This window comes from Acartia tonsa, chromosome 7 (genome assembly GCF_053477335.1).
Source record: "Acartia tonsa isolate MP-2025a chromosome 7, ASM5347733v1, whole genome shotgun sequence".
NCBI lineage: Eukaryota > Metazoa > Arthropoda > Copepoda > Calanoida > Acartiidae > Acartia > Acartia tonsa.
The window spans coordinates 53,341,284-53,396,982 of NC_137266.1; the positions used below are offsets into that span (position 1 = coordinate 53,341,284).

Sequence of the window (55,699 nt, forward strand, 5' to 3'; positions counted from 1 at the left end):
TAAATTTTATATTTGAAATATCAAAATATAATTTCCAGACATATGTCTACTTGAAATAAATCCAATATATCTTTGACGATGGAAATTTGAAACCCACGGGTCAATATTTCTCAGATATTCCCCCTATCTACGAACGGTCCAAAGTCGTTGATAATAATTAGGGAAAGGGTTGAAAATGGACATGAAACAGAAATATTAAAATCTTTTCTAAATTTTTACGATCCTGAAAGTTAATATTTACTGATATTTTCCAATAAATTTTTTCGTTCCGTCAAAATTTGGAAAAATAGCCAATATAGCTGTCTAGAAAGAACACGAAACCTCTACACCTAATATTTTCTCAGTGTTTTTTTTTACTTTTTATACAAATTTTTTTTAAAAATTAAATATTGATGAGTTTTTTATTTTTATAGAATGAATTATAAAAAAAAATAATATTGGTTGATTGGTTTTTGTGATATCAGAACCATATTTTGTATCATTGTTGGGGATGTACATCAATTTATTGGCTATTGTCTTATCTCTTAAGATCCCTGATTTTTCTTACTTTTAATTTTTATTGCAAGATATTTTGACTTTTAGACTGACATAACCTAAAACATAAAAAGGGAGGCGGAAAAATTAATATCCAGGGAGGGAGGGGACAATGAGCTGTTGATCACACTATTCCTATGTTCAACCCCTTCCTTTCTTTCCCCCCACCCCCCATTAATTATTTATGATGATGATAATCCCATTTTATGGGGGGGGGGGGAAATGTATGTATGACATGTATATACTCAGTCATGGAAAATTTTAGAAAGGATTACAAGATCCATAAAAGCGAAGCACTGATACAGTAGGACAAACGGATATTAACACTTGTATAGTGTCAGAAGAGTCGAAGCAAAATTGTAAGTCAATTTGTTAAAAAACTGCTTGATATCTCAAACATGCCTAAATTAACAAAAAAAGCTATCCATTTGTGACGGATGGAAGGACCAACCCTAATTATAGAAAAGCCTCGCCTTTAAAATGTCTAAGCTATGATGAACATAAGCCTCCCCCCTCCCCCCCCCCCCAAAAAAAAAAAAAAAAACCTAATAATAGACTTCAGATGGACAACTCATATCATATTACCTTAGATGGGGGGGGGGGGTGGAGGGGCTGTAGTCCTGTATTCTTTATATGAGATCTAAAGGGATAAGACAATGGCAGATAAATTGATTCACATCCCCAATGATCATACACAACCCCTTCTGTAAATTACAATTTTTAAAGTTTAATAATTATAAGTTTAACACATAATACATCTTAAGACAAAGATAATAAAAAAAACATGTATAGAGTCATGAAAAATTAAAAGTATATTTCTGTTTTCAATATCTATTAAAATGTTTAAGTTTTTAACCATGCATAATATTAGTAATGTTATAAGCGAAGCATCTCCCTAATCAAGTCCTAAAAATCTTATATGTCCTTATATCTATTTATATTCTGCCCTCAGTTCTAACACTCTACAACTTACAAATAATTATAAAGTTTATTTGTCCTACCATTACAGAGGTTCGCTTTGATATATGTTGTCATTCTTGTATTAGTTCTAATTTTTCTAAATGTTAGCGCCTCTTCTTATTGTAGAAACTAGAAATCTTTCTCATTTGTATTTTGAAGCTAGGGAAATCAGAAAATTGCTTCAAAACATCCCAAGACCTAAACAATAAATTGAATTTTGATTGGTTGATTCATTTAATTTAGTGTCAAAATGTTTTAAACACCAATTGTAATCTACAGAAGGGAAAATTTTGTATATCATGATTGGGGATGTAAATCAATTGTTCGGCCATTGACTTATCCATTTGGATTCTAGATTTTTATCCTTTTTCTTGAACTTTGTTGGTGTTCTCTTAAACCAACTGATTTCGGTTGGTCGCACTTTTGATTTAGGCTGTTTTAAAAGAATATAAAGATAATATTGACATATTAACTTTTTTATAATATAACTACATAGGTACTTATGTTGACATAGTACTGACAAATTTATTGCAGGGTCTAGACAATTATGAGATCTTATTGGACAATCACACATACATTTGCCTATTGTAGAAAAGGATATATACGTGGATATTATGACAAGGGAGAAATAGTGGTCTATTTAGATTGCTAACAGTGAACTCCCTTGGTGGTTAGTTCGATAATTCATTAGGAGGGGAGGGGATGGGGTAGGGAAGGGAAGGGGAAGGGAGAAATCATTACTTAGACTGCTGCGTAATTGCAACCTAAATTCAAATTAAAAAGCTGAAATGTTATATGAGTCATTATAAAAGGCTTGAAACAAGAAGGACGTGTCTATCACCCTAAAAATTAATCTGTTATGGGCTTTATGGACAAACAAAATTATATATAGAAACAAGGATGACAACATCCACAAAAGCGAAGCACTGAAAGTGTAGGACAAACGGACATTAACACTGATATAGTGTCAGAACTGAATAATCAGAGTATAAATGTATAAGAGTAAAAGCAAAATTGTAATTAAATTTGTTGAAAAACTGTTTGATACAGGATAATGTTTATAGACATACTCAGATTTTTAGGAGGACCTCATTATAGTGTTGTTTCTCTTATAATATTGTACTTTGTTGTCCCAGGAATCATTATACCAAAAATCAGATCAATCGTATAATTAAATCACATTTGTTGTTAAAAAGTAGAAGAATTAACATGTTTGAAATGGACGTACTTACATTCTGGTAATGATTATAGAGTTTCTCAATCTTAACTAACTACTACAGAAATCACCATGCAAGAAATATATAGGACAATTCTAACATGCCTAAATTAACGGAAAAAGCTATCTGTCTCGGACAAATGGACCGATTCTAATTATAGAAAAGCTTCGCTTTTAAAAATCAACTGATGTTTAACATTATATTAAATTATATGAAAATAATTTTGTCTTTAAAGAAAATGAACAATAATAGTTATTTCTCGTATCGTATTATAAACGGCTTTCCGCGGTTATAGAATGTACAATTATAAGATTAAAACTCGGGGCTACTTTTAATCTTATGATTGTACATTTCTATATTCGTAGAAAACTGGATATAATACGATGCTAGACATAGTTTTTTCGTATGGATGAGAACCGGTTCCTATCCACCGGATTCGAATGAATACAAGAAATTATATTAAACTAACTAAGAAGCATGGAAAAATAATCATGGTGATAACTTTAGTAGTTAGGTACGATTTAGAAAGCGTAGCAACTCTATAATCATTACCAAAATGTCCGTACGTCCATTTTAACCATGTTGATTTTTTTACTTTTTTAACAACAAATTTTTATGTGATCTAATCATCTGATTGATCTGATTTTTGGTATTTTGATTTCTGATTTTGATTAATGAAAAAAGCTATCCATCTCAGACGTACGGACGGACGGACGTACGGTTCAACCCTAATTATAGAAAAGCTTCGCTTTTAAAAATTTAAACTTATAAAATCATTAGATTAATTTAATATCCCTCCCATATTTCTTTACTAATACAACAACAGGAAGTTGAGGTTTTGATATGAGCAAGGGGTCCAACCTTACTTTTTATAAAGCAGGGCTTTTCTATACTTAGGGTCGGTAGGTCTGTCCTTTTAACATTATTCTGTATTTAACAGTTTTACAAAAAAAATAACGTATAATTTTGTCAAAAATAATCCAAAAATATTATGCTTAATTTGTTCTGACACTCTACAAAAGTTAATATCAGTCATTCCATTTTAGAGCTTCGCTTTTATGGATGTTGTTATCCTTGTAATTTTCTCAAAGTAGATAGTGTAAAAAGTAATGATAAATAATTGGAGGGGGGGGAGCAGTATTTTTAATTATCCTATTATATAAAGTAGTAAGCGTTTTTGTCTGTCCCGAAGGATCTCGCTAACCGCTGAACCGGTATTGTTCTCTTTTACAGTAAAGCTTCTTACAGGTCCTGGGAAGGTTTTAAACTTCCCCCCCAAAATATTATTTTTTTACTCTTTCAAAACTTAATATTAAAATGGGATGAGGTCGACTTTTTCCCCTTCTACCTTAAGTACCCCTAGAGGCTTCTAGGGGCGTAACCGCTAGTATATGTATATTGTAAAACTACAAAAACATGTGTTAGGTGTGATTGGGAGAAGGTTGGAACTTGCCCTGATTAGTTCTGCTAACAAAATATCACATAGGTTTTGGGGGTTGTTGATGGTGTCCCCCCCCCCCCACACAATACAAATAGCCTATAACCACCACAGGACCAGTAGGTATATTCCCTGAAGAGTAGAATCCAGCAGTTACAAAGATCTTAAGGGACAGACAGACAGACATCATTCTACTTTGTATTGTAGATTGTGGGGGAGGAAAACTTTTACTTTTATTTATTATCCCTTCATTCTTCTGGGTTAGACTTAGGAGTTGACTTTCCAAACTTTCGAAGCTACTCTATATTTTGAAATGTCCTTCTGTCTTTCTATTTTTGGTGTTTATGGTCGGAATATCAAAATAAGCATAATTTAAATGTACAAGTGTACATCTAAATCACATTAAATGACCCGTGTATACATGTCATTCCCCCCCCCCCCAAATAGACGTCATATTGTAATTTGATAATTATAACATGACCTCCCCTCCCCTCCCCCATCCTTTCATGCAATAATAAAAACAAGGTTGACTAGATCCAAAATCATTGATAGAAATACATACAACAAGATTATTTGTGTATTGTAGTTTAAGTTATTTAATCTAGAGAGTGACATATTCATAGAAGGTAATTTTGTGTATCATTGTTGAGGATGTACATCAATTTATTGGCCATTGTCTTATCTCTTAAGAACCCTGATTTTTCTTAATATTGATTGCAAGATATTTTGACTTTTAGACTGACCTAACCTAGTTATAGAGCAGCTGTGCCACTAAAAAAGGGGAAAACAATTAGTGAGCAAAACTTAAAAGGATTTTGTTTCTTGTAACTTTTGTTAGGGGAAGGAGGGGAAACTTTCTAACTTACTAGTAGCTTCGTCCCATGTTCCTAGGGATATCTTATATTTTATAGAGAAACTAGCTTAAAACCTGACCATTGATATTATTTATCTTCTCAATATTTCAACTACATACTACTTAACTTTTTAATAGCAAAGCTATTCTACAATTCTATAATGTATAACTCCTAACATTCGTCTATAAAAAGGTTACTATTAAAGATTTATGTCGGATTTTTTTACGAAGATTTTCATCAAATATACTTTTCAAAGTTCAAAGAGATAGGGGACAATGGGATGTTTATTACACTAATCCCAAAAGTTTTATAATATTTTCTTATTTGATGGCTTAACAACATGTTACTTGTAAGTGCAGCGCTGCATCTACAAGTTACATGATCCGAAGTTTTCAATAGGAAGACAATATCATTAATGATCAGTCTACAATTTTCTGGTCTGAATTATTGCTCTATCCCTGTATCTTAGGAATGCAATCTTAGCATTTCTTGGGGGGGGGGGGGAGGAGTTAAATAAACACTCACTCTCTCTCACTTCATACATCCCCCCCCCCTAATAATTCTTCCTATAGGACAATTTTGTCAATTCAAAGTTTTATGATAACGTTTACTTATTCATTGGCTTAACAACTTTGGGGACTTTAATGGTTTGTTCATTAAGTTGAGCATCAATCTTTGGGGATGTAAATAAATTTATCGCTCATTGTCTTATCCCTTATGGTTTCCCTTAAACTATACGGGGACCTATATGAAGCTTACCTAAGATGGATAACTTAATTTTAAGGAAGCTGTTTAATGATTAACTGGCTAAACCTAATTATAGAGGAGCTTCGCTTCTATGAACTATATAAATGTAATATTTTAGATTTTATTGGCCTTGTTAGAAACTCTATAATCGTTACCAGAATGTCCGTATGTCCATTTAAAACATGATGATTTTACTTTTTGCCAAATTTTTTATTTGTGAAATGATAACTAAAATAGACATGTTACAATTATACTATCGATTTTAAACTTTACATGATGATTCCAATAATAGTTAGGTATAATTTATGAAGTGTAGCAACTCTATAATCATTACCAGAATCACATCCATTTAAAAACATGCTGGTTCCTTTTCAAAAATTCAAACAATGTTCAATATTATAAGCGAAGCATCTGTATAATCAAGTGTTTTCTTTCTTTATCTTTTATATTCATTTTATCTCTTTTTCTCTTTCTTTCTCTCTCTTTCTCTTTTGTTGGTTCTTTTCGTTAATTTAGGCATGTTAGAATTGTCCTAATGATTTCAAACTGTGCATGATGATTCCTATGACAGTTAGGTACAATTTAGAAAGCATAGCAACACTATAATCGTTACCAGAAAGTCCGTATATCCATTTAAAACATGCTGATTTTCTTGACACTTTGACAAAACAATTTTGTATGACATAATTATCTTATTCATCTGATTTTTTAAATAATGATTCTTAGTACAACAAGGTAAAGTATTATAATCAAATCCTAAAATTGAAAGTAAATATTAGAGAAAGGGAACAATGGGCTATTTATATCACATGTCCCCAAAGTTTTATAAAAAGCATTTTCTTATTTGTTGGCTTAACAACTTTGGGGACTTTTCCTGAATTTTAATTGGTTGGGATGTACATAATTTAACAGCCATTGTCTTATCCTTTTAGATCCCTTCCTAACCTAAAAGTATAAAAGTCTGGGACTATAAATTAATAACTGAAATATCTTTAAAATGATGTTTCTTAGTTAGGGAAATTGATGGGTGCTTTCACACAAAGTACCTGTTAAGCACAAATACACCCCCCCATCCTCCTTTACTTATCATTTCTATAAATATGAATAAGGACCTAAAGAAATTAACAAACAGACATGGGGGTTTATCATTAATACACTTTCAGTGATAAATCTATTTATATAAATCAGGGATCAGAAGGAATATGACGATGGCCTTTAAATTAACACACATCCCTAATGTAGATCACAGTTAGTGGTTGAAACGTTTTGACACAACTAAATGAACCAATCAAAATTCCCAAAGTTGTTAAGCCAACGAATAAGAAATTTAAAACCCTAGAGACTAGTGTAATAAACAGCCCAATGTCCACTTCCTCCCTGCCAAATATTTATTTGAAATTGCCGTGGTTAAAACGGTCATGAGTGTATCTTAACGGTCATTGGAATGTGTGTTAATCCCCGCCCCATATTAAAACGGACATTAATCTCCGCCCATTTATTTCCTAAAAAACGAAACGGTCAGGTATTAATCTCTATTAGAATACGGTCATAGACTATTGTCTCCGCCCATTTATTTTTATTTAATGGTTATGAGTTAATCTGTACTTGATTTTTAAAAATTGGGGTTAAACTACCCTCCCCCCCCCCCCCTCTCTACAATCAAACCAGGAGAGGTTAAAAGCCTGCCCAGGATTTATATAATACATAATTATTTTAATAGAGATTTTGAACATTGTTGTCATAGGAATCAATATTCCAAAATTCAGATGAATATCACACAAAAAAATGTTGCAAAAAAACGTTAAAAATCACCCTATTTTAAATGGACATTCGGATTTTCATAGAGTTGCTATGCTTTCTAAATCGTACCTAACTGTTATTGGAATCATCATGCAAAGTTTGAAAACAATAGAACAATTCTAACCCATCCAAATTACAAACTGATGACCGTGCAGACAGAATTAGAAAAAAATCTTGTCTAAAAAAAGGTTTTCAAGAAAGAAATTTAAACAGTATAATGTAATAATGGAGCATGTATGAGATCTAAAGGGATATGACAATGGCAGATATATTGATGTACAACCCCAAAGATGATACACAAAATTACCCCTTCTGTAGATTACAATTGGTGGTTGAAACGTTAAGACACTTATTGAACTAACCAACCATTATTCTTCAAAAGTCCCCAAAGTTGTTCGACAAAAAAACTTTGTGGACAAGTGTAATAAACAGCCCAATGTCGTCTCCCTCCCTGGTATAATATAATAAGGGAAGATGTATGTAGCCTTGATGTGCATAGGTCTTACAAGTTTTCACCAAAAATTTTAGCTTTCCATTTTAAATAGTAGTCAGGAAATTTATGTTTCCCCTTAGCCATACAGATGGACAGACGCACCAAGTTATTTCTAGAGTAGCTTTGCTAAAAAAAATATAACATTAAATGATATTTAAAGATTTTTTCATAACAAATTGTTATAATTTAACGAGGGCTCTAAAGGGATAAGATAATGGCAGATATATTGATGTACAACCCCAAAGATGATACACAAAATTACCCCTTCTATAGATTACAATTAGTAGTTGAAACGTTAGGACACTTATTGAACTAACCAATCATTATTCTTTGAAAGTCCCCAAAGTTGTTAGACAAAAAAACTTTGTGGACAAGTGTAATAAACAGCCCAATGTCGTCTCCCTCCCTGGTATAATATAATAAGGAAAGACAAATGTAGCCTTGATGTGCATAGGTCTTACAAGTTTTCACCAAAAATTTTAGCTTTCTACATTAAATAGTAGTCAAGAAATTCATGTTTCCCCTTAGCCATACAGATGGACAGACGCACCAAGTTATCTCTAGAGTAGTTTTGCTGCTATAAATATAACATAAGATGCTATTTAAAGGTTTTTGTATAACAAATTGTTATAATATAACGAGGGATCTAAAGAGATGAGACAATGGCCGATAAATTGATGAATATCCCAATTTATGATACAAAATGTAGATAACAAATAGTGGTTGAAACAGATGGACACTCAATTTAATCACCCAACCAATCACCCAATTCATTAAAAGTCCCCAAAGTTGCTAAGCTAACGAAAAGAAAATGTTATTATAAACTTTAGAGACTTTGGTTTACCTCGTAATTACCTCGTACGGGCGGAATTACAGTCAAGGACCTTATCAACTTGATGTACTGTCCAGGTCCTGGTCCAGCAATCCAGGAGAACTAAGGATGACTTTAACGCACCCTTCTCTGTCCAAACAATATTAGGTTAAGTAACATCCATCAGACAACCAACTCTCTGTGGTGCATGACCTTTTTCTGAGAAGTCCCAACTGTGCATGGTAACAAGTTGCGCCTGTTTTATATAAAAAATAAAAAACCTTCATTTTATCATAAAACGAGCAAAAATCGAGCTATCTGGCTAATTTTTTAATATGTTAGAGATTTTTTCATGCTTAACAACTTTGCTTTTATATTTTGTTTTGAAAAAATCATTTTAAAACCGGTTTATTTGGGCTTGAAAATTGATGTACCTAAAATCGCATATTTTTTTGTCCAAAAATTTAAATCTAGCCTAAAACCTGCCCAAATTGATTTCCTCTGATGGTATATGATAACCAAACATAAAAATATAGTTTTTAAAAAAATCGAAGGCTATGAAAATTTTAAGAAGAAAAAAAGCACAGTACCCTACCTTAACATTTAAAAAAATCAATTTTTGACCAACTTACGTAAGAGATAAAACAATAACCAATGATCCTAGAAGGCTAATTTTTTTATATGTTGTACTCTAAGCAATTCCTAACAACTTTGCTTTTCTATAAAAGTTGAAAAAAATCACGCTAAATATCATTTTTTTCCTTCGTAAGTTCGTATGGTTTATAAATTTCTTTAAAATGCAAAAATCTAATATTTTTTTATTTAGCGCCTATATGAATGCTCATCTGTCATTGGTTAATTTGTTTACCGCTGAAATTTTCTATTGGTTAATATAGTTTAGGGGTGTGTGAGTTTCTCCGTCAAAAGTTATGCTAACTCTCTCTCTCTATCTCTCTCTCTCTCTTTCCTTCTAACTCTCTCTCCCTCTTTCTCTCTTTATGTTATTCTCTCTCTCTCTCTCTCTGACTCTCTCTTTCTCTTATTATCTCTCTCTCTCTCTGTCTGTCTCTTTCTCTCTGACTCTCTCTCTATCTCTCTCTGTCTGTCTCTTTCTCTCTCTCTCTCTTACTCTCTCTCTCTCTGAATCTATCTTTCTCTTATTCTCTCTCTCTCTCTCTCTCTCTCTCTCTCTCTTTCTCTCTTTATGTTATTCTCTCTCTCTCTCTCTCTCTCTCTCTCTTTCTCTCTCTCTCTCTCTCTCTTTCTTTCTCTCTCTTTCTCTCATTCTCTCTCTTTCTCTGACTCTCTCTTTCTCTCTCTCTCTCTCGTTCTCTCTCATATTCTCTCTTTCTCTCTCTCTCTCTTAATTGCTTAACTACTCAATATTAAATTGTTAGGGAAGCTAAGTATTGTTGTATGGACAGGTTTCAGGCTATTTCTTTTTATTCGATTCTATCTATCTATGGGTTTATCTATCTATCTAAAAAGAACCTAAAAGTCTAATATATTTAGTAAATTTTATTTCGGAATTGTTTAACGAACATACTTCATTTAAGATTGCGTGATTTATTTCAGAAATAGAAATATACAACGTAAAAATTTATTATTTTTCAAAATCTAGTATTTATTTACGAAGCACTTCGTAAATAAATATTAAGAAATTTGAATATTTAGAAAAATATAAATAGGGAGCTATTTGTGAACGAACGGAGAGGGGAATATATATCATATTCTTGAAATAGAATTCTTGGCGACGTTAATTAATATTCCCCAATTTCAATATTATCATGTCTCTAAATTCCCTTTTGATTTTTCTCGAAATACGATACGTTTAGGGTTTGGAATACTTAATATTTTAAATATGTAGTAGACACATCATTGATAATTTCAGCAGCCGCAGCTGTACTTGGTAGCTGCCAGCCGCCGCAGTCGGCGGTCGGCGGGAAAACGGTGGCGGATCTTTATGAAATTTTAATACATTATGTAGACATGTAAGAAAAGCTTAAGTTTGAAATTTGAAGTCTCTAAGTCAAAAATTGCGGCCACAGGAGCCTTTTAAAGATTTCTGGAGACCTGGAGGATCAGGACCTGCAGGATCATACCTGGAACCTAAAATTGACTTGAACACCTGTATTTAATATGAGGATGTACTACTAGAGGATATTTTAGTATTTTGGTAAGATAAAATGCTTTGTTTAAGTCTAAAAAAATATTTTTGCTCTTTACCTGGATGACCCTGCCAGGTTTGCTGGCATCCTGTGCCCGCCAGGATGGAGATATTCAAAAAATTTCAACTCTCAGTTATGTCTCATACCCACACTTAAAAAGTCAAGCAGTTTGGGCTCTTTATCTTTCACACACAGAAAATGAGATAGAAAAAACCGGATGGGGAGGCGTTCAACGCCCCCCCCCCCCCCGACCGTTAAGGGTTAAGATTTTAAAAAAGACATTTATCTTGAAACACCCTGTACATAAATAATTTGTTGAGTAAATAATATTTTTTTATTGCATCGTATAATAGATAGCTTTCCTTGGATATTAAAATGAAAAATTATAACTAACAACACTAGCATTAATTTTATGATTTTGTTTTAATATTCGTTGAAAACTGGTTAAAATATGATACATAATTTTTCATTATGGCTTAGAACTAGTTTTGATTAAGCAGATATTATTCGGTTTCAAAGCCATACTGGAATCATTCTGCCACTGCTCTCTACAAGCACATTTAAAAAGAAACTCCACTCCCTATAGACTCCACCTTAACAATTTAAAAATTGATAGCTCCAACAAAAATAAGCTAAAATAGAAAATCTTACTTGAAATGGCTTATCTGCCAAACATTACAAAAATTTAATTTAGATCAACAGTTTGCTCTGGAATCAAAACTCTGGACACACAACTTATTACTAGGTAAGTTGCTGATACTTATAAAATATTTTCAAACAAGTTTTACAATCTTAGACTAATACTGTTTTAAAAATACTTTAATAACAACAAATAAAAAAGAAAAATTATATTTAAAATAATTGTATTTACTTTTGATTTCAAAATAAAAATTTAAATGCTAACTATTCTTCAATAATGAGACATCTGTAATGCAAATTTAAAACTAAATTTTAGAGTTTGCTGATATTTATGTTTATAAAATTGCTGATCATTTTATTTTGATATCATATATCAATATTTTGTTGAGTAGGTAATATTTTTTTATGACACCGTATCATAAACAGCTTTCCGTGGATATTAAAATAAAAAATTATAACTAACAAAATTGGTATTAATTTTATGATTTTATTTTAACATTCCTAGAAAACTGGCTATAATACGATATGATACATAATTTTTCAGTATGGCTTAGAACTAGTTCCAATCAAGCGGATTTTAATCTGTTTCAAAGCTATACTGGAAATATTCTGCCAATGCTCTCTACAAGCACATTCTAAACGAAACTTCACTCTTTATAGACTTAAAAAGAACTTTAACAATTTAAAAATTGATAGCTCCAACAAATATTCTAAATGAAACTAAATTCCTTGACAATGCTTTACTGCCAAACATTACAAAAATCTATCTATGGCAAAATACTTTTTAAAAGTTTTACAATCTTACACTAATACTAAAAATACTTAATAACTAATAAATTTTTATCAAAAAAATATAATTATAATGAATGTATTTATTTTTAATGCAATATTTAAAATTTAAATGCAAACTATTCTTCAAAATTAAGACATCTATAAAAAATATTTAAAACTAAACTTTAAAGTTTGCTGATATTTATGTTTATAAAAATGCTGATTATTTTATTTTGATACCATACATAAATATTTAGTTGAGTGTTATAGACAGCTTTCCGCAGATGTTAAAATTAAACATTTTGAAATTAGGACCAGTTTTGTTAGCCTCAAGGGGCTAAAGGTTCGGGCTAACCAAATTGGTATTAATATAGAATTTTTATTTTATTATTTGTGGAATTATTATTTGGCTGTAAAATTGATTGTTCAGTATGATTGAGAACCAGTTCTAATCCAGCGGATATTTATCGGTTTCAAAGCTATATTGTAAATATTCTGCCAATGATCTTTACAAGCACATTATTAAATTAGACTTAGAAGGAACTTAAACAATCTAAATATTGATAGCTCCAACAAAATTTCTAAATGAAAACTACTCAAAGAATCGGCTGAATTTGTTCAAGCCAGCGACAAACAAAAATTTAAGGACAAAACGACTAAACTACTTAATACTGAGTTTGATAAGCTTAAGACAGAACTGGGTACACTTGAAAATTATATTAAAAATATAAAAATTATATAAAAATCATATTGAAAATATAAAAATTTTATTAAAATAATTGTATGTATTTTTTATTGGAAAGTCAAAATTTGAATGCAAACTATTCTTCAATAATGAGACACCTGTAAAAAATATTTAAAACTAAACTTAAGAGTTTGCTGATATTTATTTTCATAGAATTGCTGATCATTTTATTTTGATATCAAAAAACAATATTTTGTTGAGTCAACTAATGTATTTTTTTTATAGGCGAAGATTCTATAATTAGGGTTGTTCAGCCCGTCCGTCCGTCCGAATTGTTAGCTCTTTTTGTTAATTTAGACATGTTAGAATTATCCTATAGATTTAAAACTTAGTATTATGATTTCTTTTAACAGTTAGGTACGATTTATAAAGCTTAGCAACTCTATAATCGTTTAGAGAAAGTCAGTACCTCTACATTAAACTTGCTAATTTTCAACTTTTTTTGAAAACAACTATTTGCATGAAATAATTATCCTTTTCATCTGATGTTTTTAAAAATGATTCAAGGTACACTATTATAATTGAAGCGTCTCTATAACCAAAGCCTTAAAGTAAGACTTAAGACTTTCAAATTAATGTTCTGCTTATCAAGTTTGACACTCTACAAGAGTTAATGTTTGTTTGTCCTACAATTTAAAAGCTTCGCTTTCATGGAATTGTCATCCTTGTTATGTCTATAGTTTCATGTAAATGATATTGCAGTAAATTTTAATACTACAAAATACAAAAACAAGGATGACAACATCAATAAAAGCTGAGTATGCAATGCAAGGATCTTAAGGGGTAAGACAAAGGACTATATATTGATGTACATACCCAATGATGATAAACAAAATTATGGCCACTTTAAATTAAAACTATTAGTTTACATAAACCTAAACTAAACAATATAGACTTGATAAGTGTACCCAAAGTTTTATTTTGGGTAACAATTTAATTAACAATCCAATAGGACACCTCCTTTCCTGATTATCATTGAATATTTTAACACTTTTATTGGATCATTAAAAATTCCTTTAACGATTAAGCAACTTCATTACTTATAAAACGACAAACGGACCAACTGCCAAAAAGTGTCAAAGCGTAGCTACGCTACTTAAGTATATGTACATTAAGATATATAAGTTTTCCGGAATTTTAATGTTAGGGTGAGATTTGAAATCTGCATCAAATTTTAAGGATTTTTTATAAAATTCGTTTTTTGTATAATTCTTTATCTAAAAGCGGAAATGCATTTTAAGTTAATTAATTTTGACCAATAGGATAGGTGGATTTTAAACTACCTGCGCTCCAATTGGTTGAATGATGTACGCCATCCAATCAGAGCGCGGATTTTTTAAATCTACCAATCACAGATGCCAAAATTAATTAACTTAAATTGCATTTCCGCTTTTAGATAAAGAATTATAGAAAAAACGAATTTTATAAAAAATCCTCAAAATTTGATGCAGATTTCAAATCTCACCCTAACTTTAAAATTCCGGAAAACTTATATATCTTAATGTACATATGCCTAATTTTATGAATATACGTTCACCTGCTATTTTCTCATGTTAGACAAAAAGGGTTTAAAATTTACTTAACCCATTAGTGCCGAACCGGGCACTAAAACCCGGTTCCGAAAAATGGAAAAAAAACCGGTTTCCGGCTTCATAATTGCATCATTCTCAGAATGAATCCCCCCTCTACTACCCTGACTTTCATTTCCCCCTGGAGCAGGCAGTTTAGCTTACTTCCGTTTGCTGGTATAGCTCAACAAAATTTGAAAATCATGAAAATTCAAAATACCCCTTCTAACTTTTTTGTTTTTATAGTAAAGTCGCTGAATTTTTTTGTAAAATCTAATGTTTATTGACAAGTACATCTATTTGTGAATTCGTTTTATTCAAATTATAATTTTTTATATGATTTTTTTATCGTTTTTTTACGCCCTATTATGACCCGGTTCGGCTTGGCCATAAATACCCGAAAATTTTAAAACCCGGCTCGGTTTCGGTTTTTATTACCCGGTTTTAACTTTTCAACCAATAAAATAACAGTTTACGTCATTAGTAAGGGTTTGAGCCACCCTAATAACCCTAGTAATCTCTATAGGTGTCTTCCAATAGTTTTATGCTCGTTTTCTGATATGTAACACCCAAATTTTATATGTTCTTTTTTTGTAGTGTGTGTCTTTTAAAACTTCGAGCAACGGGTTTTTTTACCCGAAAACGGCGGCACCTGTAGCCGAAACACTAAATTTGAAATAAATCGCTTCGTATTATACTTGTAGCTCTTTAGATTACATGAGGTTGTGTAGTTTTCAATTACGGATCGTATCAAAGTTCTAAAAAGTGTTCATCTCACTTTTGGCGTTCAAAAATTACATTTTTCGATTTTTGGTCAAAATAACCGGGTTTATACAGGTCAACCGGGTTTTAAAACTGGGGGAAAGCACCAAAAACGGGTGTTAATGCCTGGTTGGTATTTATGGCCAAGCCGAACCGGGTTTTTTTGCAACTTTCCTGTGCACGCCACTAGAGCAAAACAAAAAAATACGAATTCCGTTTTGACCATTATAAAGCTTCCCTGAAACTTACAGCTCGATCGGCCCATAAAAGTGGCGCTCGGCACTAATGGGTTAATATATAACTATTACTCTAATATAAAGTGGGGTTGGGGTGAAGTGAATGTCTGCCTGTGTGTCTAAACAAAAGATCTCGCTAACTGATGGATATGGTATTAGCTATATGAGGTTAATCTGACTCCTCCCCCCTTTCATTGAAGGGCCCCTAGAGGCTCCTTAATGCTTAGCCGCTATTATACTTTGTCTGGTTATTCAATATCCAATTAAATGAGCTTTGATTTATGTGTAAGCTTATTATTAGATTTGAGCTATTAAACAATTTTTCAATAAAAATATACATATGTAATACAAACGTACATACTTATTATAGTGAAGTTTTCTAAAAAAAATGAAACATACAATTTTTATGATTATTAGAAAGTAAGAATTAAACGAAAACAATTTGTTTAATTGCACCTCTTTTATGGGAAGGGGTGATACAATTCCAGCTAATTTATATAAAATACAGCAACAAAATTCTCCACAAGGGCTAGGTCTTCAGCTGTAGTGCTCTTGAAAGAAAGAGAGAATTAAACGAAAACAATTTGTTTAATTGCACCTTTATTATGGGGAGGGTTAGTACATTTTAGTTAATATATCAGAGAGAGGAGGACATTGGGCTGTTTGTTACACTAATCCCCAAAGTCTTTAATTATGCACGTTACATTATCTTATATGTTGGCTTTAAAACTTTTGGAACTTTTATTGAATTTTGTGTGGCTGGTTCCAAACTAGTTGTTTGTGACCAACCTTTTCAACCAAAAATTTAAACTACAAAAGGGGAAATTTTAATATAATCATTGGGGATGTATATTAATTTATTACCACTTATTATCTTATGGATTAACTAAGGTGAGAGGAAAAAAACTACCACCCCCACGAAATAGGATTAAACTTTTAGACAATCATACGGCTGTATCAACATTTTTGTAGCACCCACAATTCAATTTTGCATGGGCCATTAGTCAGGAAAACTGATAGTGTTTCCTACCAGGGATATAAAGGGATAAGACAATGGCCAATAAATTAATGTATTGTCCCCAATGATGATAAACAAAATTACCCCCTTCTATAGATTACATGTAATTTAGAATTGAAATGTTTGAACAATCAACTTAAGTCCCTAAAGATGTTGAGACATCTAATAAGAAAACATTATTATAAAACTTTGGGGACTGGGGAAATAATAAAGAGCCCAATGTCCCCTCCCTCCCTCCCTGGTTTCATCAGTGGCGGAGATATGAATTGGGGACTCGCATGCAATACACATCAGGGATATTAAGGGATAAGACAATGGATAGGTCAATTACCCAATTTTGAAAAATAAAATTACCCCTTCTATAGATTAAAATTGTTAAATACTGCTTGTTTTAACCAACCATTCAAGATTCAAGTAACGAATAATAGTACTTGGACATAAAACCTTAAGTACCAGTATAATTTACAGTCCATTATCCTCTCCCTCCTTGTAATACATGCAACATGTAAAGGAAATAGAAAAAAATGGTTTATGTAGATAGTAAGATAGATAGATAGATAGAGAAGAAATACATATTATAGAAAATAAATTAAAATATGATTTTAAAATGTCGTTAAATTGTTTAAATTCAGGATATTTTATTAGTTGTTTCTCGCATCGTATTATAAACAGCTTTCCGCGGATATACAAAGTACAATTATACGAATAAAAACCAGTTTTTTAGCCAAAGGCACGGGCTAAAAAAAATGGTTTTAATCTTATGATTGTACATTTTTATATTCACAGCTGGATATAAGCTGGATATAATACGATGCTAGACAAAGATTTTTCGTATGAATGAGAACTGGTTCTTATCCACCGGATTCGAATGAATACGAGAAAACGATGTTATTAGTTTTTAGATTTGATCAATGATCATATGAGATGCTTATGAATCCCTAAAGAAGAGGGGGGGGGGGGTAAATATGTTTTTAGTAGCGGAGCTACCTGAAAATTCACTTCGTCTATCCTTACGCCAGTCCGTAACACTATTAATATGATTTGACTAATATTAAAAATAAAAAGCTAAAATTATCTGTCGGCCAGTAATGCTTTATAAGACAAAAAAAAGTATTTTTTAGATTTCTTTGATTTTTTATATATTCTCTCTCTTTCTTTTCTCTGCTATAACAACTTAACATCTGGTCTATAACTTATTTTTTCCGATTATTAATTTGATGATTTTTTGTGCTTTGCTTCTAATGGATGTTGTTATTCTTGTTCAATTGTAAACTTATTATTACATTTCCCCTATCTTAGACGTCCTTGGATAAAAAAAATAAAGAATCCCTTTAAATATTTTTTTCTCCATAATGGGGCGATTACCCCCCCCATTTAAATTTTACCCCTACCCTGGGGGTGCCGTAGGCACCCCCAACCATTTAGGACGGGGTATTTATCCCCCCTAAACAATTTTGGGGGGGTAAATACCACCCCCAAAATAAAAAATCTCTAATAAAAACAATTTTTGCGCGCTTCGCGCGCATTTTTAATACTATCTATTTAATAAAATTTAAATTACCCCCCCAAAAATTTTTACCCTGGGGATAAATTTTGGGGGGGGGGTACTCTAAATTTACCCCTGCCAACAGATTTTAGGGGGGGTAATTACCCCCCCCCAAGCAAATTTTACCCCCAGGGTAAAAATTTTGGGGGGTGTAAAAAAAATTTGCTGTTTTACCCCCCCCCCCCCCAAAACGAATTACCCCCCCCCTTAAAATTTTTTTACCCCCCCCCCCAAAAAAAAACGCCCCTGAGCTTCCTGCAGAAACTGGAAATATGTATTCTTTTTTGTCTGAGGCTTTCGATAAATTTCGATAGCCACTGAACCAATTGAGTTCTTCATTTAGGGAAGCTTACATAAGTTACAGTTTTGGTTTTAAGCTATTATTATATATTCTAGTCCTAAGAGGGGTTTATGCTATTTTCCCCTAGTATATTATAAAGTAGGAAGGTTTTTTTGCCCGAAGCTAAAGATCTCGGAAATTACTTGTCCGAATGTAATGTACTGTTTAGGGAAGCTTATTAAATGTCTTTTATGTGGTTTTAGGCTATTTTCATCCTCCATCCTTCCCTAGGGCCGCAGCAAATAGTTTGAATATAAGGAAGGGTTTTCAGAGGTTTACTCCTTGATTTTAGGAAAATTACCGCGCAAAGTTGTAGACAAAATAAATTTAACTTTATGGTAAAGGTAAACATTACTCAAATTGAAAATAACTGTCTGAACTTGTTGGAAAAATTTGGAGAAATCTTTTTTTCAGCAAATGGAGCTATATTCCCCCACATTCTCCACCCACTCCTTCCCCCCAAAAATAGATTGATAGATATATGCATATATCACTAGCGGCTACGCCCCATTTTATTATTTTAGATTTTAAACGAAAAAGTAAATAAAAAATTTTTTTTTTTGGGGGGGGGGGATTTTTTTTTCTTCAAATTTTAGTGAAATTTTTAAAAAAGAAAAACAATTGGGGGGGGGGGATTTTTTCTAGGGGCGATTTCTCTTGGGAGGGTGGTGGTACCCTCCTCCAAAATAGTTATAAACCTTCTCAGGACCCGTGAGAAGCAACCCTGAAAAGGTTAAGCGGTTAGCGATATCCTGTGGTACAAACAAATAAACAGATAAACTGACAGACACCCTCTTAATTTATTATAAGTATTTGTTATTCATTCTAAAATAGATAAATTTTAAAATCTTTTAGGTGTGTAAATTTAACTCCCTAAAAATCTTTTGGCCCCAAGGTATTTCTTATAGAGACATTAAGTCAGGGATCTAAAGGGATAAGACAATGGTCGATAAATTGTTGTACATCTCCAATAATAATACACAAAAATACCCCTTCTTTAGATAACAATTAGTTGGTGAAATGTTTGAACACTCAACTTAATAAAATAACCAATCAAAATTCATTGAAAGGAAAGGTTATTATAAAACTTTGGGGACTAGTGTAATAAACAGCCCAAAGTCCCCTTCCTCCCTGCAATAAGTGGAGAAACACCAAGGAGAATATACACAAAGGTGAATAATTTACTTCCATTATGGCTCCGAATCCTTTTTATTTCCTCTCTGGATTAAAACTGGTTCTCGGGGTTAACAAAACTGGTTTTATTCTTAAAATCATTTTGATAGTCATGGAAAATTGTTTGTAATACGATGCTATACATGATTTTTCAGTAAAGCTGAGAGATGGTTCTAATATAGCGGATATTGCCTATTTTCAAAGCCATACTGGAAAACTATTACCAAAAGCTTTACTACTTCTTATAAATTGTCATTCAACCAAGCTTGCTTAATCACCATATTTCTAAAACTCCTAAACTATATAAAAACAAGGATGACAACATCCATAAAAGCGAAGCACTTAAACAGTAGGACAAACGGACATTAACACTTATATAGTGTCAGAACTGAATAATCATAATATAAATGTATAAGAGTCAAAGCAAAATTGTAAGTAAAATGTGTTGAAAAACTGCTTGATTCAGGATAATGTTTATGGACATACTTACATTTCTAGGACTTGATTATAGAGTTGCTTCGCTTATTACATTATACTCTGTTGTCCCAGGAATCAATATACCAAAAATCAGATCAATCGGATGATTAGATCACATAAAAATTTGTTGTTAAAAAATTTAAAAAATCAACATGTTTAAAATGGACGTACGGACATTTTGGTGATGATTATAGAGTTGCTACGCTTTCTAAATCGTACCTAACTATTAAAGGAATCTCAATGCAAAATTTGAAATCGATAGGACAATTCTAACATACCTAAATTAACGAAAAAAGCTATCCGTTACGGACGGACGTACGGACATACGGACGGACCGACCCTAATTATAGAAAAGCTTCGCTTTTAAAAACAGTATATCTGTAGGTTTTATGCTTTCATTGTTGTAATAAATAGTTTTAATATGTTGTTAAGGTACTCAAAGTCTTATTCTCTCTTTGATTTATTATTTTGGGTATTTCGTTAAATTTTGATTAGATGGTTTAAACTAGCAGTGTAAAAACTTTTCAACAAATAATTGCAATTCACAAAAAAGGAAACTTATACTCCTCTAGAATGGAACCGTTTCTCAGCCAATATCCTTTGGTAGAGCTAGATAGAGAGTGAGTCCCCAAAGTTTTAAAATAACGTTATCTTTTTGTTGGCCTAACAACTTTTGATTATCATCATTGGGGTTTAAAATAAATTTATTGTCCATTATCTTAGCCCTTAATATCCCATGAGTAAAGTTAAAGCTAGCATATTTTTAAGATTTACGATGTGCAAGAATGGATATATTATTACATGGATATTGCACCAGATTTTCATGTACTCTAATAAAGTGATGCTTGCTGCTGGCTAAAATAACGATACAACCATCCACTCTCCTACTAGTGCATGAAGGAACTGATCATTAAATGAGGTCCATATTAGAAGGCAAAATATACAAATTTTTCCCTGACAATATATCCATGTAGGTATCTTAAGGGATAAGACAATGGCCGAAAGATCTATGTACATCCCCCATGATGATACACAAAACTACCCCTTCTGTAGCGTTCAATTAGTGGTTGAAACGTTTGAACACTCAACTTAATAAACCAACCAATCAAAATTCCTATAGTTATTGAGCCAACGAATAAGAAAAAGTGATTATAAAACTTTGGAACTTATGTAATATACAGAAAATTTTCCCCTGTTAATATATCCATGTATAATATATTTACTATATCCATTTTTGCAAGATGAATTTCAATTTCCGGATCCCATCAGTTGTTAAGTATAGTTGTATGCGTGGTTGTATGCTGTGTACATGGCAGGGATTCCAAGGGATAAGACGATGGTAAATGTTATGCATCCCAAATGATAAATAATAAATTGAAATTTTTTGTTGAAAAGTGTAGACACTACTTCATAGTTTAAAACAATTTATAATGATAAAAGTATCCAATTTTTAGAGCCAAAGAATAAGATAAGAGAACATTTTCTTAAAACTTTGGGTACCAGTAGAACGTACGGACTTTCTACTAACGATCATAGAGATGCTATGCATTCTAAATCGTATGCATCATCATACAAAGTTTTAAATCGATAGGAAAGTTTTAACATGCATAAATTAACTATAATAGATATATGATACGCATGAACGGACCTACCTTAATCATAGAAAAGCCTCGCTTTTACATACAAATCTTTCTCTATAATGTACAAATGGATATAGATTATGTGGATGTTATGACCAAGGATATTTTGTTCTTTTAGGTTCCTAATATAGTCCTTAGATAATGGTCAATTCTTTCTTCAATTGTCAGAGAAGGGAATGAGTTAAAGTCATAAGAGGGAATTGAAATGGGGATGGGGCTTTTATTATTAGCCAGCAGTAAGAAACATTATTTTAGGGTATGTTATATTTTCTCACAATATCCATGTAATCTATATCCATTATAAAAAATATTTATGCTTGTATAGCTTAGCTTAACTCTATATATACATAGTACAGAGGATATTAAAGTCATTTGTCATATATCTTTTGCAATTTTAGTAGTATTTTGGCCTATATATTGCTTTTAAATATCCTTTAGAATGCACCCCTAGTTTAAAGGGGATGGGAGAACATTCAAATGGCCTAAAACCTTCTTTAGACTTTTTTTGGGGATAGCTTAATAGGGAGGGAGGGGACTTTAGACTGTAAATTACAATGTGCCTAAAGTTGTATAACCCTTAGCTCAATAACTTGGGTACTTTTACTGAATATTGATTGGTTTATTCCAATAATTTTAATCTACAAAATGGACAATCATATTTGATGTATTATAAAAAGCTACAATAAGGCCACAACATACAAAAAATTAAACAATATCCAAACTTTTAAACAAATCAATTTTAATCTAGAGAATGAACAATCCTATTTGATCAAAAAAGCTACCATAAGGTCATAACATCTAAAAAAAATTAAAGAAATCTTGATATTAAATATATTTTGTCCTACCCTCTCCCCCCAAATTGTTTTTGTAAAGTGGAACAATTGTAATATCCACACCAAATACTAGAATTGGCAAAAAGTTTCCTCGTCCCTTTCTTTTCCACAAGGTTATTATAATGTAGAGGATTGCAATATTAATGATACTTAATGGTTGAAAAGTTTGGACAAAACACCCTCTCCCCCCCAAATTGTTTTTGTAAAGTAGAACAATTGTACTATCCACACAAAATTCTAGAATTGGCAAAAACTTTTTCTCGTCCCTTTCTTTTCCACAAGGTTTTCATAATGTACAGGATTGATTTAAACAATATTTATAATGATTATTGGTGGAAAAATTTGGAAACAACACCCTCTCCCCCCCAAATTATTTTTGTAAAGTGGAACAATTCTAATATCTACATCAAATTCTAGAATTGGCAAAAAGTTTTCTCATCCCTTTATTTAGCACAAGGTTATTATAATGTACAGGTTTGATATAAAATAATATTTATAATGATTATTGGTGGAAATGCTTGGACAAAACACCCTTTCTCTTAAATTGTTTTTGTGAAGTGGAACAATTGTAATATCTACTAAAAACTAGAATTGGCAAAAAGTTTTCTCATACCATTCTTTTCCACAAGGTTATTATAATGTAGAGGATGAATATAACATAATATTTATAATGATTAATGGTGGAAAAGTTTGGACACAACACCCTTTCCCTAAATTGTTTTTGTAAAGTGGAACAATTGTAATATCCACACCAAATACTAGAATTGGCAAAAAGTTTTCTCGTCCCTTTCTTATCACAAGGTTGTCATAATGTACAGGATTTATTTAAATAATATTTCTAGTGATTATTGGTGCAAAAGATTGAGCACAACACCCGCTCACCCCAAATTATTCTTGTAAAGTAGAACAATTGTAATTTGTAATATCCACACCAAATACTAGAGGGGGGGGCGAAAACAACCAACCAGCTTTTTTCCAGCTCTATTTTTTTTTTATCTATACAGACCCTAAATTTAATGACTTTTTGAGTGGGATAATGTGATTGGGGAGAAAAAAAATGTCACAATATTAGATGACCATTCAAAGTGACCTAGGTGTCACTAAATTTTAAAAAATCTTAGTCTACTGTACAAAAATGTTTTAAATATTCATTTTATATTTGTCACTCTTTATCTGTTTTTCTGTCCTTATGTCTATCTGTCTGTTTTTTTTTATATGTATGTTTATAGTAAGATTACCAATAACAAACATGCACAACTTAATACTATTTGATAAAGATTTTGTAATCAAAGGGGGATTTTGGACGGTTATTGGACACACGATTATTTCCCTTTTAATTAAATAGTACTTTATTTTATCTACCTACTTGTTTCAAATGACACAAAAAATAACTATAAAACCTTGACTCAACAACCTTAGGAAAAGTTGCTAAAGTAAAGTTGTCGGAATTTATGCTGTTAATAGTCATAAAATGGGTTATGCTTTAGCCTGTAAATAGGTTTCAAACATGATAATTTAATCATATTCTAACATAAACAAAATTGTATGGAGATTATCTATTTTGCCCTTCAAATGTATTATACTGGCATAAGAGTAAAACAATAGAAGGGGATGGGGTTCAATAACTATATGTACCCACCCTGTGGATCCTGAGCTGACTTTCAATTTGGTCTTTTAATATCAGCCAATAGCGATGGGAATATTAACACAGCAAAGCAGAAAGAAATTTGCTAGCAGAGGAAATATGTCCCCAAGACCGGGACCAAGTAGTTGTCTGGGTTACACATCTATTCCTATTACATTTATTATACTGACTGCTTTTTAATTTAAATTACACAAAAAAATAAATCAAACCTTGACTAAACAACCTTGGGAAAAGTTGCAAAAGTAAAGTTGTCAGAATTTGCAAAAGTGAAAAAAAAGTTGAATTGTTATGGAGTGGTGGAAACACACTTTGCCCAGGGAGTGAGGGGACATTGGACTGTTTATTACACTAGTCCCCAAAGTCTTATAATAATGTTTTTTTATTCGTTGGCTTAAGAACACTGGGGACTTTTATTGAATTTTGATTGGGTGGTTGATTAACCCTTAACAGTCGGGCCCCTTGCCGCACCTTAATCAGTCGGGGGGGGGGGGGCGTTCAACGCCCCCCCCATATTATCTCAGTTCCTATTAGAGCTAGAGGGCTAAATGTTTTTGTACGAGTCCCCTGTGTTATGATGAATTTACGACCTTAAGGAAGTCAAAGTCAATTTTCGCTTCCTTCACCCTTTTATTTAACAACCTTTGTTTTTAGGTCCTTTTTTACTTAAAAATTTCAAACGGCTGTAATTTTCTTATTTTTGAAGCTAGAAGAACAATTTTTTTGCAGAAAATGTTTAACTTTATGTAAATTTTATATTTGAAATGTCAAAATATAAATTTCAGCGGCCGCAGCTGTACTTGGCAGCTGCCAGCCGCCGCAGTCGGCGGTCGGCGGGAAAACGGCGGTGGATCTTTATGAAATTTTAATACGTTATGTAGACATGTAAGAAAAGCTTAAGTTTAAAATGTGAAGTCTCTAAGTCAAAAATTGAGGCCACAGGAGCCTTTTAAAGATTTCTGGAGACCTGGAGGATCAGGACCTGCAGGATCATACCTGGAACCTGAAATTGACTTGAACACCTGTATTTCATATAAGGATGTACTACTAGAGGATATTTTAGTATTTTGGCAATATAAAATACTTTGTTTAAGTCAAAAAAATATTTTTGCTCTTTACCTGGATGACCCTGCCAGGTTTGCTGGCATCCTGTGCCCGCCAGGATGGAGATATTCAAAAAATTCCAACTCTCAGTTATGTGTCATACCCAAACTTAAAAAGTCACGCAGTTTGGGCTCTTTATCTTTCACACACAGAAAATGAGATACAAAAAACCGGATGGGGGGGCGTTCAACGCCCCCCCCCCCCCCGACCGTTAAGGGTTAAGTTGAATGTCCAAACGATTCAACCACTAATTGTAATCTACTGACGGGGTAAATTTGTGTATTATCACTGGGGATTAACATCAATATATCGGCCATTGTCTTGTCCTTTTAGATCCTTGGCTGGAAACACACTTTACCACACTGTAAAATTACGGGAAACGCCACAATGAAGGAGGGGGTGTCAAATTTATCCCACAAAAAATGTCTGGAAAAAAACTTTAAAATTATTCCATAGTAATAAAAAAAAGATGTAAATATAATTTTAGAAAGCTTAGCTAAACTGAATTTGATTTACCAATTTACTTTATTTAGGTGTTGGGGCTATATAAGGCATGTTTAGGAGTGCTTTAATTGAGGTAGGGGAGGTAACATTAGGCTGTTTATCACACTAGTCCCCAAATACTAATAAAGTTTTCTTATGCATTAGCTTTGGGTACTTTCAATGGAATTGATTGGTTGGTTCATTAAGAGGATTGGCTAAATGTTTTAACCACTAAATATGATCTACAGAAGGAAAAAATTTGTTTTTAACAATTAATCGACCATTGTCTTTAAATCCAGGAGGCCATATACTTAAAATATTGGCTTTACTGTAGAAACACCACCACAATAAGTTTGAAGTTAGTTAGTCTAAATGGGAAATAAAATAAAGGGGTGTAGATTCAAAAGGATTTATTATTAAGTGGATATTACACCAGATTTTCATGTTCTCTAGTAAAGTGAAAATTGCAGCGGGCTTAGTCTAAATGGGAAATAAAATAAAGGGGTGTAGTAGAAATGGATTAATTATTACTTGGATATTACACCAGATTTTCATGTTCTGTAATAAAGTGAATCTTGCAGCGGGCTTAGTCTAAATGGGAAATAAAATAAAGGGGTGTAGATTCAAATGGATTTATTATTAAGTGGATATTACACCAGATTTTCATGTTCTCTAATAAAGTGAAACTTGCAGACGGCTAAAAATAGTGTTCCCCTTTTTATCCCATTCCCTCCTCTCCTACTAGATGAACGAACTGAGCAATAAATTATAGCGGAAATAGAAACCTAAATTAACGACAATTTTCCCCATGTCATAATATCCACGTATATTCTACATCCATTTTGGTATAGATTGCTTAAAGAGCGGAGGGAAAGGGAGTGGGATTGGGGGGGATTTAAAGCTTAAATGGAATAAAGGTCACTATTATTGATGATTTTTTTAGCAGGGAGGGAGGAGAAATTGGACTGGTACCCAAATTTTTAACTAGGTCATCTTATTTATGGAATCAAAAACTGTATGTACTTTTTGATTGGTTTGATTGATTTTTTAGATACTTTACTGTCCAAGTTGTTCAATCAATAACTTTATTATGTAAATGGGGTAATTTTGTATATCATCATTGGGGATTGCTTTTTTCATTGTCTTATCCCTTAAGATTTTAAGATTATTAGAAATGTTCTACCTCTATTTAGAACACACAACAGACCCTTCAACTGAAACCTTTGTCTGTAAGTCCTAACTGTGCATGGTAATGAGTTGCTCGTCTAAGGCATTCTCACTACTCTCATATTTATGTCACTCGCCAAACATATCAGTAGAGGGTACTTTTTTACGTCTCTAGTATGATTCACTGTGGTCCAAGACTCGAACGCGATACATTACCAATTAGTATAATATGTTAAAGCTTCTAAAGACTAATGGCGTCAAAAACCAGGGTTCGGAAGCCGCGCCTCAGCCGCGCATAAGCCTCAGTTTAAAACCTGGCTGTGAGCAGAAAAAAAAATTCAGAAAGAAGGATTGTCTGCTAAAGAGCAGTTTTATACATCCAGCTGAATTTTATAGTGATAAAATGATGATTTCACTGAGGCTTACACGCGGCTTACGCGCGGCTTCCGAACCCTGTCAAAAACCTTCTATACAATCGATTACATTTATGTAGGTTTGAACTAAACAAAGTATTTGATATCATATTCAACATAAAATTAGATAAAATGTTTTTTCAATAAGTATTACCATGTAGTTTTCATGATATTTTGATATTTATTCTTGCTTTTTTGGACATAAAGTATCTTGTTTGTTTGACAGTTAAGATCTCACAAACAACTAGCCTATCTAATTTAGAGGAGCTCCTCAAATATTCAAGAATGGTTTTATGCTATTTTCTGTAAACCTCTTCCCTCATAAATGCTGCGAAAAACATAAAAATAAAAACAAAACAGAGCTTCCCTTGGAAGTAGTTCAATAAGTCGATATATAAAAGTTTACTTTGATTTTTCTGACACGCACACACACACACACATACACACAAACACACATACACACACACACACACACATACACACAAACACACATACACACACACACACACACATACACACAAACACAAACACACACACATGCACATACACACAAAAATACGATCAAACATACACACACACACATACAGAAAACAAATAAGAATTTTTAAATCCTTTCTTTTGTAGTAAAGCTATCCTATAATTCAAAATGTCTGTCTATATGTAAGTAGTAGTAGACGGCTTAAAGTTTTCTTTTGAGAAAATTTACTTTTAATAATGAGCATCAAGTATGTAATTCACTCTGAACATCTGTTAAAACTGCTTTGGTTTTTTAAGCCTCCTCTACAATATATTTTTATTCGCCTCTAGCCTCCAAGGGAGGGCTGGAGATTTAAATAAGATAGCCTTAAACCAACCCAAGATATTTATAAAGCTTACCTAAACGTAAATCCCAGAATTTTTTTTAGATCTTTAGCTTCGTACAAAAAATTAGTTCTGTATATTATTGGATGGAGAAAAAAAAACTGTTTAGGTTTTGTCAACCACCCCTGAATGTACCCTTTTGATCGTGAGAAATACCTTCTTGGGATTATGCCCTATCCGGGGGTTGGGAAATGGTTTAATGCCACTTTCGTAAGATCATTTAAATCGATCTTATGTCATTACATTATAGACAACCAATAATTTTAATCTACAGAAGTAGTAATTTTGTAAATCATCAATGGGGATGTATGTACATCAATTTATCGGCCATTGTCTTATCTCTTTAGATCCCTGCCATCTAATACCTAAACAACGGACAAAATAAAATATAGAACAGCTGCAAAAAATAAAATAAATGTTTTGAAAATTCACAATTCTTTATTATACAAAATTTATTAACATATACATATATGGAGATCAGAGGGGTATAAATAAATAAAAGATACTTTCCCTAAAAATGCATAGCGAGCGCAGAAACCCCCCTTTTTATTATCTTAAAATAAATTAAGAACAAAAGAGGTAGTTTTTACAAAATAACCCAAAATAACCTAACCTAAAGTATAAAACAAAATATTGGGGTTTCTATGTTCGAATATGTACTTTGAGGGGAAGCATCCAAATAAAACAATACAGGGGTATGGCAATGAGAGATATTTCAACCTTCTCCCAAATTTTTAACTTTTTCTTTCAATCACAAAAAAATAGATATTATTTGTTATTGCCTTTTTATTAAATAATTCAAAAGCAAGGACAATTATGTCCATAAGTAGCGCAGTAGTAAAAAGAAACATGATTTTTAGATATAACAAGACAAAATAATGCACATGATCCTAATTATAGATTAGCTTCGATACCATTAAACAAGAAAAAACATGCTTTTCACACAAAATCTTAGAACATTTTAGACACAAACAAAGAGAGGGAGGAGGGTGGGTATTGGAGGATAGAGCCCCTACTTAGAAGGGAGGGAGGCGATATTGGACTGTAAATTATTCTGGACCCAAAAGTTTAAAGAGCACTGATTTAATTCGTTACTTTGATAATTTTTATAAAAATAATGAAGGATTAATAAATTTATAAAAATCAATTTGTTCTTTATTGTCTTATCCCTCATTGCAAAAACTGCAGACTTTAAATTTGTGGAAAAAAAAGATTTGAATGAAAAAAGTTAAGTAAAAGAAAAAGTGATTTTAATAATACTATTTCCAACCTACAGACCTTGAAATTTGCACAAGAAATTGCATAAATATTATAAATAGCGCTGCTATCATATAGTGTATAGATAGAGTATGTCCGTACGTCCGACTGTTTACAGTGTCTGTCTACGCAAGCTATATGTGATTAGTATATCATTTGCACTATATAACCAGGGATCTAAAGGGATAGGACAATTACTGATAAATTGATGAACATCCCCAATGATGATACACAAAATTATCCCTTCTGTAGAACGTAATTAGTGGTTCAATAGTTTGGACACACAGCTTAATAAAGCAACTAATCAAAATCAAAAGTCCCCAAAGTTTTAAAGCCAACGAATAAGAAAACATTATTATAAAATTTTGGGGACTAGTGTAATAAACATCCTATTCCTCTCTCTCTCTCTGCTGTATAACAACTTATTGTTAGCTTGATAATGAAGCGCTACAATGGACATTTTTTGTTCTTTTTAGATTTTGATTAAATCAGATATTTTGATTTTCAAAAAATTGACATTGATTCAATGTTTTATAATATTGTATTTCTTCACTTTTTTGCATTTAATATGTATTTTTATTTCACTAACAATAATTTTTAACATTATTTTTGGTTATAAAAAGCTCACTTATAACATCATGGTTTATGTATTTTTTACCAAGAAAAAGTCTCACTTTAATGTATCTTTGCAATGTGTCTTAATAATGTGACGTCATAAAAATGAGATATTATCCGTCTCTTTTTTAGGGTTTTTCTTTACCACTTCTCCTCTCAACTCCCTCGTTTTTTTATGACGTCACATGGCTGATTTTTTAGACACTTTTAAATAGTCACAGGAGCGAAGCTACTCTTCACTTAATTCACTCAGAATACCGTCGCTCTAATAGAAAACCGTTTTGGGCGGCGTTAGCTTCTGACAGGCGGTAGTGGGGTAGGTTGAATACTTCGCATAAAAGGGTGACATCACCCTGCCGAAGTAGGAAGGTTAGCCCGGGTTTTAACCCCCTGAAATTATAACAAAAAATATATTTTTAAAATTTACATAAATGTTTGTGATGCAGTTGTAAGGTTTTTGTTTTGGTATGCTTCATATAGCACTTTGATGGTTTTAGGCTATTTTATTTTTCAATTAAAGGTTTTATTTAAAGAGATAGGGAGATAGAGGGAAGGGTGTAGTAATAGTAAGGTTTTTTTGTCTGAAGCTTTAGATTTCATTAGCTCCTGAACCGATAGATTTTTTCTTCAGGAAAGCTTCTCATAGGTCCTGGGAAGAATAATTACTATTTTGGGGGGAGGGTACCACCCACCTTATTCTTTTTAATACAAAAATAAAAATATTCCCTAACCCAACCCCCCAATACTTTTCATAAGTTTTCATATTTGTCTATCGGGGCTTAGCTGCTATTTATTAATAAATCTTTACCTGGAAACCATAATTTCAGAAACAACGCTCCAGTCTTGCAGTTTCAGCCTTTCATGGTCGTTTTGCAGAACAGGGCTATAAAAGATAAATAGATAGATAAGTAGATAGATAGTTAGATAGGTAGATAAACATAAAGACGGAGAAACAGAAACTCTCTAATCTTGCAGTTTTAGCCTTTCATGGTCGTTTTGCAGAACGGGGCTAGAAAAGATAGATAGATAAATATAAAGGTAGATAGATAGACAGATATATAGATAGATATATAGATAGACAGATAGACAGATAGACAGATATATAGATAGATAGATAGATAGATAGATAGATAGATAGATAGATAGATAGATAGATAGATAGATAGATAGATAGATAGATAGATAGATAGATAGATAGATAGATAGATAGATAGATAGATACTACCTACCTGGTGACTAGATATTTCCCAAGGAAAGATTTTGGTGACATATCATGATGTATAATTGTGGACAGATGGGTGATTATTGACTCCATAGATAGATAGATAGTTAGATAGATAGATAGATAGATAGATAGATAGATAGATAGATAGATAGATAGATAGATAGATACTACCTACCTGGTGACTAGATATTTCTCAAGGAAAGATTTAGGTGACATATCATGATGTATAATTGTGGATAGATGGGTGATTATTGACTCCATAGATAGATAGATAGATAGATAGATAGATAGATAGATAGATAGATAGATACTACCTACCTAGTGACTAGATATTTCTCAAGGAAAGATTTAGGTGACATATCATGATGTATAATTGTGGACAGATGGCTGATTATTGACTCCATAGATAGATAGATAGTTAGATAGATAGATAGATAGATAGATAGATAGATAGATAGATAGATAGATAGATAGATAGATAGATAGATAGATAGCTAGATAGATAGATAGATACTACCTACCTGGTGACTAGATATTTCTCAAGGAAAGATTTAGGTGACATATCATGATGTATAATTGTTGACAGGTGGGTGATTATTGACTCCATAGATAGATAGATAGATAGATAGATAGATAGATAGATACTACCTACCTGGTGACTAGATATTTCTCAAGGAAAGATTTTGGTGACATATCATGATGTATAATTGTGGACAGATGGGTGATTATTGACTCCATAGATAGATAGATAGATAGATAGATATATAGATAGATAGATACTACCTACCTGGTGACTAGATATTTCTCAAGGAAAGATTTAGGTGACATATCATGATGTATAATTGTTGACAGGTGGGTGATTATTGACTCCATAGATAGATAGATAGATAGATAGATAGATAGATAGATAGATAGATAGATACTACCTACCTGGTGACTAGATATTTCTCAAGGAAAGATTTAGGTGACATATCATGATGTATAATTGTGGACAGGTGGGTGATTATTGACTCCATAGATAGATAGATAGATAGATAGATAGATAGATAGATACTACCTACCTGGTGACTAGATATTTCTCAAGGAAAGATTTTGGTGACATATCATGATGTATAATTGTGGACAGATGGGTGATTATTGACTCCATAGATAGATAGATAGATAGATAGATATATAGATAGATAGATACTACCTACCTGGTGACTAGATATTTCTCAAGGAAAGATTTAGGTGACATATCATGATGTATAATTGTTGACAGGTGGGTGATTATTGACTCCATAGATAGATAGATAGATAGATAGATAGATAGATAGATAGATAGATAGATACTACCTACCTGGTGACTAGATATTTCTCAAGGAAAGATTTAGGTGACATATCATGATGTATAATTGTGGACAGATGGGTGATTATTGACTCCATAGATAGATAGATAGATAGATAGATAGATAGATAGATAGATAGATAGATACTACCTACCTAGTGACTAGATATTTCTCAAGGAAAGATTTAGGTGACATATCATGATGTATAATTGTGGACAGATGGGTGATTATTGACTCCATAGATAGATAGATAGATAGATAGATATATAGATAGATAGATACTACCTACCTGGTGACTAGATATTTCTCAAGGAAAGATTTAGGTGACATATCATGATGTATAATTGTGGACAGATGGCTGATTATTGACTCCATAGATAGATAGATAGTTAGATAGATAGATAGATAGATAGATAGATAGATAGATAGATAGATAGATAGATAGATAGATAGATAGATAGATAGCTAGATAGATAGATAGATACTACCTACCTGGTGACTAGATATTTCTCAAGGAAAGATTTAGGTGACATATCATGATGTATAATTGTTGACAGGTGGGTGATTATTGACTCCATAGATAGATAGATAGATAGATAGATAGATAGATAGATACTACCTACCTGGTGACTAGATATTTCTCAAGGAAAGATTTTGGTGACATATCATGATGTATAATTGTGGACAGATGGGTGATTATTGACTCCATAGATAGATAGATAGATAGATAGATATATAGATAGATAGATACTACCTACCTGGTGACTAGATATTTCTCAAGGAAAGATTTAGGTGACATATCATGATGTATAATTGTTGACAGGTGGGTGATTATTGACTCCATAGATAGATAGATAGATAGATAGATAGATAGATAGATAGATAGATAGATACTACCTACCTGGTGACTAGATATTTCTCAAGGAAAGATTTAGGTGACATATCATGATGTATAATTGTGGACAGATGGGTGATTATTGACTCCATAGATAGATATATAGATAGATAGATAGATAGATAGATAGATACAACCTACCTGGTGACTAGATATTTCTCAAGGAAAGATTTTGGTGACATGTCATGATGTATAATCGTCGACAGATGGGTGATTATTGACTCCATTGTATGCCTTGGCTGCTGTCGAGTTATCCTACAAAATATGTCGACATAAAAATTTAAATTATACATGTAATAAATGGATTTGTGAGTGCTCAATAAGATCTCTTTAACAAAAAGGTTAAAGACTCAAGAGCCAATGAAACGTATCTTTAATATGTTAGTTTTAGGATATTTTTATACCCCTTATAAACGAGAAGGACAAATTTTCAGAGTTATATTTTTTTCTTGCTTGGCAGGATTTAGGCCATGTTGTGGGTATATGTGTACAAGAAAGTATATCATACCCTAATCATTTTTCATTCTGAATAATCTTTTGAATGTGGTTGGGGGGAACAACCCTCACCCTTCTCATCCAAATTCTATTAGTTAATCATTTTGATTAGTCCATAAAAATCTCGCTAACCACAGAACGGATTGGGTTCTCTGTTTTAGGTAAGGTAAAGATACACATAGTTCTTAGGATGGTTTTTGGCTAGTTTATTTAAAAGTTATGTACTTAGATGGTAGTAGGCTATTATTCTGTCAACTCCCACCCACCGTTTTTCGATAACAAATCCCATAGATGTTATTGGAGCAACCGCTAGCTAATACTAGTTATTTTTCGCATCGTATTATATAATTATAAAGCGATCCGCAGATATTAAAATGAAAAATTATAAGATTAAAAACATCAATATCAATTTCATGAATTGTTATTTTCACAGAAAGTTGTCTGTAATACGACGCTATACATAATGGCTGGGAACTGGTTCTAATCAAGCAAATATTAATCGGTTTTAATTATAATTAAAATCCTACCTCAAATATTTCTGCAGGGGCCGAACAATGGAGGGGAAAATGGATTGGGCAGCTTCCTGGGAATCCATCGGGGATTTTGGTCCTAAAAAAAATATATAATTAAGGTTGATGAGTTTTATATACTGACAGACAGACAGACGGACAAAACAATTTATACAATATATGCGGGATCATGGAAGAAATGAAGTAGCGGGTTTAGTCATATTTTCACATTAGCTTTTATCCTATTCCTAGTCCCTACGGGTGACTCTAACCCTTCGGTGCAATCATTAACATTTACCTAACCTAACCTAAAATAACCAATTAAAAGCTATTATGAAAACACTACGAAACTCACTACTTCGTTTTCTTTCCATGATCCAAGATGCGCATATGACATAACTAGGAATCTTCACTGAAAATCATATATTCTCCATAGCCTCTTTCGCTACTAAAAATAACAAGTTTAACAACATCCATAAAAAACAAAGCTTAACAAATTAGAGAACGAAACAAACGGACATTTACAATATTTAACATTAGGAATCAATCTCTAAGATAACAAATAAGATCATTACATTATAAAAATAAAATTCTTATAAAACAATAATTATCAGTATATCTATAGAGTATATAATACTTAAATGATTATAGAGTTGCTACGTTTTTTAAATTGTACCTAAATATCAAAAATATATCAAGTGTTTAATATCGATGGGACAATTCTAACATTTCTAAATTAATGATAAAATCTACTATTAGAAGAAAGGTTACTTATGGTACCTAGAGCTGTTTAATAATTTAATACAACTTATTCTAGGCAGGTTTAAGGCTATTTTGTTTGTACCTTTCATATTTTCGTTATTAACTCTCTTAAAATGGGAGAAGGCGTCTTCTGTGGCCGTAATTAATTTATCTATCTATCTATCTATTTATCTATCTATCTATCTATATATATATATCTACCTTTCATATTTTCATTATTGACTCTCTTCAAATGGGAGAACGCGTCTTCTGTGGCTGTAATCAATCTAGCTCTACGCTTCTTTAATCTAAAAACAAAAATATAAAAATCTGGAAGGAAGGGGACATTAAACTAAAAATTGAATCGTACCTAAATATTATAGTAATTTTGTGTATCATCATAGGGGATGTACATCAGTTTATCGGCCATTGTCTTATCCTTTTATATCCCTTATTAAAACGGCTCAAACTGACGTACAATCGACATGCTGTTAAAACTGTCGATATACTAGGAAGCTAGAAAAAGTGACTCCACAGATTATGACGTCATACGATAGACTAACCAATGAGAGGCCAGCATAAAATTTACCATTGGTGTATACTGGCCTCTCATTGGGTATTCTATCGTATGACGTCATAATCTGTGGAGTCACTTCTTCTAGCTTCATATACTAGAATCCTATCATCCTTATATAAAAGTAACAGGATGTCTATCTATCTATCTAGGTGTGTATGTCTGTACTGAAGGATCTAGCTAATCGCTACACCGATATGGTTCTCCTTGACAGTGTAACTACACATAGGTTCATTAGGGATGGTTTATAACCATTTTGGGGAGGGTAAAAAACACGGATCTTCAGGGATAACACAATTGATGATAAATTACGCTGGTACCCATAGTTTTAAAAAACTTTGGGTACTATTATTACATTTTGATTGATTAGTTCAAAAAGCAGTGTTTAATATTTTCAACCAATAATTTTAACTTATAATGGGAATAATTTTGTTTATTATCAATGGGGATGTATATAAATTTATCATCCATTGTCGTATCCCCTAATATCCCTAACAACAGTTTGACCCTCTTTGTTTCAATTTTGTCCAGATTTTCTTTATTTTGCATTTTTTAATATTAGCATCGTAGTTACTATACAATTTTGTTTATTATCAATGGGAATGTACATATAAATTTATCACCCATTGTCTTATCCCTTTATATCCCTGACGATAGTTTGACCCTCTTTGTTTCAATTTTGTCCAGATTTTCTTTATTTTGCGCTTTTTAATATTAGCAACGTAACTGCTATACAATTTTGTTTATTATCAATGGGGTAGGGGATGTACATAAATTTATCACCCATTGTCTTAGCCCTTGATAAGCCTGACGATAGTTTGACCCTCTTTGTTTCAATTTTGTCCAGATTTTCTTTATTTTGCACTTTTTAATATTAGCTTCGTAGCTACTATACAATTTTGTTTATCATTAAAGGGGATGTACACAAATTTATCATCCATTGTCTTATCCCTTTATATCCCTTAGAGAGTTTGACCCTCTTTGTTTCAATTTTGCCCAGATTTTCTTCTTTATTTTGCACTTTTTAATATTAGCATCATAGCTGCTCTATAATTTTGTTTATTATCAATGGGGTGGGGATGTACATAAATCAAACTAGGAGTGTCCAAATTTTCCAACCAATAATTTTAACCTACAACAGGATGTAAATACATTTATCACCCATTGTCTTATCCCTTGATATCCCTAACATAGTTTGACCCTCTTTGTTTCAATATTGTCCAGATTTTCTTTATTTTGCACTTTTTAATATTAGCACCGTAGCTACTATACAATTTTGTTTATTATCAATGGGTATGTACATAAATTTATTTCCATTGTCTTAGCCCTTGATAAGCCTGACAATAGTTTGACCCTCTTTGTTTCAATTTTGTCCAGATTTTCTTTATTTTCCACTTTTTAATATTAGCATCATAGCTGCTCTATAAGTGTGTTAGTTCTCAAAGAATGAGTGGAAGATGGGCTGTTTATTACACTAGTCCCCAAAGTTTTATAATAACGTTTTTTTTATTCGTTGGATCATTAGGTTGAGTGTCCAAACGTTTCAACCACAAATTTTACGCTAAAAAGGGGAAAATTTGCGTATCATCATTTGGGATGTACATAAGGAAAAAGAGAGAAAGATAGAGAGAAAGAGAGAAAGACAACAAATTTTAACATTGCTAACATGAACAAAGTTGTTCTTGTTTTATATTCTGCATTTTTTACACCTTTTTTCTACTTTGCAAAATGTAAATTATTTTCAGTTTTTTTTCTGCATTGCTATGTACTGTTTAGTTACATATATGTAGAAAAAAAAGTGTTCAGTGATTTTAATCGGCTTAAAATAAACAAATGGCTAGATGCCTCGAAGAGCCATTGAATGAATTAGGGGGAAGAGTCGACCCTTTTTTAAAAGATAAAGTTTGTTTGTGGGTCATTTTTTTTGGAGGGGGGGGGGGGGTGACTCACCCCTAAAATCTTCTAAAAACCTGTGTGAAGCGGTTAGCGTGATCCTACAGTACAAACAGACAAATAGACAGAGATCCTGTTACTTTTATATGAGGATGCATATATTTATCTATCTATCTATCTATCTATCTATCTATCAATCTATCTATCAATCTATCTATCAATCTATCTATCTATCTATCTATCTATCTATCTATCTATCTACTCACCTCCGCTTATATTCATATTCTTCATAGAACAGTTCATTATGTCCCCCTCCACCTCCCTGGCTATCTATCTATCTATCTATCTATATATCTATCTATCTATCTATCTACTCACCTCCTCTCATATTCATATTCTTCATAGAAAAGTTCATTATGTCCCCCTCCACCTCCCTGGCTATCTATCCATCTATCTATCTATATATCTATCTATCTATCTATCCACTCACCTCCTCTTATATTCATATTCTTCATAGAAAAGTTCATTATGTTCCCCTCCACCTCCCTGGCTATCTATCCATCTATCTATCTATCTATTTATATATCCACTCACCTCCTCTCATATTCATATTCTTCATAGAAAAGTTCATTATGTCCCCCTCCACCTCCCTGACTTTCTATCTATCTATCCACTCACCTCCTCTCATATTCATATTCTTCATAGAATAGTTCATTATGTCCCCCTCCACCTCCCCCCTGGCTAAGGGAGTCCTTTCGTCCACCGTATGTTCGACTACCGTAGATTGGCGAGCTCACGCGAGAATCCTGAAACAAATGCACAATTATGGCAAGGATCTAAAGGGATAAGACAATGGCCGATAAATTGTTGTACATCTCCAATGATGACACACAAAATTACACATTCTGTAGATTTCAGATTTTCATGTACTTTAAAAAGTGTACTTGCAGCTGGCTATTCCATCCCCTCACACTCTCTTCACCCTACATTTTCATTTTTATCTATTTTTACCATAAAATAATTCTATCCTTATATAGCCCTTGTTGAATTCAATATTTTTAATTTATCAATGGGGGTATTTTTGGTTATCAAAAATAATCGTCCATTGTCTTATCCCTATATTCCCTGGCTAAAATCAATATTTTTAATAATCCTAGAACAATGTTTTGAAACTTGATCCACGGCACATGTTAATAAATCAATAAATATGGTGTTCACACAATTCTATAATTATTCTGAAAAAGAGATATTTCTCTAGGGGGGGGGGGGGATTAAGGTACCTTTTCCAAATTGTTATAAATCTATTTCTTTCCTTCCTCTCCTCTCTCTTTTTTTCTTTCTTTCTTTTTTTTATCCTCTTTTTCCATTATTATTCCCCTCTCTTTGTTTTTCTGTTTCTCTCACTCTCTTTCTTTTCATTGTTTTTCTTTCTTTTTATATTCAACTTATTTTTTGTTTTTCTCTCTTTTTATTTCTGTTCCTATTTCTCTCTCTCTCTCTCTCTCTTTCTTTTATCAGTCTTATTATAAAAAAAATAGCCTATAAATGTGTTATTTATAAAAGACACCTAAGCTAAGATTATTATAATAGGCTTAAAACCAAATGGTATAGGAAAAAAAATCCTATATTTTCAATTGGCTGAATGTGTGTGCGTGTCTGTATGTGTGTGTGTGAGTGTGCACCTGTCAAATAAGATCTCAATAACTAAAAAGGGAATCTTAACAGGTAGGGAGGAGACATTAGGCTATTTATTACACAAGTCCTAAAAGTTTTATAGACGTTATCCTCTTAGAAATATTTTATTTAATTTTGAAAATTTGTATACTCCCCGGACCGCCCCCCCCCCCTTTCCGACAAAACAATTATTTTAGGTTAGGTTAGGTTTTTGGCAATGGGACAAGCGCTGCGGCTAGGCAGGCTAGGGGCCGAGCGCTGCGGCTAGGCAGGCAAGGGTGACGTAGTAATAATAATATTTATTTATTCACTGTTATAAAAGAAGATTACAATTAATAATACTTAGGAATTTTATTGTCTATCTATCTAACTATTTATCTACCAACCTTGGATTTGTAATCTACAGAAGGGGGGAAATTTTTGTATTATTATTGGAAATGTACATTAATTTATTGGACATTGTCGTATCCCTTTAGATCACTAGCTTTTATACAATTAGATGGGAGAGTAATTTAAAAAAGGAATGCAATCATTAGTGGAAAAACTTGTACTTTATTTATTTGTACCAACCAATCTAGATTGAAAAGAAAGTATACAAAGAATTTCAGGCAATGAATGATAGGTGTATTTGATTAATTCTAGGAACCAGTATAATTTACAGTCCAATATTCCCTCCCTCCTAAACAGAAGCCGTAAATATAATATTTATTTGTTTACTGATTTTTAAAGATTACCATATATTTCTAACTTTATTATCTATCTATCTACCTTATCCTGAAGATTTCCAAAGGCATCGACTTCATAGAACTTGTAGTTGCTCTCCTTTGCTTCTTTCTTGTCCTTGGTAGGCAGTTGTTCCATATACTTATCTATCTATCCATCTATCTATCTATCTAACTATCTATCTATCTATCTATCTACCTTATCCTGAAGATTTCCAAATGCATCAACTTCATAAAACTTGTAGTTGCTCTCCTTTGCTTCTTTCTTGTCCTTGGTAGGCAGTTGTTCCATATACTTATCTATCTATCTATCTATCTATCTATCTATCTATCTATCTATTTATCTATCTATCTACCTTATCCTGTAGATTTCCAAATGCATCAACTTCATAGAACTTGTAGTTGCTCTCCTTTGCTTCTTTCTTGTCCTTGGTTGGTAGTTGTTCCATATAGGGGTTGTAGATGGAGAAATTGGAGTAGTACCTGCAAAAAAATCATAGAGTTGCTACGCTTTACAAATTAACCTATTAACATTTATGTACGGTGATAGGTTCTTTCTCTTAAAGTTCGAGCAAGCATATTAAAACCCCACTCTTTTCTTCTTTTAAAAACTTCTGAAATATTCTCTGATATTATCAAGGGAGCGAGGGGACATTGGGCTGTTTATTACACTAGTCCCCAAAGTTTTATAATAATGTTATCTTATTCATTAGCTTAACAACTTTGGAGACTTTTATTTAACTTCTATTAAGCTAAGTGTTTAAACGTTTGATCTACAAATTGTTCATTGTCTTATCCTTACAGGTCCTGGCTGAAATCAATATTTTTAATAATCCTAGAACAATGTTTTGAAACTTGATCTTTGGCACATGTCATAATAAATCCAGGGTGGGAGGGGACATTCATGACACTAGTCCCCAAAGTTTTATAATAATGTTTTCTTATTTATTGGCTTACCAACTAGGATTAGTTAAGTTTAATTGGTCTGTTTATTAAGTTTAGTGTTCAAAGGTTTTAATTACTAATTTAATCTACGGAAGGGGTTTTATTATTGGTGATGTAAATCAAATTATTAAGCAATGTCTTATCCTTTTAAATCCCTGAATAGTATTACTTTGTATGGTACTAGCGGCTACGCCCATGGAGAATTCGCTACCCCAATTTTTTATTTTAAAATAAAAAGAATAAATAAAATAATTTTTTTTGGTGGGGAGTTGCGGTCATTTTTTCTAGGGGCGCTATCTCTTAGAAAGGTTGTGGTAATCTCCCCCAAAACAGTTAAAAAAACCTTCCCAGGACCTCACTCTAATTCTACCCTATATAGGAGAACTATATCAGTTCATAAGTTAACGAGATCCTTCGGTACAAACAGACAGACACACAATCATCATGTTACTTTATTATAGGGATGGTCGTAAATGCACGGCCTTGTTTAAAAAATAACCATATCCATAAAGTAAACACAAACTTTATATTTTTACTTTCATCTATCTATCTATCTGTCTGTCTATCTATCTATCTATCTACTCTAATGGTCTGACACGGCCTTGTTTAAAATAACCATATCCATAAAGTAAACACAAACTTTATATTTTTACTTTCATCTATCTATCTATCTATCTATCTATCTATCTGTCTGTCTATCTATCTACTCATGGTCTGACACGGCCTTGTTTAAAATAACCATATCCATAAAGTAAACACACACTTTACATTTTTACTTTCATCTATCTATCTATCTGTCTGTCTGTCTGTCTACTCTAATGGTCTGACACGGCCTTGTTTAAAATAACCATATCCATAAAGTAAACACAAACTTTATATTTTTACTTTCATCTATCTATCTATCTATCTGTCTGTCTATCTATCTACTCATGGTCTGACATGGCCTTGTTTAAAATAACCATATCCATAAAGTAAACATACACTTTACATTTTTACTTTAAAAGGTTGGGCTTATAATATAACCATTTTTTTTACTAAAGCGAAGCTTTTCTATAATTAGGGCTAGTCCATTTGTCTGTAACGATTAGCTTTTTTCTTTAATTTAAACATTTTCAAACTTTGCATGATGATTCCTGTTACAGTTAGATACAATTTAGCTAGCGTAGCAAGTCAATAATCGTTACCAAAAAGTCCATGCGTTCATTTAAAACATGCTGTTTTTTTTATCTTTGTTGACAAGAATTTTTTATGTGATATAATTATCCTATTCATCTGATTTTTGGAAGGTTATAAGCGAATCATCTCTAATAAAGTCGTAAAAATGTAAGTATATCCCTAAACAGTATAGAGTTTTGCATTAAATTTACTTACAATTTTGTCAAAAAACATTTATATTTTGCTTATTCAATCCTGACGCTCTACAAGGTCATTGTAATTTTGTTATTGGTAATTTCATTTACGAATGTTGTCATCCTTGGTTTTTTTTTAAATTTTGAGTTGTTTTTTAAGTATTTAATATCTCAGAAACTATAAATATATTCTGGGATACCCATTCAATAGATTACAATTATTGGAAGAAAATTTTGAACACTTAAAGTTTGCACCAACCAATCAAAATTTGATAAAAGTACCCAAAGTTCTAAATAAAATGCATTAAAAACTATACTTTGGGTATTAAATTTGGTGAAAACATGAAAACATATTTAAAAAAAAAAAAAGTAAATGCTTAAATATAATTTAACATGTTACATAACTTTCCACTCTAAAAGTCGGTTCTATGGTTATTTAACTTTAAAAAATCACAGTATAATATAGAGCAAAAAACAGCAGAGATCTTATGGAATAAAACAATGGATGATAAATTGATATACATCACCAATGGTGATACACAAAATTACTCCTTCTGTATATTACAGTTAGTGTTTAAAACGTATAAACACTCAACTGAATGAAACAACCTATCAAAATTTCGATAGTTGTTTAGCCACCAATTAATAAAAAGTTATTATAAAACTTTGGGGACAAGAGTTTTAAGTCAACATGGTATATAACTTTCCACTCTAAAAGTCGGTTCTATGGTTATTTAACTTAAAAGTAGCACAGTACAATTTAGAGCATTATAACAGTAGTTTGTTTCTTTTAACAAATCGCAGGCGAGATAAGGGATAAGACAATTAATGATAAATGTATGTATAATTATATGATAAACAAGATCATTAGATTAAAACCATTGAAAAGTTAAAAGTTAAAACACTACTGATTTGAAACAACCGGTAAAGATTTAATTAAAATCATTAAAGTTAACCCCTTCCTGTTAGTTTGGAAATAAATAAAAATCTAATGGGTAAGGAGGTTATGGCCACGCAGGTATAGGGCCTACAGGGTTATGGTACCGCATTGAGGTTAGGCATAGAATAATTAGCCTTCTCTTATCTCAAAAATAGAGAGAGGGGTTTTCAGTGCTCTTAAGATACTTTGTGTGGAGGCACCAACTATCAATCTACTGTGATGAAATCTCTGTTTAATTTTTATGGAACCGACAAATGCCTTCAACATTTTTTTCAACATGGATATAAGCTATATAAAATTTTTATATATATAAGTCTAATTAATTTTTATTTGACAAAGTTGATATTTTTTTTATATTTTCAGTCATCCCTTGTCTATGGTGTCAAGAGCAGAAAATATTATGGTTTGCTTTATATAAATCTTTTTTTTTTCAACACAAAAAAATCTAAATAATATTTCTTTCTATTTTTCTATCTATTTATTTATCTATCTATGTATTTCTCAATCTCTCTTTCTACCCATTTATACCTTTCAATTAATCTATACTGTCTTTGTAACATACATTATATCTATCTATTTAATTTAAAGTATCTAAAATCTATCAATCTATCTATCTATCTATATCTGTCTATACCTGTCCAGAACTTTGGAAGCTGCCTGTTGGATGGACATCTCTCCAATGGGGAAGCTATGGATCTCTCATATCTATCTATCTATCTATCTATTTAGCTATCTATCTATCTGTCTATACCTGTCCAGAACTTTGGAAGCTGCCTGCTGGATGGACATCTCTCCTATAGGGAAGCTATGGCTCTCCCCGTCGGGGCTCCTAGAAATAAAAAATATATTTTAAAATTGGTTTAAACTACGTTAATTTCTAGCCTCTAGTGGTAGATAAACCCCCCTCTTTACTGCATGCTTTACTACTTCATAGTAACAAAAGAAAAATCTTTATTTTTTTCTTAAGTATAAATTACTATAGTGATGAATATATAGAAAATTACAGGGATAAGACAATTGTTGTACACCGCCATTGATGATAAATTAAATTGCCCCTTCTGTAGATTAAACTAGTAGTTGTAAAGTTAGTAACAATTAAAAATTTAAATTTAATAAAAGTACCCAGAGTTTTTGGTCCAACAAATAAGATAACGTGATTATAAAAAATTTGGGTACCAGTACAATATCCCATTTCTTCCCTGAGAAAATTAACTTGATTTGACACTGATAAATTATCTTATTTCTCTTATTTTTTTATTGACATTTTCTATTTTTCTATTCTTTACTATTTTAATATATTGTTGGCTTTGCCCCTAGCCTCTAGGACATTTGTACAAAGGCGTAGGGAGAGGGTTAGCCCACCACACTTATTGAAAGTAAATTTTTTTGTGGAAATAGCATAAAACATGTAACCTCTAGGACATTTGCCCAAGTAGGAAGGAAATTACTTAATGTTTACTTTTGTTGAAAAAATATTTGTTTTTTTGTTTGTGGAATTAGCATAAAACCTGAAGCCTCTAGTACATTTGCCCAAGGATGTAGGGGTTACCCCCATGATAATTTTTTTGTTGAAATGAATATGATTTTTTTGTGGTGAAATAGTAAAAACCTGTCTTAGACCAATACAAAGAATCTTGATAGAAGCTGTACCTTTTTACCATGTTTGCTGGAAGTCTAAATCTGACCCAAATATGGCAATCCCGAATATTAAACTTAAAGCCCGAAAGGTATAAAATTAATACCAATTTTTTGCCAGGCCCTTAGGCGCCTTTAGGCTAACAAATTTTATTCTTATAAATTTAACCAACTGAAATATCTCATAAAATTTTTTTGGTATATGTAATTGGTTATAATAATTTTATATAAATATAATTCACAATTTATGAAGCAAAAATTCACTTTTACAGGCTATTCTAATTTTTGCGGTGATGTTATATGTATTAAGACGGTAACTATAGAACCCCCATAAAATATTGGTATAGGAAATATTGACATAAAAATATTGATTCTCTTCTCAATATGTAAAAATTTGATACATTTTATGTAAAAAGTAATATACTTCCATATACTTATAAGATGGATAGATAGATAAGTAGATAGATATTTAGATACATAAAGTGAGATAGATAGATAGATAGATAGATAGATAGATAGATAGATAGATAGATAGATAGATAGATAGATAGATAGATAGATAGATAGATAGATAGATAGATAGATAGATAGATAGATAGATAGATAGATAGATAGATAGATAGATAGATAGATAGATAGATAGATAGATAGATAGATAGATAGATAGATAGATAGATAGATAGATAGATAGATAGATAGATAGATAGATAGATAGATAGATAGATAGATAGATAGATAGATAGATAGATAGATAGATAGATAGATAGATAGATAGATAGATAGATAGATAGATAGATATTTAGATAGATAGTTAAATAGATAGATGGATAGTTAGATAGATAGATAGATAGATAGATAGATAGATAGATAGATAGATAGATAGATAGATAGATAGATAGATAGATAGATAGATAGATAGATAGATAGATAGATAGATAGATAGATAGATAGATAGATAGATAGATAGATAGATAGATAGATAGATAGATAGATAGATAGATTAATGAATAGATGTATAGAGACGTTAGCAGAAGGACAGAAAATCAAATAAGATAGATATACTAGACAGATTGTAGGATAATTTTATAGAAAATGAGATAAACTTGTATTAACCATACATTTATCTCTAAAAAAATTAGAACTTCAAATAAAGTAAAAACCAAACTTGGCAAAATGAATTTTGGATAAAAAATTAAATATTCACACTTTTTCCTTATTTTCATTCAATCATATTTCTAAGTATTTGTATTACGTTTTAGATGCTTTCATTGTAATGTCTATAAGTATTATCTTACGTTATTAAGAGAAAAAAAAATCATTTTATTTTTACATTTAAAACAATATGAGCGTATAACTTGTCGAAAAATGCCATCTTTGTGTAATACTTAAACTAAAACTTTATAAAATGCAGATTAAACAAAATTATCAGCATTTTAAAATCATAACAAAAAAGTTTGAGTTATGAAAAATGTTACATACTTTACCACCAAAACAATTATTTTAAAAATAATCAAGGATGACAACATCCATAAAAGCGAAGCTCTGAAACGTTAGGACAAACGAAAAATTAACACTTGTAGAGTGTAATAACTGAATAATCAAAATATAAGTGAATAAAATCGAAACAAATTGAAAGTAAATTTGTTAAAAAACTGCTTAAATACAGGATATTGTTTAAGGACATACTTACATTTTTAGGACTTGATTATAGAGATGCTTCGCTTATAACATTGTACTTTGTTGTCATAGAAATCAGTATTCAAAAAAATCAAACCAATCGGATAATTTTTTCACATAAAAAATTGTTGTTAAAAAAATGCTAAATTCAACATCTTTAAAATGGACATACGGACACTCTGCAAAGTTTGAAATCGATAGGACAATTCTAACATGCCTAAATTAACGAATAGAGCTAACCGTTACGGACTGACTGACCGACCCTAATTATAGAAAAGCTTCGCTGTTTTATATTATTCTCTTTTCATACCCTATTCAATCATATCTATCTTTGTCAAAAAAGTTTTTTTTTAAACTAAATCGAAAGAAGAGGTTCTATGAAAGGATAAGTAAAAAGAAGGATTAATATATAGAAATTGAGATAAACTTGTATTTACAATACATTCATCTCTAAAAAAAATATTGTATTGTTTACAGATTGCTCGTCTACTGAGCTGGATCTTTAAATCGTTTTAATGGTGATTTAGATCGGGGTGCGCTTAATTTCAGCCAATCACAGCGCGGCATTTTAAAAATGGCGAGCCCCGATCTGGTTCACCACTAAAATGATTTAAAGATCAAGCTCTGATGAGATTTGGATGAAAAATAAAATATCCATACTATCTACCTAATTCTCTGTTGTACGTGTTTCTATCTAATTTTTAAAAAAAATTTCGACGTTTCTTTTCGATTTCTAAAAATAATAACCTACGTTATTAAGAGAAAAATATCTATATTTAATAAGCGAAAAAGAATTAAAGCAAGTACAGTTTTAAAATATGCCATCTCTGGGTGAATTTTAAAACTAAAACTTTACAAAATGCGGATTAAACAAAATTATCAGCATTTTTTTTATCAAAACAAAACACTTTGAGTTATGAAAAACATAAACACCTTTTACACAAAAAACAATGGATATAGAATATACGTGGATATTATGACACGGGACAAAATTAACGTCAATTTAGGTTGCTAACATAACAGAACTAATAGATAGATAGATAGATAGATAGATAGATAGATAGATAGATGGATTGATAGATATACATACCTTAAAACTTTAATCATATAAACAGTATGATTTTTCCTCAACTGTATAATGAGCAGAGCCAAGTAATGCAGAACCAATAGGCTGTCCAAATAACTGTCAGCATACGTAACTGAAATATTGCAAGAATGAAACCATCGAAATATCCAATGAAGGAAAATACAAGATAACTTTAATTCTACCCGTACAATTATCGTATCTAATAACGAGGTACACTAGTCTATATTTTATCTATCCCTTAGTTCTTGTGTTACTTAAAATCCCTATAATGGCCGAAAAGTGTATGGAGGTTGAAGAAACTTGGTATTAGTCCTAGATATTGGAAACATATTTTGTTTGAATATTTAAAGAATCTGCTTAATAACATTGCTATGTACATGAGTGATTTATTTACAAAAAGTGCCGAAGATGAAAAACTTAAAATTCAAATAAACATGCTGGTTGACTCAACTGTATTTTACTGTTATTTTCATCTCTGAATTATAGTAAACTTGTTATTGCTGCACTACTGCGCTACCTATGACCATAATTATTATTGTTAAAATGTTGATCTAGTTAATTTTTTATTTTATAGGCAATAAAAACAAACTTTTTATATTGACATAGTTTGTGTTGGAGAGGGAGGGAAAGGTACTAAGGAAAAAATACTTCAATATTTGAAGCAGCTTAAAATGCCGAATTAAAAATTACGTCATGCAATTCAAATGACCAATGATAGGCCAGTATATATTGTAATTGACCAATGGTAAAATCTAAACTGGCCTATCATTGGTCCTTTGCATTGTATAGCGTCATTATCAGGCATTATAAGCACTATTAGGCACCATTTCCATAATTTGCTTAATTATTTCAATATTCGTAACTGTTGAACATTATCATACGTACGAATAGCCTCCGTCACTACGTAAAAGTGTTTTAGATTCATTATTGAAGACAATGGATGAAAAATTTATATACATCCCATATAATGATTATGATAAATAAAATTACCCATTCTGTAGACTAAAATTATTAGTAGTAAAGTTTGTTGGTTTGTACATTGATCAACCCCATCAAGGTTTAATAAAAGTCCCCATTGTTTTAAAGCCAACGAATAAGAGACCGTGTGCCAAAAGTTTTACAACCGCCTCTATCTTATTCGTTGATCTTAAACTTTGGGTACTTTTATTGAATTTTGATTGGTTGATTTCAAACCAGTAGAATCTAAATTTATTAACCAATAACTTTAATCTAAAGAAGGGGTAATTTTTGTCAATCATCATTGGGGATCCATTGTCTTATCCCTAGAGATCCCTGCCAAACCAAGTTGTGTAAAGATCATAAAAACAATGCAAAAAATCTTAATGGATATAATATACGTGGATATTGTGCGATATACTCGCATACTCTGATAATATGCCACTTCTAGCTGGCTTATATTATGAAACCCAGAAAGAGTGGGGACAATGGACTTTTTTGCATTAGTCCTCAAAGTTTTACAATAATGTTTTCTTATTCTTTGGCTAGAAAACTTTGGGAACTTTAGTGAATTTTTACTATTTCATTTACTTCATTTTAAGTTTAATGTTCAAACGTTCCAACCACTAACCTACACAAGGGTGAAGTTTGTTTATAATTATTGGGGATGTACATCAATTTATCGGCCATTCTCTTATCCCTTTAGATTACTGAATGATACCCCCAATAGAACCTTTACCCCATTCCCTCCCTTTCTACTAGGGGAACAAACTTACCAATAAATGAGAACTATATTAGCAACCTAAATTGACATCAAAATTTTACCTGTCATAATATCCACCTATATATTATATCCAATAGAATCTAACATAAAAATAAACTTTTCCTTGTTTTTTACAATTTCTTCAAGTTTTCACAATGTCATAAAAGTTGATAGTTTTACTTACTAGTAAAATTTATTAGTAGCGTGGTTGCTCTATAATTAGGTATTAGTGGTTGAAAAATTTGAACACTCAACTTAATGAGCCAACCAATCAAAATTCACTAAAGTCCTCAAAGTTGTTACGCCAACGAATATGAAAACGCTATTACGAAACTTTGGGAACTGTTTTTCTGAAATAAAATTGTCTTACCAATATCTTTAAATTTAATCAGACGGTTTTCCTCAATCAACCTGAAAATAAGACAAATATATTAGGGATCTAAAGGGATAAGACAATTGATGTATATCCCCAATGATAATACACAAACTCATTTTGTAATGTAAAATTGGAGGTTAAAACGTTTAAACACTTAATTTAAGGAACCAACAATTCATAACTCACTAGTGTCCCCAAAGTTGTTAAGCCAACGAATAAGAAACCGTTAATATAAAACTTTGGAGACTAGTGTAATAAACAGCCCATTGTCCCCTCTCTCTCACTGAATTTATATCTATTTGAAATTAGAAAACCTCATCTCTCCATCAATTTCAATAAAAGGACAATTTTACAATTATATAAAATATTATTTTTTGTTTCGAGCTTAATATTTATATTCTATTTGAGTTCTTCATTGCAGGGAATGTTCACATAGGTCTTGGGATGGTTCTAAACTAACTTTGTTTTTCTATTCAAATCTTGGGGTGGTTTTATGCTATTTCTTTGCTCTTCTCTATAAACTTAAGTAAAGAGCACCTAGATGCAAGTTGCTAGTATAACATAGAGTACTAAGCTACTAAAAAATTAATAGTCACCTTGCTGAGTAAAAAAGCCAAAACGTCAGTCCCAGTAGAATTAGTAGTATACATACTATTCCTCTGTATACATTTAGCCTAAATATATAGATAAATAGTAGAATTAGTAATATACATACTATGCCTCTATAAACGTTTAGCCTGAATAGATAGATAAATTATAAAATGATAAATATGCACAGTAAAAATATAAAACAACTAAGTAATTTAAATGAATCAATAAAAAAATGGATAAATGAATAAATTGTTGAATAAATGGATAAATGAATAAAAGGATAAATAAATAAAACAATACCTTGGCAATATACATTTAGGTTTTCTGTAGAATACTGCCCAAGTGCCGAGCCCCAGACAGAGCAGCTTAAAACTGAAGGATATCAACATCCCGTCACATTCTACATCACATTTCAGCTGGGAACTCCTAAAATATAGAAATAATTGGTAATAAAGATTAAACACTTTTAGTTTTAACTTCTAATAAAGATTTGATACAAGTCCCCAGTGTTTTTTAAGACTTTGGGTACCTATAATTCACATTCCAATCTTCCCCCCTTCTTTGCATGTTAATAAACAATCTAAAATTTAGCTTTAGTATATATATTTTTTTTAAAGGATTTTTTTTGCATGTTGTCAGCTAAAGAATGCATCAAAGCTGTAAAAAAAATTACATCAAAATTTTTTTTATGAAAATGTAAAAAAAAGATTAAAGAAGCAAGTAATACCAGGGATCTAAAGGGATAAGACAATGGATGAAATGATAATGGACTTCTGTGGATTGAAATTATTTGTTGAAAAGTTTTGACACTGCAAATTTGAAAACAGTCAATCAAAATTCAATAAAAGTACCAACTTTATGAGCCACAAATCATACGAGTACCCAAGCTTTTATCAACAAGTTTTCTCATTCCTTGACTTAAAACTTTCGATTTTTTATTTGGTACCTTAATTGGAAGCAGTGTCAAAAATTTGCCACAAATAATTTATATATACAGAAGGGGTAATTTTGTATATCATTATTGGGAATGTACATTAATTCAGCTACTGTCTGATCCCTTAAGATCCCTGAAATTAACTAAAGAGGAGCTAAAGAGTGGCCTCACTCAGAGAGGGAGGGCTGTTTATTACACTAGTCCCCAAAGTTTTTAAATAACGTTTTCTTATTTGTTAACATAAAACTTTATGGATTTTAGTGAATTTTGATTGGTTAGGCTTATTAAGTAGAGTGTTCAAACTTTTTAACAACAAATTTTTATCTACAGAAGGGATAATTTAGTGTGTCATAATTGGGGATGTACATCAATTTATTGGCCATTGTCTTATCCCTTTAGATCCCTGCCTTTCTACTAAAAAGAAAAATATAAAAAGCAGAAAAGTTTGTCAAAGTGAACCTATTATTAGTAGAACTTTTATTGATATTATAGCAACAAAAAGATCCAATATATGAAAAATAAGAAAATTTTTGCATCTTTCTATCTATCTATTTGTAAATCATTCTTTGTATCTATCTATCCTCTATTCATTCTTTTAGTGGCTTCGCCCATAGAGGCCTCTAGGGACCGTTGAAGTAAGGTAATGTCCGTCTATTTGTCTGTCTGTACAAGTGAGTTGCAAACCTTAGACTGATTTCTGTTTGTCCATATGTCTGTCTGTCCGTCCGTCTGTATGTCTGTCTGTCCGTACAAGTGAGATACAAACCTTAAACTGAATAACTGTAGTTGTGGAAGTTTAATCTTCAGTATGAGAGAAAACTATGTCTGTCTGTCTGTCCATATGTCTGTCTGTCTGTCTGTCTGTCTGTCTTTCTTTCTGTCTGTCTGTCTGTATTTCTGTCTGTCTGTCCGTACAAGTGAGTTACAAACCTTAGGCTGAATATTTGTAGCTGTGGTAGTATGACCATCTGTATAGAAAAAAATACTGTCCGTCTGTCTGCCTGTCTGTTTGTCTGTCTGTCTGTCCATACAAGTGAGATACAAACCTTAAACTGAAAATCTGTAGCTGTGGAAGTATAACCATAATTATTATAGAACTCTCTGTCTGTCTGTCTGTCCGTACAAGTGAGATACAAACCTTAGGCTGACTATCTGTAGCTGTGGAAGTATGACCATCTGTATAGAAGAAATCTCTGTCCGTCCATCTGTCTGTCTTTTTGTTTGTTTGTCTGTATGTCAGTCTGTCTGTATGTCTGTCTGTCAATACAAGTGAATTACATACCTGAGACTGAATATTTGTAGCTGTGGAAGTATAACCATCAAAATTGGCGAACAGAACGAAGATATTGATAACAGCATCGTAAAATAATATCCTGTAAAAATTAATTAATATCATAAAATTATATATACATATATAAAGTTTACTTGTCCCTAGCCTTTCGGACAGGGCAAATAAGGTCAGAAGAATAGCCTAAAACCATCCTAAGACATTCATAAAGCTTTCCTGAAAAGTGTAATATATTAGGACCAGTGGTTTCCGAGATCTTTACATACAGACAGAGACAAAACTTAATGCTTCATACTATTGGATATCATAGCTACTCTATAACCTTCTCGTTTAATAAAGTTAAGAAGGCAACCTAAATTTCCTATAGTATATACTGGTATGGCTTTTTGAAGCTTAATATTTGGGATGTTGCTTCTAAGATACCTACTTTTGGAAAATAGCCTAAACATATATAAAAATTCTTTAAAAACACAACAAATTAAAACTATTTTTCAAGATATGCTGATTTTCTGTAGCTTTGAAACATGCTAACCACTGGTCCGATATGGTTCTCCTTTGATATAGTTTATGATATTCCCTGTCAATGTTTGCAGGCGAAAACCAATACTCTGTTGAAATTGTAAGCTCCTAAATTTTATTTCAAAATCAAAACATTTATTTTAATAAAAACAGTATCCTAAATCTCATGTGGACCATAAACTAACTTTATATTAGGTTAGGTTAAGTTCATGTTAGATTAACCCATTAGGAAAAATTTCAGGAGGGAGAGTTTCTTTGGTCCATAATTAAGTTTAAGTGAAAACATAAAACGAGTAGATTTAACAACTATCAGTCGGTTTTTATGACTATTAAATTCAGGAAGGAAGGGGACATTGAAATATAAATTACTGATACCCAAAGTTTTTTATATTAATGATATTATTTTAGTTGGCTAAATTTATTATTTTTATTGTATTTTTGATGGTTGTTTCCAAGCTTTTCAACCAATAATTTGGCATGGGTTAAAATGTTTTGATTTTCCTTGGGTTAATTTGTTGATTTTGATGGGGCATTTCTGGATCTGAATATCCACTGAGAGCAGTTGTATTGTCTGCCCAATCATCTATAGTCGGTAGGATATTTACCTAAATATATACTTTGTTAGATATCTAGATATCCAGATACTTAGTATCTATCTAAATATCCACTGATAGCTGTTGTATTGTCTGCCCAGTCATCTATAGTAGGTAGGATATTCACCTAAATATATACTTTATTAGATATCTAGTTATCCACTAGGTATCCAGATACTGAGTATTTATCTAAATATCCACTGAGAGCTGTTGTGTTGTCTGCCCAATCATCTATAGTGGGTAGGATATTCACCTAAATATATGCATTGTTAGATATTTAGATATCCATATATCTATTAGGTATCCAGATTCTTATTATCTATCTAAATATCCACTGATAGCAGTTGTATTATCTGCCCAATCATCTATAGTAGGTAGGATATTTAACTAAATAATTACTTATTAAGATATCTAGATATCCACTAGGTATACAGAAACTGAGTATCTATCTAAATATCCACTGAGAGCTGTTGTATTATCTGCCCAGTCATCTATAGTTGGTAGGATATTCACCTAAATATTTACTTTATTAGATATCTAGATATCCACTAGGTATCCAGATACATAGTATATATCTAAATATCCACTGAGAGCTGTTGTATTATCCACCCAATCATCTATAGTAGGTAGGATATTCACCTAAATTTACACTTTATTAGATATCTAGATATCCAAATATTCACTAGATATCGAGAAACTTATTATCTATCTAAATATCCACTGATAGCTGTTATTGTTTCAGTTTCCTTGTAGGTTAGCTTAACAACTTTGGAATTTTCAAACTAGCCAAGTTCAAACCTTACAACCAGGGACAAGGGAAGGCTATTCTGGCAAACAATGCTTTAGAGCTGATTTCTTAGATTTCCAGTTTTAACTTGATGATGAGATATAGCAACTTTTGGCAGAATTTGATAAGAAACTCAAGGATTATTTTTATACTTTTTGCTCTGTTCACTAATAACCATGCTAAAAGGATTGTCAGAGATTGTCTGCACATTCAGTTTAAAGATGTATGAGCAGGCTTAAAGCTTTTTTTTCTCCAAATTTTAGGTATTTTATCTAAATCATAAACTACTCGTGAATTATATGTTAAATAGTGAATAAATTTATTAAAAATCCTAAAGGGTGGATAGCTTTAATACTTTTAAAAATATTTAAGATTGTTTAAATATTTATCTCATATACAAATATAAAAAAGGTTTTTATGACACCTAGCGATAAAATTCTGAACTACATAGCTATGTATTTTCACAATCATACATTTTATGATATTTATTGTAGTTTAATTTTGCCTTTCTTGGCAACTTCTTGTCTCTAGTGGCTAAACACGTTGGAGGAAAGTGGCAAATTAGGGAAGTAAAATAAAAAAGCTTCCTTAAAATCATGATTTATTAAGTACTGCAATAATTAAACCTAAAAACTACTAATCTTCTCTGAATATTACAACTTACAAACTTTTTTATATATTTTGTTTTTGTTTGTAAACAGTTACAAATATCATGAATAAGAAAAAAATGTAAAGATTTTAATTTCAGGAAGTATTATAAAATATTTTTTAAAATCTCCCTAATTCTAAATTGTTTAGTAAGAAGCCTAAGTTTTGATTCTATAAACAGACGGTAAATGAGGTTTGGTGATAGCTTATGATTTATACTTTCTGAATTGAACAATACTACA

General features: G+C 31.7%; 1 protein-coding gene across 1 annotated transcript; it reads right to left on the minus strand.

Moving 5' to 3' along the window:
* Window positions 1–30,317: 30,317 nt before the first annotated feature.
* Window positions 30,318–52,798, minus strand: LOC145324633 (vang-like protein 2-B). Its single transcript, XM_080167213.1, has 13 exons — window positions 52,761–52,798; window positions 50,989–51,114; window positions 50,092–50,132; window positions 48,005–48,113; window positions 44,354–44,431; window positions 40,725–40,851; window positions 40,415–40,507; window positions 38,651–38,778; window positions 35,728–35,813; window positions 34,783–34,864; window positions 33,902–34,015; window positions 31,121–31,195; window positions 30,318–30,702 (listed from the first exon to the last, which is right to left on the minus strand). Exons 1-13 carry the CDS (start codon window positions 52,796–52,798, stop codon window positions 30,558–30,560), a joined length of 1,242 nt encoding a protein of 413 aa, XP_080023339.1. The 3' UTR covers window positions 30,318–30,557.
* Between the last annotated feature and the right edge of the window lie 2,901 nt (window positions 52,799–55,699).

Bases quoted from the DNA above. Each gene is read 5' to 3' on its own strand.
- LOC145324633 (XM_080167213.1), bottom strand. From the start codon at position 52,798: ATGGTCATACTTCCACAGCTACAGATAGTCAGCCTAAG. The intron at 51,115-52,760 runs GTTTGTATCTCA...TCTATATTTTAG, and splicing joins CTACAGATAGTCAGCCTAAG to GAGTTCCCAGCTGAAATGTG. The intron at 40,852-44,353 runs GTATAGACAGAT...ATTTTTTTGCAG, and splicing joins GCTTCCAAAGTTCTGGACAG to GTACTACTCCAATTTCTCCA.